The sequence below is a fragment of the Sinohyriopsis cumingii genome, chromosome 11 (assembly GCF_028554795.1).
Source record: "Sinohyriopsis cumingii isolate HCF-2022 chromosome 11, ASM2855479v2, whole genome shotgun sequence".
Taxonomy (NCBI): domain Eukaryota; kingdom Metazoa; phylum Mollusca; class Bivalvia; order Unionida; family Unionidae; genus Sinohyriopsis; species Sinohyriopsis cumingii.
The window spans coordinates 104711616-104783704 of record NC_142971.1 but is presented as its reverse complement, the minus strand read 5'-3'; the positions used below and the strand labels follow the sequence as shown (position 1 = coordinate 104783704).

Genomic DNA, 72089 nt, shown 5'->3' with positions numbered 1-72089 from the left:
AGGTTTACCCGTCGCAAAGCAGTTTGCATCCGCGACCGGCTAATACATCCACCTTTCAGCTTCGTCATTTATAAATGGGAAATTAATAAACCGTGATTTGTTTGCCGTCTGTTTCAGACAGCGCAAAATGATTACTCATTATCAATATTATAAGAGATCCTGAATAATTTTCAAGTTTTTTATTTGTCAGCTAAACATTTGTATATAACTCATTCAAAGAATTTCACCTATCAAACGTTCTAGGTTCAATTAATCTAATTTAGTTTTTCTTATAATTAATCTTCATGAATTGCTTCTATTTTTCAATGTGATGTAGGATAGTAGTACTAACAGTGGCATTAATAATACTACAACTACACTAGTAGAGGAGGAAGAAGATGACAAAGAACAGCTGCAAATGAAGTAATTTAAGATGCCGTACTAGCAATAGCTATAGTAGAAGCGGTAGCAGACATAGTAATAGCAGAAGTTGCATTGTTTACCTATAGGACACGGTTGTATGTTGCACTGAACGATCTGAGATTCCGATGAACTTCCAATACACTGTCTTCCACCATGCTGTGGAATTGGATAAGTACAAGACCGGGTCCGTATTTGAGCCTGCGTACCTCTACCACAGGTGACACTGCAGGAATTAGAGTTAGTCCAGCTACTCCAAGCAGCCCAATTTCCATCTACAATATTTTTATGTTTCGAAGTAAGGCATTAATCATGATGAAAAACACGTATAACTAACTGAGGAAGAAGATATATTCTCTAATAATATAAAGTTTCTGATTACTTGCCTTTTGGAAGATCTAGTTATCACACCTTTATTCTTTTTCATACCTTGCCTTTGCAAATATCATGCTAGGTACACGATACATACCAACGAAACAAACTTCCTTCTGTCCAATAGTTTATAATACTTGAACGGTCGACGCATTTACCATTCTTCTTGGCCATTATTAAAATGGGCAAATAACAACGTTCGATATGTGTGCAGTTTAGTTAGTATTTTATTATTGTTCTTATGTTTTGTTCATGAATGTGTTTTACTCCTAGCAGCAGTAGTACTGTTACTAGAGTAGTAGGATAATACGATGACGAGGAAGGGCTAAATGTAGTCGTTGTAGAGACTGTATGGGAAATATCTGCTATAGAAGTTCTAGTAGAAAGAGTTATAATAGAAGTGTTAATAGCACAGGCAGCATTCATTACCTATAGGACATGGTTGTGTGTTGCATTGAATGATCTGAGATTCCGTTGAACTTCCAATACAATGTCTTCCACCATGCTGGGGAATTGGATTCGTGCAAGACCGGGTGCGTGTTTGATTTTGTGTACCTCCACCACATGTGACGCTGCATGAGTTGTCATGTGCCCAGCTACTCCAATCAGTCCAATTTCCATCTACAATATTCCCGTTTTGAAGTAAAGCATCAATAATGATATACACACAGACAACTAACTGTGGAAGCAGAATAATATACTTTCTGCAACTTTAGAAAAGTGGCGATCCTTGTCCTTTGGAAGACATCGTTATCGTACCTGTCCATTTTAATACCGTTTATATTCAAGTATAATGCTAACTGCATGCATATATTCCGTTCTTGTCTACCATCAAACGGCGTACTTATAGCAAAACATTTTGCCCAGTTAACATTTCCATGATTTTTAAATAACTTTTGATATTTTGATGTTTCTTTTGCAAGATGTACGGTGGAAAATCATTTTCTCGTCTTTTAAGAAATTTTGATTAGTTTTAAAGTTTATCATTGGTTATTTTAGCTGATTTAATTAACCCCTGTCAAACATTCTACCATTGAAATCACTAGGTTTAATGCATCTATTCTATTTTTCTCATGCTTCTTCTTCCTCTTTCTCTCATCATATTTTTGCACTTAAGAATATAAGTAGCAATGTTAGTACTGCTTCAGCAGTAGCTGGAGGAGACGAACAAGAAAATGATCAGCAGCAAGAGTGGTAATAACTGTCGTAATAGTACTAGCTGCGGTAGAACATGTCGCAGTGATAGCAATAACAGAAGTGTTAATAGTAGAAGTAGCATTTATCACCTATAGGACATGGCTGTGTGTTGCATTGAACAATCTGAGATTCCGTTGAACTTCCATCACACTGTCTTCCATCATGTTGGGGAGCAGGATCAGTGCAGTTTCGGGTCCTTGTTTGAGTCTGCGTACCTCCACCACACGTGACACTGCAGGAGGAGTTCGATGTCCAGCTACTCCAGGAACTCCATTTTCCATCTGCAATATGTATGCTGTTTGAAGTAAGGTATCAATCAAGATATAAGCATGTGCAACTAATTAAATGAAAAAATAATTTCTGTAATACTGCAAAGGTGGAGATCCCTTGCGTTCTCAAAAATGTATTTATCATACCGTTTCCTCTTTGGTACCTTTGATTTACTTATATAATGCTAATTGCACATAGCATATTCCATTATTGGATGCCATTTAAAGGTTTACCTGTCTCACTACAGTCTACATAATTATCCAGTCCTTATCATTACCCTTCTATTTTACCACTTTAATATTGAAACCTTTGATGTGTTTGCTGTTTATTTTAATCGGTTCAAAGTGACTATTCATTGTCCCATAATTTATTAGATGTTGATTAGTTATCGTAGTAGTGGTAGCAGTAGCAGCACTGCTACTACAGATTTAGAAGAAGAAGAAGACAAAGAGCATCAGCAAATGTAGGCTTTGAAGAACCCGTATTAGATATGTGTGGTAGACTTTCTAGTAAATAGGTGTTAATAGTGGAAGCCGTATTCATCACATATAGGACATGGCTGTATGCTGCACTGTACGATCTGAGATTCCGTTGAACTTCCAATACACTGTATTCCACCATGCTGAGGAACTGGATAAGTGCAAGAAGAGGTCGGTATTTGAGCCTGCGTACCTCTACCACACGTGACACTGCATGAATTAGTATTAGTACAGCTACTCCAAGCACACCAATTTCCAAATTCAATATTTTTGTGTTTTGAAGTAAGGCATTAATCACGATGAAAAACACGTATAAGTAAACGAGGAAGAAGATATTTTCTCTAATACTATAAAGTTGCTGATTACTTGCCTTTTGGACGATCTAGTTATCGCACCTTTTCCAGTTTTCATACCTTGCATTTGCACATATCATGCTAGGAACACGATACATACCAACAAAAACTTTTCCTTGTGCCCAACAGTTTATAATAGGGGAAAGGTTGATGTCTTTACGACTCTTATTGGCCACTATTAAAATGGGCAAATAACAAATTTTGATGCGGGTGCAGTTTAGTTTGTATTTTATCATTGTTCTTATGTTTTTTCATGAATGTGTTTTACTCCTAGTAGCAGTAGCACTGCTACTAGAATAGCATGAGAATATGATGACGAAGAAGGGCTAAGGCAAATGTAGTAGTTGTAGAGGCCGTACGGGAAATATCTGCTATAGAAGTTCTAGTAGAAAGAGTTATAATAGAATTGTTAATAGCACAGGCAGCATTCATTACCTATAGGACATGGTTGTGTGTTGCATTGAATGATCCGAGATTCCACTGAACTTCCAATACAATGTCTTCCACCATGCTGGGGAATTGGATTAGTGCAAGATCGGGAGCGTGTTTCATTCTGTGTACCTCCACCGCATGTGACGCTGCATGAGTTGTCATGTGCCCAGCTACTCCAATCAGTCCAATTTCCATCTACAATATTCCCGTTTTGAAGTAAAGCATCAATAATGATATACACACAGACAATTGACTGTGGAAGCAGAATAATATACTTTCTGCAACTGTAAAAAGGTGGAGATCCTTTTCCTCTGGAAGACATCGTTATCGTACCTTTCCCTTTTAATACCGTTTATATTCAAGTATAATGCTAACTGCATGCACATATTCCGTTCTTGTCTACCATCAAACGGCGTACTTATAGCAAAACATTTTGCCCAGTTAACATTTCTATGTTTTTTAATTCTACGCTGTAGTATTTAAATGGTAAATAACTTTTGATATTCTGATGTTTCTTTTGCAAGATGTATGGTGGAAAATCATTTTCTCGTATTTTAAGCGATCCTCATTTTTTTCAAGTTTATCATTGGTTATTTTAGCTGATTTAATTAACCCCTGTCAAACATTCTACCATTGAAATCACTAGGTTTAATGCATCTATTCTATTTTTCTCATGCTTCTTCTTCCTCTTTCTCTCATTATATTTTTGCACTTAAGAATATAAGTATCAGTGTTAGTACTGCTTCAGCAGTAGCTGGAGGAGAAGAACAAGAAAACGATCAGCAGCAAGAGTGGTAATAACTGTCGTAATAGTACTAGCTGCGGTAGAACATGTCGCAGTGATAGCAATAACAGAAGTGTTAATAGTAGAAGTAGCATTTATCACCTATAGGACATGGCTGTGTGTTGCATTGAACGATCTGAGTTTCCGTTGAACTTCCATCACACTGTCTTCCGCCATGTTGGGGAACAGGATCAGTGCAGTTTCGGGTCCTTGTCTGAGTCTGTGTACCTCCACCACACGTTACACTGCAGGAGGAGTTCGATGCCCAGCTACTCCAGGAACTCCATTTTCCATCTACAATATGTATGTTGTTTGAAGTAAGGCATCAATCAAGATATAAGCATGTGCAACTAATTAAATGAAAAGAATATTTATGTAATACTGCAAAGGTGGAGATCCCTTGCGTTCTTAAAAATGTATTTATCATACCGTTTCCTCTTTGGTACCTTTAATTTACTTATATAATGCTAATTGCACATAGTATATTCCATTATTGGATACCATTTAAAGGTTTATCTGTCTCACTACAGTCTACATAATTATCCAGTCCTTATCATTACCCTTCTATTTTACAGCTTTAATATTGAAACCTTTGATGTGTTTGCTGATTGTTTTATTAGGTTCAAAGTGATTATTCATTGTCCCATATTAAATTAGATGTTGATTAGTTATCAGTTTTTTTTAGTTGAACACTTTTTATTAACTCCTTTGAGATATACCGTGTTCAATTAATCTATTTTTTATGGTTCTTCTTCTTGCTGTTTCTTACATACAATGTAGAGTAGTAGTGGGAGCAGTAGCAGCACTGCTACAATAGTTTTAGAAGAAGAAGAAGACAAAGAGCATCAGCAAATGAAGGGTTTGAAAAACCCGTATTAGATATGTGTGGTAGACTTTCTAGTAAATAGGTGTTAATAGTTGAAGCAGTATTCATCACGTATGGGACATGGTTGTATGCTGCACTGTACGATCTGAGATTCCGTTGAACTTCCAATATACTGTATTCCACCATGCTGAGGAACTGTATAAGTGCAAGACCGGGTCCGTATTTGAGCCTGCGTACCTCTACCACACGTGACACTGCATGAATTAGTATTAGTACAGCTACTCCAAGCACACCAATTTCCAAATTCAATATTTTTGTGTTTTGAAGTAAGGCATTAATCACGATGAAAAACGCGTATAAGTAAACGAGGAAGAAGATATTTTCTCTAATACTATAAAGTTACTGATTACTTGCCTTTTGGACGATCTAGTTATCGCACCTTTTCCATTTTTCATACCTTGTATTTGCACATATCATGCTAGGTACACGACACATACCAACGAAAACTTTTCCTTGTGCCCAACAGTTTATAACAGTGGAAAGGTTGATTTCTTTACCACTCTTATTGGCCACTATTAAAATGGGCAAATAACAAATTTTGATGCGGGTGCAGTTTAGTTTGTATTTTATCATTGTTCTTATGTTTTTTCATGAATGTGTTTTACTCCTAGTAGCAGTAGCACTGCTACTAGAATAGCATGAGAATATGATGACGAAGAAGGGCTAAGGCAAATGTAGTAGTTGTAGAGGCCGTACGGGAAATATCTGCTATAGAAGTTCTAGTAGAAAGAGTTATAATAGAATTGTTAATAGCACAGGCAGCATTCATTACCTATAGGACATGGTTGTGTGTTGCATTGAATGATCTGAGATTCCGTTGAACTTCCAATACAATGTCTTCCACCATGCTGGGGATTAGGATTAGTGCAAGATCGGGAGCGTGTTTGATTCTGTGTACCTCCACCGCATGTGACGCTGCATAAGTTGTCATGTGCCCAGCTACTCCAATCAGTCCAATTTCCATCTACAATATTCCCGTTTTGAAGTAAAGCATCAATAATGATATAAGCACAGACAAATAACTCTGGAAGCAGAATAATATACTATCTGCAACTTTAGAAAGGTCGAGATCCTTTTCCTCTGGAAGACATCGTTATCGTACCTTTCCCTTTTAATAACGTTTATATTCAAGTATAATGCTAACTGCATGCACATATTCCGTTCTTGTCTACCATCAAACGGCGTACTTATAGCAAAACATTTTGCCCAGTTAACATTTCTATGATTTTTAATTCTACGCTGTAGTATTTAAATGGTAAAGAACATTTGACATTTTGATGTTTCTTTTGCAAGATGTATGGTGGAAAATCATTTTCTCGTTTTTTAAGAGATCTTCATTTTTTTAAAGCTTATCATTGGTTATTTTAGCTGATTTAATTAACCCCTGTCAAACATTCTACCATTGAAATCACTAGGTTTAATGCATCTATTCTATTTTTCTCATGCTTCTTCTTCCTCTTTCTCTCATATTTTTGCACTTAAGAATATAAGTAGCAATGTTAGTGCTGCTTCAGCAGTAGCTTGAGGAGATGAACAAGAAAACGATCAGCAGCAAGAGTGGTAATAACTGTCGTAATAGTATTGGCTGTGGTAGAACATGTCGCAGTGATAGCAATAACAGAAGTGTTAATAGTAGAAGTAGCATTTATCACCTATAGGACATGGCTGTGTGTTGCATTGAACAATCTGAGTTTCCGTTGAACTTCCATCACACTGTCTTCCACCATGTTGGGGAGCAGGAGCAGTGCAGTTGCGGGTCCTTGTTTGATTCTGCGTGCCTCCATCACACGTTACACTGCATGAGGAGTTCGATGTCCAGCTACTCCAGGAACTCCATTTTCCATCTACAATATTTATGTTGTTTGAAGTAAGGTATCAATCAAGATATAAGCATGTGCAACTAATTAAATAAAAAGAAAATTTCTGTAATACTGCAAAGGTGGAGATCCCTATCGTTCTCAAAAATGTATTTATCATACCGTTTCCTCTTTGGTACCTTTAATTTACTTATATAATGCTAATTGCATATAACATATTCCATTATTGGATACCATTTAAAGGTTTACCTGTCGCACTACAGTCTACATAATTATCCAGTCCTTATCATTACCCTTCTATTTTACAACTTTAATATTGAAACCTTTGATGTGTTTGCTGTTTGTTTTAATAGGTTCAAAGTGAGTATTCGTTGTCCCATACTTTATGAGATTTTGATTAGTTATCATTTTTATAGTTGAACACTTTTGTTTAAATCCTATGATACTGTGTTCAATTCATCTATTTTTTCTTATGGTTTATCTTGCTGTTTCTTACATGCAATGTAGAGTAGTAGTGGGAGCAGTAGCAGCACTACTGCTACAGTTTTAGAAGAAGAAGAGGACAAAGAACATCAGCAAATGTAGGCTTTGTAGAACACGTATTCGTTATGTGTGGTAGACTTTCTAGTAAATAGGTGTTAATATTTGAAGCAGTATTCATCACAAATAGAACATGGTTGTATGCTGCACTGTACGATCTGAGATTCCATTGAACTTCCAATACAATGTATTCCACCAGACTGGGGAATGGGATTAGTGCAAGACCGGGTCCGTATCTGAGTCTGTGTACCTCCACCACACGTGTCACTGAAGGAATTATTATTAGTCCAGCTACTCCGTGAACTCTTTTTCCTATCTTCAATATTTATGTTTAGAAGTAAAACATACATCATAAGAAGAAAATAAATCATATATCTGGTTGAGGAAGAAGAATATGTTCATGCAGAGTTACAAAGGTGAAGCTTAATTGCCTTCTGGAAGATACAGTTATAGTACCTTCTCCTGATTTATACATATAATGCTAGTTACCTGGCACACATTCCATTATTGTGTACCATTGAAAGGTTTATCTCTTAAAGAGATCGTACTAGCAATAATTGATGTAGAAGCAATTAAAGATCTAGTAATAGCAGAAATAGTCATCACCTATAGGACATGGTAGTGTGTTGCATTCAACGAGCCGAGCTTCCGTTGAACCTCCAGTACATGGACTTCCTCCATTCGCTGGAGCGGGATTGTTGCAAGACCGGATCCTGGTTTGATTCTGTGTACCTTCTCCACATGTGACGGTGCAGACGTTATTTGTTGTCCAGCTACTCCACGCGCTCCATCCTCCATTTACTATTTTTAAATTAGAAAACAAATTAGAAACAATAATCAGTAGAGGCTAGAGGAAAATATAGTTTGTTCATTTTTTGCAAGGTATTTCGGTATTGGGGTCTGAAGTGTTTTCGCTTTTTGTATAGAAACGAAAGGAGAATTGTTCACGTTACAACCCATATATTTTGAATTCAATTTTAGAGAGTTTCAAAAGGTAAAGCAAGCATAACATTATTATTCATCAATCAGGAACTGATTTTGGCAAAGGCGGAATGTTATGTTAAGTAATTGTATGATGACAGTAATTATGATACTAGTAGCAGTTGTAGTAGTTGTAATCGTATATTTACGTGAAGTAGGAGTACCTTGACGCATTTACTGGTATTTAATTCAGAGGTTTAAAAGGAAGATTTGTAAGTTATAATTTGTTTCAGATAGAAATTGAATCCATATCGCGAGGAAAGGTACTAGCGTGCTATATAATCGTCCATGCACTAATCTCTGCCTTTGAAGGATGGAAGAATATCAAAGAAATGTGTTCGAAATGTCCGTAAAACTAATTCCTATAGATAGGGAAACTAACACTCACATGTGCGCAAGGAAATTGATTTATCTTTAGAATGGCAAAGATGATGATTATCAATTTACACCGATCCACAGACCAGAGATGAAAGTACTTATATATGGCTCCATCATTGTACATATGAATACAAAATACAAACCAAATATATAAAGGATACTGATAAATGACAAAGGAAAGAAGTCATATATCGTACTTATCAGGAACTCCTATGAACCAACGCCTTTTACGACTCTTTTACGACTCTTATCATTCGCTTATCCATCATAACCGCCTAAGATTGGACAGGGTCAAATGAAAGTTGTGAAAATGCATGTAAACGCTTTAACCAGGCAGACAGATTTGCAAAGTTCCAGGCGTGATTACTGCCCAGTAATTGTTTAATTATTGTGTTTGCATATATATTAGAGTTATAATACAGAGTTTCTAAATGTGTCTACCAGTTATCGCACTCGTGCACTTGCCTGCATTCACCAACCTCCATAAAAGTCCGTCGAATCGTACAATAAAAACGACTGTTAATTTCATTGTGGACATCAACATTCACTTAGAGCAGACACAATCGTTATCGATTTAGCGACGCAGAAATTAACTTTCTTCTTTACAACCAGAGCAACACACACAGGCATATATATATATATATATATATATATATATATATATATATATATATATATATATATATATATATATATATATATATATATATATATATATATATACATGTGTGTGTGCATGCATGTATTTATGTATGTATGTATGTCATTATGTGCACGAGCAAATAATAGAATTTGTAATCGCATCATTGTCACTGTTTGTAAATTGAAAAAGTGGTAGTTGCTGTAGCTGTCCAAAACAGCAAGCTAACAAATTCATGTAGATAATGTTGTACTAAAACTAATGATACAAAAAATATCTAAACATGAAGATAGACATTGTGTAAATAATGAAACATGTGCTTCAAAATCAGATTGCAGATCTCATAGTGTCCGTTCAATCTTTTCAGTGAACTAGTCAAGTCATCCCGGTAACTTCTACACCTCTATTATTTTCAAATCAAATGCACATCATTGGATACCTCCATCCAACTAACCATTCAGCGTCCATCTGTTCATCATAGATCCCTATATGGATCAATGTATCCACTCACTGAACCACCGATATTACATGACATAGAGTAACATCAGACAAAAAGAAAACTCTACACTGACTGTTGTTTTGTTAAGAGAAAGAAAAGAGATAAAATTACCTATGCATACATGTGTGTTACAACTTTGACCCTGGTGCTTGTCTGGGAGAGAGCAATAGTAACCTCTACACTGGAATGTACATGTTTGTGATCCACTTCCGCACGTCCTTGAACAGGATCCACAGGACTTCAGGGTGTAGGCTTAAATATAAAGGGCGACCAAAAACGAAAGGTAAAATCTAACTAATTTTCACTGGTACGGAAAGAACAAATTCGTAAAATTTATAAAAGTCAAATTAATTTTAATGGTTTTACTCAACAATCATTTCTAGAGCCGGCGGATAAGTGATTGCACTAAATGTTATAAACACAATTAAATGGAAACAGCTAGCAACAAAATATTGATAAAGATCGTCAGAAATGAACTCAATAAGCTTTGGGCATAGTCCACTGACCGCATAACCTCAAATATAACTATAAACAAAGCCATGAGGTTTCACGGTTTACCTATGCTCAATGAAGGATTTCTTGTTTGCGTAAATAGATAAACAAACATACGCTATCTACCGTTTAGATTCAAAATGAAAGAAGATAGAAAACATAGCAAGATCGAAGTCAAAACAGGATGCAATCAAATATAATCAAACGTACTGTTTCCTTTAGATTATATATATATATATATATATATATATATATATATATATATATATATATATATATATATATATATAAGTATTTCTTACCACACGTAGATGACTTAGTACAGGCCGGTTACCTATGTACAATGAAGTATTTCTTGTAGCGTAAATAGATAAACAAACATATTATAGGCTATCTACCGTTTAGATTCAAAATGACAGAAGATAGGAAACATAGCAAGATCGATATATAGATTATATATATAAGTATTTCTTACCACACGTAGATGACTTAGTACAGGCCGATGAAACAGTTCTAAAATTTAATACAAAGAGAACAATGTATTAATAATTTCTTCTGAATATAGATTCATAAGTAATGCTTACCGCACGTTGGTGACTGAGTGCACATCGAAGAAATAGTTATAAAATATATTGCCAAGAATACGATGCATTAGTAATTTATTTCTACAAAGATTTCTTAGTCCAAAAGTTTGTGAAAAGATTATAATATTGAATGTTGAACTGTCAATAATTTGTCGATTCAATTTTAAGTTTGCGATTAAATATGCCATAAATAATCTGTCGGTATAACTTGAGAAAAGCAACTTGAAATATTAAATTTAAAATCAATCCAAGGTTGTGGCTTTAAGTAGTGCTTCCCTTTTGTGTGAGGAAACAAACCTGTAACGACTGCATCTGCTCAAACCCCAAAATCCACAGCTTGTCGTGTATCTTACTTGCTGATAGCATGTTCCTGTGTAGTAGCAAGTGTCACTAAAATGTACAACGAAAGAGAAAGGCATGTATTACAATGACTGCACGTGGCTGGTGCATTGATACAAGGGATAGATAGATAGATAGATAGATAGATAGGCAAAGATAAAGACACTGTCTTAAGTTTGCTTTGTGACGGCTTTCTTCCTCATATACCTCTGCATATAAAAGAGTGCTCTTTCCACTGTGTAAACCACATCCCACTGATAATTAAAAAAAATGATTTTTCCATTTGTAGATCGCATCCCTCTGAATATAACACTGACAACTTGATACGTGGATGGATATATATATATATATATATATATATATATATATATATATATATATATATATATATATATATATATATATATATATATATATATATATATATATATATATATATATATATATATATATATATTTGTCATTAGACAATAACAGGGCGTTAATACTGGTGTATAGTTGGCTTAAGGCTTAGCATCTGAACACTTGCATCGTAGAGGAAATCTGGGGAAAAATCCTTTTCAAAAATATATTCTCAAAATTACATGTATTTAATTAGCTATCAGCCGGCAACTCTTGACTAGATTACACTTCACTACTAATGTATTCATAGTGTTTTGCTTCACCTGAATATTGCGTGTGTGTTGGTCTGGCAAAGTTTTAAAAGAAAGATTTGATGATGTTCCTTGAAGACAGTATGTACTGCGAAAAGAACATCAGCATTATAACCGTACTTGATCTGTTGATAAGAATAGTGTTATGTTAACGAAAATGAAATATTAGGTTCTATCATGGAGCTTATTTCATCGCCTTTCTGCGATCTACTTCTAGATTGAAGTCTTTGGTAATATGTAGCTTCCACTTTTCCTTGTGAGTTTGATCCAATATTTATGTTTTGTAGCAGTTGACACAACCCTGTATACCAATAAGTGTTGATTCTGTTTTCTCCAGATCAAAAATGTATCATATTAGTATAACAAATGTTCAGTGATGTGCGATTCGAGTAGGTAAGATAACCCCATAAATTACTTTTAAACCCATTAAACTGTTGTTGTTGTTGTTGTTGTTGTAGGGTTTAACGCCATTTTTCAGCACGCGATAGGCTATACATGGCGGCCAGTATTAGTGGTGGAGGAAGAACCCGGGAAAACCCCGGAAAGAACTACCGACCCACGAGAAGCTACTGGCAAGCTTTCTCACATACCCACATTAGCCGAATCCGAGACTCGAACCCACGCAGACAGAGGTGAGATGACAGTGATCCGTAACGGAGAGCGCTTTAGACCACTCATTAAACTGTTAGTAGTGATATATTGCTTTAATTGTCACATTAATGCAATTTAAAAGGAATAATACTTTTTGTCCTAAGCATTATCTTGATTTATTGCTAATAATATTCCTTCTTGTGTCAATGATTTCACTTGACTCAAAAGACAGTATATATCAAAGACTTTGTCTAATTATCAGCGAGGAGGGGGATGTAATTTTAGCCCAGATTTCTTATCAACAATCAACATAAAGTTCGGAATTATATATAGTATTTTTCCAGCATATCGTTCTCTTATTTACCTCTATATTACATATTAAAAATAATTATATATCTTGCAATCATCAGAGGGAAACCCTGTTTAGTATTCTCCGACAAAAATCATTATTTAATGAGATACGGATGCCAAATTAGTATCATACTTTTCTTTGTAGCAACCATGATTTCAGAACATTCCCCGTATTTCACTTTTTATATTAAATTACAGTGGGCCAATGCGCATGTTGGTACAAAGATCCACCAATCAGTTCAAAACTCACATCTCTTTGATTCTGATTTCGTACCGTTTAGCATTAAAATATTAATTTGTTGCATATAGTTTCAATGTGCTTTTTTACCTAAGCACTGTAATATAATATATATGTTATTACACACATACACACACATACACACACACACACATATATAATAATACGTGACCGCACATGGACATAGGACCATTTGTAATGAAATGAACATAACACTTGTAATCCAACAATACCTAAATATCAGTCGTGAACTGATGAAAACTAAGAATCAAATATAGAAGAAGTTTAAACGTCTGGAGTTAACCACTTGAGAAGTTTCTTTGTATCTCTGAAGAAAGATTACAAAACAAAATACAAGCGCTAAGATGCCTTACCCATGAACTGTCCTGAGAAACGCTGTGTACAAAGCTAGACAAACTACGAATTTCCATATAGAATGCATATCTTTTCAAGTACAGCTGTCTAGGAACACACAGGAAGCCAACTGTCTGCGATGATATGTATTTCTTGCTTAAATACCCTCTGTTAATCCGTTATCACTACTTTGATTCTTGATTGGTTCTTTTTGGGTGGGAACAAGCAGCAAGCCAACCGTCTGCGATCATATTTTAGTCTTGCTTAAATGCCCTATTTAATCCGTTATCACTGCCTTGATTGGTTCTTTTTGGGAAGGACTGTTAAAATGACAGTCGATCGATACAATGAAAATTTGCATGCTACAGGTACAAATTACCAGTATCTACGTATTCTGTATGCATTCATTTTGAATATACAGTACTACAAAAATATTAAATGAATATTTCTGGACATAATTATCGAGCACCGAATATATGTTTATTATATCTTTATCACGCGTATATTATCGCAAATACAAATTTGAAACAAAGATCAAGCATTTTCTAAGTCTTTCGAGAATAACAATATAGTGAATGAAATATGAGAACAAATACTACTCGCATTTGAGAGAAAAACTAATTGAAACAGATTCATCATCATATTGTTTTTACTTCATACATTGTAATGCTGGCTCATTAGCTTCGTGAAAGATTAGGACAACGTCAAAATCAAAAGGTTTTACGTCTACCATTTTGGTATAATGGCATACAAAACAGCAAAAGAAGCAACGCATGTGACGTACAACGTACAATGGCAATAGTTTTCATGTATAATTCTGTAAAAAGAGATAGAACAGATTCTTTGTAACGCTGCGTGGTTGATAGTGCTCATTACTGTGTATGTACATTATGTACGATAACTCCATATATATGTTTATGATAGAAAAGATGTCTTTTAGTATTTGTACCATGATGTGAATGAACATACAAAAATTCAGTTAGGTTCTAAGACCTTGGAGAGGATGTAAAATGACTCAATCAGATTTGCGTAGTCCTTTATGCTGGCCTCCTACAAAAATAAATTATTTCGGATGGTTCATACAAAATACGAATGCTCAGAACGACAAATACAATTTTAATTACAAATTACTTAACGGAACAAAATGTCTCCAAAAGGGATAATTGCTTAGTGATTACTTGGACTAGTATCATAAAATATAAGAGCCTAGTTAGTGAATGGACATATAAAATATCGGACAGCTATATTTACATATTTACGCCAATTAATTTTACACATAAAAGTCACCATATGAAAGAAAGACTGAAATAATTACAGTATATTGATACAATCGCGTGCGAAATTCTACTTATGTAAATAAATAGGGTATCTGACCTCCTATGTCAATTGTTTGTTTCAATTTGAATCAAAACATACAAAATAGTTATATCGCAGATAATAAGCACATGATCTGTTTATGCTGTTTACGATCGCTTTGATTGTTTACATCTAATCCAGTTTTAACATTTAAGCTAATAAAAAAAAAATATGATTTATATATTTCAACGACACGTATGAGCAAATATTCTATTGTGTGTAACTTGAATTTACAAAAAATTGATTAGAGATAGCTCACTCAGTTCGTAGCAGCTAATGTGTGATGTATAAAGTCGGTTTTAGAAATAGAAAACAACACTCTTATTTTTAAACATTCAATATATTCAGCACCAAAAATATATTTCATTTCTTTTTCAATACCACTTCCGTTGTTTACATGATCAGTGAATTCAATTCATTATTGATGTTCATTACATGATGCGATATTAAATTCTTAAAATATTGGCTTTTTTTTTATTTGTCGTCCATTCTCTCTTGTTTTCACCGTTTTCCTCTTTTAAAGTATGTATTCTAATAAACAATGCGATGCCATTGATATTCGTTTCTGTGTTAGATTCAGTTTGAAATGTTTGTATATTTTTGTCTATCACGCTATTACGCGATGTTTTTAAAAAGGTTCAATTAATTCAGTAAACGGACATCAAAAAGTTATTTGAAAGGCATAGCGATTTAGCCGTGGAAATGTCGAATACGAAACTATTTAGCTAATGTTATCAGTGAATGGTATAATATTGTATGAATTGTATATATTGTTAATATTGTTGTTTGGTATGAAACACTAGACACGCTAGATTTCAAGATAGAAATGAAAGTTTTGTATTTCTTATGTCTTGTGATTTTCATACAGATATAAAGTAAGCTCTTCAACTTATCATTTCTTAAATTCATGCATATTTCGCGATATACTCGAGCGGTAGGGTAAAAAACGGAAATATGTTCATTTATCGGAGTCTCTTCTAATGTGATGATTGGTTTTATATGGCCAAAATGTTTCAGTATAACATGACAGATTATGACTGTTTGAAACAAGAACATTCAAATTATGACACTGGTCTTGTCAGTCGGATACCTATTAAAAAGAGAATATGTTTGACTTCCTGTTGGTGACAAAATTTGAATCATAAGAGAAGCCATATAGTTAAGTGTTCCATCCTTGATTGTGTTCAACCTTTACCTCCTCTATAACGTAAGTTACCCTTATTTCAACTGTCCTATTGTTCTTTTTCAATTGTTGGAGTAAAGTAGCACATTTAAACAAATATTAGTTGTGATATACTTGTATACACTAACTATTCTAAGCTGTACATTTCTCTCACTACAAATAATGCTCCTAGTAGGAAACACACGTATTGTGTGCATGATCTTTTCTTGCCTTGAATGCGTAGATTATGTTTAAAAAGACAGGTGCATATCTCGTAAAACGTTTAGAACACTACTTTGGCTGAAATATTTATGGCTATGCAAATAATAATATATGGACGTTATCTGCTATTGTTGAAAAACAAAAACAAGCATGGTATAAATCTTAATGTTTACGACAATCTTAAGCAGTAGATTTCTATTTTATAAGCTATAAGGCCATTGAAGGAAGTACATTATACTTAATTCGCCTAAAAGAATTGCTCACCATATATGCTATTTCTCATAGTTACCATACCTTTACGACCACTTTACAACAATCTACATGATAGATAGATAGATAGATGCAGACACATACATACACACATACATACATACATACATACATACATACATGCATACATACATACATACATACATACATACATACATGCATACATACATACATACATACATGCATGCATGCATACATGCTTGCATACAGACAGACAGACAGACAATCAGATATATAGATAGATAGATAAATAGATAGATAGTTAGATAAATTATGTCCTCAAGATTTTATATGTAGACCATACAAAATGCCCTGATTAGCCTTTTTTTTTAAAAAGCAACATTCATGCTGACATTGTATAAATTGTTAAAGGTTTAAAGTACAATATTAAAAGAGAAACTTAATCTTTGGATCTCCCTTCCTATTTCACTATTAACTTATTTCAGCAAATCTATTGTTGACATTATTTCCTAATATTAATTATATGACGCATTCTTTTCGTTTTCTTATCTGTGGAATATAATTTTAATCTAACAAAGAAAAGTTCCTTTTCGAGCAAAGGAAATGCGCACAATACTTACTAAATCTTTAAAGTTAGGGTGTTTGAGAAAGTAACATAAATTTCGTTGAATGTAGTGTCAGATTGGGTGTTTTAGCTCACATTTGAGTTTTACCCAAAGCCTCGGCCTCTACCCTACATCATTTGGCAAGCAAGCGACTTACAAGAAATGCTAGTTAACTTTTATAATTTGTAAGTCTACAATCTCACCAAAAAAAATTTGTTCTCGGAGTTGTCGGTGATTTTCCATTTCCGCCAGCTCTATCTCGAATTTTGCTATGCTAATTATTTTATCATCCTTACTCACCGATTACAGTTTACTAATCATGCTGCGACTACTTTGTGTCACTCTAGTCAGTTCTGAATAGACGCGCATTTGTGAATATAATTTGTGAATATAATCGTATGGACATTAATTTGCTAACACCACCAGAGACACCGGTTAATATTAATATAGCCATGTCAATGACTTCGATCGGTGCATCTACGATAATTGTCTTGGTTGTGATTCTCTCCACACAAAGACAACAGTTGCTGCTGCTGCAAGACTACAAATAGCGTCTACGATCAAACACGCACGTATGAACTTTCCACTGAAAGCGGTCCTCTTGGTGATTTCATCTCGCACATGTTGCTCCATTTGTACTATCTTTTTTCATGTCGGTAACAATGAGGGTCTATTACAATTCTTCTATCAATAATGAAATTGCATATTTCAGTTGCAGATCCTATCCGGACTCATCACGTCCAGTTGCATTACGCTTACGCACTTCTACCTAATTGCATTTCCACTGGAACAACTGACATGCAATCAAAGAAAACTTCTGCCTCGAGAACATTCAAATTACAAGCTATTATTCTTTCTGTGAGTTTATCATTGCAATCATTTAAAAAAAACACTGACTAAGCATGTACCTTTTGGATCTAATGAGTATCTTTACCCAATAAATATTAACGGAACAGCTTCGTCCTTGTTGAATAAGTGTAGGAATCTTTCTCTTCATAACTGAGTCACTTTTGGGTAAAATATTCGTATGAGATCATAACTGAAGTTAATATATCGGCGAATTCCGCTTCACCATGGTAAAACAATACCGGAGTTTTTTCTCACCTACTGATTCCTCCAACGATTTGATTTGTTTGAAGTGTTAGTAAGATTATTCCAAGCTAACCTTGAGATAGTGTTTGCACGTTATTGTGGTTCCAACCGTCAATTTCTATTTGGTGCTTAAGAAGATTATAGTTCAGTGAATACAAGTGTATCTAACGCAGTTTATCACAGATATTCGTCAACAAGTGGGACAAACTTATCAATTGTTAGTATTCTCTTTTAGTTGGTCAAATACAACCCGACTGTAAATTTCGCGCCTTCAATACTTCGTTCAGAATCCATCAGGTATATACAGTGATAAAATCTAATCTTAAACAGAAACGCCAAACACGGTTAAGAAGCAGTATGGATAGATGTTCATTGTTTAAAATGAATTTCCTACTTAGCTGTCGAAGGTAGTGCTGTCGTATATACGAAAGACTTTGAAAACGAGTTCGTTACATCATATTACTTGTTCACATGGCTTATTAATGATTAACGCTGTGACGTGACTCCAGCTAGTATAATGACTGGATATAATAAATAAATAGGACCCACACACGCATGCCGTTATCATCTTAGATATAGGTTTATCAAAACCATTTACGCTATCAAAAGTAATTCGATCATTGTTATTATATATTCAGTTATTTCATCTTCTTTGCCGGTGAGCGGTTTTGGGTATGTTGTAAGTGAACTTACTTACTATGATCTGTTTATCCGCGTATTATTTCATATGACCATTGGCTGTATCAACATACCCAGAGTGTCAGATTCGCCAGTTTATAATGATCTGAGCCATGTTTTCTACGACAGCACCTTTCACCTTGAAAATACTACATTTAATGTCAACTTTTGACGTATTAAGTTTGATCCTGAAATATTGTAAGCTCATCTGGATCACCACCAACAATAATGCGACAGGTAAACTCAGTCAAATCCGCTTTGATGACAATTCTCTTGAGATTTACATCAGCACCACGTGAGTAAAGTACGTAAATGTTAATATACATTTATATAATATTAAACGTACTTTAATGTGAAGTCAGTAAGTGCTAACTGGATCTTTGAACGTTCAAGTGCTTGCAACGGTTCAACAACCAGATGACCGTAAGTTGGTCCATGCAACCATGTTTGTACTGGTATAGTAAAATAAAACAATGGTATGCCGGGTGAAATAATGAACAAATTCAACTGGTCGTGCACGTCCAAACGAGTCAAAATACAAACGACGTTGATGTGTCATTACGTGTGCAAACCAGTGAGCGCCAGGTCCTATTGTCAAATCCAGGTTGACAAAACCGGTTTCAGGTGTGTGTCGCATCATCAATGCAAATTAATTTCGCATAAAGACACCACGAAAGTGTTTGATTTAGCCATCGCGAGCATATTAAGATTGGTCAATGAATGCGTTGCCTTCTGCGACCGGGCAATCAAAGAACTCTGCCCCATGGTATTCGCAGCTTGTTCCTGATAATCGAAGGCCTAATCTTTTTTATACGACCTTCAACTGCTATTTCAGCACCATCCAGTATGCAGTTCCTGTAGAGTCGCTGCTGCTCACGACGCTGCCAACAACGATGGAATCGCTACAAGGAATAGAAATAAATATACCATCCGTCTTTTGCATCTGTGTCACCTCTGACTTGCATAAGTTTAATGTCACTGATGTATGTTTTGTTTCACTGCAATAAGCTAAGCGAGTTGAGTTTGGGTCAATCACACATTGATATAACCAGCTGATTTAGCCAAAGAAAGTTTCAGTGTGACCCCACACGCATTTTAATTGCGTTTCTGTTTCTCGAAAGTTTACTTTCAATAAGGCTGACCTTTATTTCATAATACAACATGATATAAATACATAAAAATGTTCAATTATGTATTTTCCACGGGTGCATCAAGTCAGAAAGTATTACATCATACCATCTGTAATTAGCACCAGCCGCACCTACACGTGCATAAAAAGACATGTGGATAACATATTGCCTGTACAACTACAGATGCTCGAATGAAAGTAATATATCGGGTATAAGGTGATGAAGTCATGTTTTGAAAATAAACGCTGTACTGGTACATCCGATAATCGTCGTGGCAACATCAACATTATCAAGATTTGATTCTATTTTCTTTCCTTCGATGGAATAATGTGCACTGTTTAACAAGGATATGATTTCATTGTCAACAAATGCAATTGTGGTACTGGCAAGATAATCAGTATAATCGGCAGTACCAGTTTTCCTTCAGCATCTTAGAATGCCTCACGTGAATGCAAAACCTAGACGTGCCTTGCACTTGGAATTCTATTTTTAATTTATTGGGATATCTGACCTGGTATGAGTAATAATAAAAATAGCCTTTGCTTCGATCTACTAACTCAGTGTCAAATGCAAAATCAGATATCTTTGAACTGGGTTATTATTTATTCATTATTTGTTTCTAATACCGCTGCGTGACGGATTTGATGGATATACCACTCAAGTTCTTAATCGTGTTTAATTTCACATTGACATATTTGTAATTATTCAATCTGAAAATTGTTGCTGAGCGGCTTCATCAATGATTGTACCAGCCTCATCCGGCATTGTCTCTATTGATGGAATTGTAACTGGAACCTTGGTGGTGCTCTAGTCACTAATCGTTGCAGTCGGTCTAGAAGAGATTGAGCCACCAGAGATCCAAGTTATTTCATCCAATCTACAGCAGCGCGTTTGATTCTGTCAACCAATTGCATTGTAACATGCTTATCGATTAGTACAGCGTGTGAGGTCAAGGCCTCCGAGCACTTTTAACGGTTTTTGAAAACCCAAATAGAATATGACCCTGAGCAACTACCCCTGTCGTTTCACACCTGCTTACATAACTACATCTGGCAGCGTCACCAGTTAAATTGATCTACATTGTTGAGGTACCCCACACAACGTCAGCAGCTTTATGATAAATCATGCGTAAAAATAGTTTCTGGTATTGAATGTTATCATGCCAACCTGAAACTGATCTTATTGATGACCCTGCAATATCAACCTCTTACGATGCAGATTTAAGCTAGGTGGCATAGGTGAGTGTGGGTCCATGTTTGCAGATAAAAGCTGTAGTCTTTACAAGACAGCAGCAAAACTATCCTTCGAATTTCTTTATTGATTGTTTCTATTTTTAATGGAAGTTCAACGGTTTCAAATGTTAAACCATTATCCATCGAAAACTCAAATGAGCTATTCGCGGACAGGCCACCAAACGGTTGTGATCGGATATTAGGCCAGATGTAATACAAGCAGGATCTCAAATGAGCGTAATTCACAAGCGGTAATAGACGCAGAAAAGATATCACTGAATTCTGGTTTCACTGATGATATTATAATCAGCGAGGTAACGCTCTGGGTTGTATTTGCAACAACCTGTTCCATGTCAGCATAGATTTCGCGTAGTACACGCACATCTCAATCGTTTCAGAACTCACCATCGGTCTTACAGTAATATACGTCGCTGATATCTTCAACAAGTTCATGCGTCAGAACGTGATATGTTTTTCTGTCTAATAGGTCATCGGTGACCCGTCGCGAAAAAATGCATGTGGTCTAATTAATTATTCCTGGTGCGTTGCTATCCGCACGAATTCATCCTGCAAGTATTTCCGACCGATCTGCGATTTCATTAGGGTCACGCAATCGACTGCCTTTTTCTTCCTTTTGTTTATTATTTGTTGTTTACATTGCTTGTACTTTATGAAATCCGTGTCTGTCCATTTCGTGATTTCTTTTAGTGGGGTAAAGGTTTCTCTTTGATATTTCCATAACACGCGCAGGTGCTTGTTTAGGCTTTTCAATATAGATTTCTTCGAGAGCCGCTATAAAATTCCGATAACAATTATATACATAAGATTTGGCAATTTCTGTACCTCACAATCGATAGAATTGTTGAAGTTTTGACAGTCAGACCATGCAAGATTTAAACTGCACGATCTGATTTGTCCAGTCAACTCCTTGCCTACCCATACTGGCCAGCGATGTTCGACGTCAAAATGATTCCTATTGCTTTAATTTATTCTCGAGCAAATTCTCGGTTAATTAGTCTTTGTTAAGTAATAAAGAAGCTAATCGTATTGGATCGTACTAAATTTGATGTCGTGCTGGTTCTTAACATTTTTTTCATTTAGTTCTTTCAACATTTACTTGAATTCGGATGGTATTTCTTATGGAAGATATATAAACGCCTCTTCAACGTTTTCTTTGACTTCTCCCATCTCCGCTGGCAAGTGTGTAATAGTCTTTGCAGTTGCGCTTTTAATACCTAGTTGTGATTACCTATTTTACAAATAAGTCCCGGTTCTTCTGTCCTCATTAGCGATGTTACCTCTTCCACGGTTGCTCAGTTAGCTTCCTTGAAATCCTTTGTGCACTTATCAAATTTAAGAACAGAGCTAGGCTCTTCCGATATTCCCGTTAGCGTTGTTACATGTTCCGCTGTTGCTCTCTTTGCCTTTTCAAAATCCTTGGCACGTTCGTCAGTTTCTTTTGCTGGTTTAATCTGCTGCACAACAGTTTGTTACATGCCCGCCGTGATGTTTTTCCATTGCAGTCTGTAACATATCTTTAACGCTTTTAAGACCTGCAATAACGTTACAAATCAATTCCTGGTGTTTTCGAAGGGCTTTACGTCATCACTTCTCAAATACTTCTGTGTAATCTCTGACAGATATTTTATATAAGTGTTATGATTGTTAAATTGCCATATGAGACGAATCCGCGTACAGATCCACACGTTATTCACCACAGCAAGTTCCATCAAATCAATGGTGAGAAAACTATTCAGTTCCTTAGTGATCTGCGCCAACATGTCACGAAATTCACCCAACGAGTGACCACAGGCACACCAGGTCCAATGAATATTTCCAAGCCATGTGCGTTAATGTCCCGAAATATCATCAACATGTTTCAGTTGTCACGGATCAGTTTAGGGACATGTGGATATCGTTGAGTCAAATAGATGACATCCTTTGTTTTCTGCCGGACCCGTGAAAATAAGTGTTCGGGATTGACTTAAATCGGCGTACACTACAAGATTTTTTCCTTTTGCATCCAAATAGTTAATGTTGGGTGTTTCATCAATCACAAGAGGCATAACCAGATGCGCATTCAAGCTAAACTCTTCTTTAACTCCGGAGTGACAACAGTTTTGTAACATCGATGTGACTCCAGGGATGGCATTTGTTAACAGTTGTAGAGCTTTTCTATCTTTTTCGTAGATGTGTGGGATCATTGCTATGTGATTTTCTAACTCACCATTACGCATGTGAATTTTAATTCTCGTACATGTGATTGTTGCTCTCGTTCACGAATATACTCAGCAGCTTGGTATCACTAATTCTCTATAAGTCGACGGTTTTGGTCAGACGCGTGTAACGTGTACCAACAACCGGTGGTGGATTAGTGACAGATGACGGAGCAGGTTGATGTAGTGCAAATATTGGTTTAACTGATATACATTTTGCATGCTTATATAAGAGGAAAGCTTTCTCTAAGAAACTCGTCAAAAACTTGTTTTCAAATTTGTGCTAAACCAACCGCCTGTTTTATCTCCTCCTCTCTGCAAGAAATGATATAGTGATTTAAAGGCAAGTTGGATAGAAAACTTTACAGAATCCATTAAGCAATGTTATAGCAATTTTAAATTTTAAATTAGCCTTTCACAAATAAAATGACCTATTTTTTTCTATCCAGAAAACGTTGCCTCGAAGATATAAATTCATCTGCAAACACGGGTTAGTTAAATTCCAAAGTACTATCAGCCAAACATAACCCAAATTACCCATCACTGATTATTTCACCAAATCGAGCACGACCAGACGTTGTAAGATTGTATGCAACAAAATTAAAGGTATTGGAACGCTGGTAAAGTTCATCAATAAGTGTTGATTGGTGCGTTCAGATTTCATTAGTATAACATATTCCAGAAACATCTATTTAATTAGCATGCACATTACTATAGCTAGAACAATCGCTAAAATCATCAAACATAGGTTCAGATGCTTCAGATGTAGTGGGCAATTTTTTGGAAGACTTGTACCATATTAACAATTTCTTTTTCTTTTCCTCATATGCTTGCTCTAAGTTTGTCATTTCCATTTCTAAGGTCACTCCCAAGTTAATAATTTGTAAACAAATATAATATGCACTCATATGTCTTCGAAAACGAGAATAACATGTTTTGTGTTTCTTTGATACATTGATATGATGCACTCAAACAATAATGCGATCAAAGTTCCTCTGCCACACTTCTTACAACCCAGTCGTTTGGTATTTTAACACAATTTTTTGAGATTCAAAAATCTCCTTTAATATACTGTTAGCATCGATCTGAATTTTGTCCATTCCTCAATATTTTTTTATATATAAAAATGTAGAAATCCGAACTGCGGTTATATCTGCGGAGTTTCGTGAATTAATCAATCACGAGTTTCACATTTCTTGGATGTCGCTGGCTTGTCAAATCATGGGGGATAGAGGTTGAGGTTTTGGTGCAGACTTAAAGGGTGGGGAAGCGAAAACGCCCAACCTGACACTACTTTGAAACTAGTCAACGTTATATAGAACGATGAAGGTAAATTTATGTGATGTGATGTGATTTTGATTTTCAACGTAGCTTTAACAATTGTTCATTCATATCGCTACGATGTCTTCTGTATGGCAGTTTATAGTGATGTCTAGCACTGGGGCATCATGCCGCAGACATGTAGCATTGATGTCGCACCCAGTCACATTATCCTGACACCAGGCAGACCAGTCCTAACACTAACCTCTTAATGCTGAGCGCCAAGCGAGTCAGTACCATATTTGTAAGTCTTTCGTATGACTCGGCCGGGGACCGAAGTCACAACCTCCCGCGTCCGAGGCAGACGCTCTAACCACTAGGCCACCGGATCGGTCCTCTGGGATGTTACTTGACTGAAAACCGTTTCGATATAGATGTTTTGGATAGCTTCAGATTGGTTAGGGTAAGTTTTATTAAGTAATTACAATAGGCTTTAAATGCAAATAACATAAAAACTGAATTATATATCTCACCATAATTAGTCTTGTAAACAAACCACACAACTTCATTTTCATTAATGTAATTTACCGAGGAGCATAACATTTTACGTCGATTAAAGGACATAATATTTACAATGCTAAAAACAATGTTTTCGATTTCGACATAATGAGAGCGCGAATGAGTGTGTGGTTTATACAAATTATGATAATTTTGAACAGTACTGAATAATCTTTACATATATCCATGCTAATTTACATACCTTTCTCAGAACAATCTTTCGTTCAAAATATATGGACATCCAATAAATGTCAAGATATCATTGCATTTATCTGTACAAGTTGCATCATCACCATCATCGATACCGTAACCCAAGTTGACTTTACAACCAATTCTCTCCATCTTTCCCTGTTCTCTACTTCCCTTTGAGAATCTCCAAATCCCATGCCTGTCCACTCCTTAATGTTGTCTTCCCACCTCTTTTTCTGTCTGCTTCTTCTTCTGCACCCTAGCACTGTGCCTTGCAAAATTGTTTTTGATGATCTTGAGACATGACCGTATAAGTTGCTTTATAGTGTAATAAAAGGTAGGGATTAGAAAAATACAATAGGAACATATAACTGTTCTTGCCTAAAATTTCGGTTATTCACATGTAAAGAGAGGAAGTCTGTCCACGGAAGAAAGCACAATGTTTTCTTACATTGTGTTTGATAGCGTTTGATTAAATCAACAAAATCTAACTTCTTTAAAGCCTGTTGCAGGTTTATTTAGCCGGGTCATTGCAATGTATTTGAAAATTGATTTACAAGGATTTATTTTTCACCAGTGTTGATCATGAGGAGAAACAATGATTATAATCATTCTTTAAGTCAATTGTTGCATTTACGTAATTGTTTCTTGTCAGCGTTTACTTGTGAATTATTATTCTTATTATTATTATTATTATTATTATCATTATTATTATTATTATTATTATTATTATTGTAGTAGTAGTATTTTAATACACTATTCTTACATTAATAATACACCTAATTAATTATATAAATTGTGTCGTTCAGTTGCATGATGTGCATAAAGGAGTTCAGTCACAATCTATGCTGAGCGTTCTCTTGGACAGGATATGTCATGAAGTCTTCAAGATCCACTTGAACTTGGTTCTGACCATATAGGGAACACAACCGTGCTTCGTCAATTTCGTCCGCAAATTAAATTATTCAATCATGAAATCCTTTCACTTTTTCAGTATAATTCCTTCTTTTTATAACACGATATTTTAATGCAAGCTTGTCTTATAAATTCTTTGATCATCTTAGCTCGGAAATTAGACATGGTAAGAAGTATAGCAGATTGTATTTTATCAACGAAATAAGACACGAATTTTCTTTGAATTGCAGCAATAGGTGAATAGCTGTGGCATTGTCAATAGGTTTTCTGTTCCAATAATAGCATCTTTCACATCCTACTCGTTCAGAAATTTTAGACAACAAAGCAGTTATTTAAAAGATATTTCTTTAAACTATAAAAGAATCTCAAGATTTTACCGTATATATATTGGTCAGCTATATGTCTTGAAATACCTGTTATATTAGGATAACTTACTCGATGTTTGTTGTTGGGGGGGGAGGGGCTTGAGAGAACGGGATGTTTTTTATTGTTTTTTTTTTCTTCATTTTTCTCCATTGTTCGAGCTATCAATTAGTACAGTAAATAGGTATTATTTCTTCTAGCGTCTTCTATGTACGATATATAACTACTTGCATATTTCGTTTCTCTGCAAATCATGTTCTATGATGAAAACGAAAGTACTAGGTATAATATACTTTCATGAGTGTTACATTTATTCTCAAACTGATTTTGCGTTTATGTAAATATACATAAAACTTTATGTCATTAAAAATACTGATAAACATTTTTTGTTGAAAGGTACGTCCAATATTTATGTACTTTGTATTGTAATCGACTGAAGAAAAAATGAAAAAAATGTTGGCTCTTTATTTTATTGTTACTAAAGTAAGCAAGGTATTGGGTAATTCGTAATGTTTACTATTTGCATAAGAAGGTAGTTTATGTCTTTTCAATTTAATAAAGTGATTCACACCTTCAAGAACACTAAATATAGTCACATAGTATAATGTAGGCCTCCATTGATATCATACAGTTATTGATATATATGACCACTTAAGCCACGGGTGCGGTTCGAGCAGATTTGGAGAACTTACAAGTGTAAATCACTTCATTTGATTGTAGAATAACTCGCATCTACTTCGGTAAATATTAAACATTACATGTTATCGCATGCATTGTTGATTTTTTCAACAAATAAAACTGAAAGTCAATATATTGTCACCTTTTACAGGCAATTGCCATAAATTTATACTGAAATAACCGTCATTACATTCATCAAAACAGCTTGCGTTCTACATGAAATTCAGTTTATGTGTTTACATAAACTCAAAACCAGCTTGAAAATTGATGGTTACACTCGTGAACGTTTCGTGAACGTATGACATACCATTATTTTCTTTCTGCGAAGTACATGTTTTACAAAAGAAAGAAAGAAATATGCAAAATAATAATTTTTGGCGCATAAAAGTGACTGACACAAATAATACTTGTTTTGCTTCAATAACGTATCAGCTGAACAATTACATAAAACAGGCCCCCCTCCCCCAATAATTGCATGCAAGAAACATAACGAAGAACAACAACATCAACGTCGATGAATTGTTTGAAAGATAGGACAATTGATGGAAGAAATAGAGCTAACTTTAGGAATGTATGTTGCAACCTTGAAAACTTTCATAGCTAGAACAAAGATTTTGGTTGTGGTTTAAAAACTTAAATTCTGTACACGTAGGCACGTCAGCATTCGCAGGATTATCTTCCTGTTCAGGAGGGTGCAAAACCAATATAAAAAATTGCAGGCACAATATACTGTGCAGTACATTTTTACAAAAAGATTAGAGTGGAAACCCATAAGGAGGAAGTCGAATAATAGCCTCACTAACAATGATATAACCATTGCTGTAGTTAAATGCAAATTCGACTTCACAAAACGGTAGGGATTCTCTTTTTACAAAACGGTGTTAATTCCCTTCTCATTCAGAAATATCTTGTGACAAAACGAAACCTAATATAGCTAAAATACATTCCGATGAAAACGTACATAATTACTAAATCTAAAGAGTTTGCTTTCCGTGCTGTGCAGACCATATTAGTCACATTTCCGATAAATGTATTCCTACTTTATACAGATCAACATATATAATGATCCAATTTGCCCTTCCACTACCTCCATTAAAAATGGGATAGCACTTCGGTTTTCGTTGCTTGGTCATATGTGATGTAAATATGTGCCAAAATCAATTGTAGGCTTTCATATACTATACAGAATGAACAGAGCAGTATTTAACTATTCTCTCGAAAACCTATCTCGTCTCTTGTGACTGACACATAAGCAACGTTGACTTTCTAACCTTGATATGTCCTAAATATTACATGCATTTGCATGTTTCAAATTGAAATTCACATGTTTCTGAAAAGCTTTCTGATACCATGAGTCTTTATTCATCAAGAAAACTTTACTGATTTTTCACTCTTAGCTAAATCTTCTGCGACATGTTCGTATATTCCCCAAAACAGTTTTGGAATTGCTCTTTTCAATTACACATGATTCTGCTTCAAGAACATTATAACAGTCAGATACTAAAACGGACTTTTCAACATCGGTCTTTTTTAAAGCAATTTTATACAAGTATGCTTATTCTTATGTTATATGTTGCTTGATCTGTTATCTATTAACAAATGCTACATTGCTATCTTAATTGATATTGTCCACTTTCCGTCTCTGGTTTTACTCGATGTCGATACATCTTAGACAATATCGTTTTAATACTAACCTTCAAACTTTAGTTTTGACATGTCCATTTGTGAGGGACAAATATTTGCAATAACACTTTTACCAAAGCAATAACATTGTGGTAAATTTCATAATTATTATTTCAAAGAGGCTATGTCGAGACACATAACGTAACCCCGCGAGTAGGATTTTCTTGTCTTGGTGCAATCATGAACATAGATTATTTTTATCACCCAATCCTTTCCAATTTAATCAAAATAATCCCCCACCTTTGCAGTTTGGTTGGCAGATTTAAACTCCTATCCATCAGGTACTTTTATTGCTTCTCACTCTATATAAAGTTAATCGTTTTTTTTTACTCTTTTATGAACATCTGAATAATTATCTAAATAGATTCAAGCTAGATATGCCGCTCTTAGAAAAGGAAAAAAGAATAATGAAAAATTTTATAATTGTTATGGATTGAAATTATCGCGCAATAAGCGTCTCTCGAGCCATGTGCTTTTGGTTTTCCAAATACATGTATATGTACTGCGCATTAAGACGAATATGTTAATGATGGTAATGGGGTGACCTGTCGACCTTAAGTACAGAAGTTCAACGCATGAAAAATAGAAACAAAAACTCATTAAATAGTAATACTATCATATCACAATTAATTGATGTCATATGAAATCGACAATAAATAATTAATATATTTTATACAGTTAAGTTTTAACCTTCATCAGTTCTAATTTGGAAAACGTTCTGCGGTAGGCATCGGTACGATACTGTGAAGTAGGCCTACAATATGAATATTCCTACAGTGTACAGTTCTAACAAAGTGTGAAGCCACATCAGGAAATTTCTAATTCATGACTTTCTAGGAAATTTATAGTTTCTGTCCTGTAAATATGGCAAGAATTGCAATTACGAGTTCAATGATGCGCTGTATGGAAATCGTTTTGTGGAATAGCATGTGCTGATAAATGAGCTACTCTAATGGGTAAATATAGGAGTTTACACTTACAATCGCATTGCTATATTTGATTCGACTGGGGCGGGTTGAGAGTGTTCGACAAATTTAGAAGAAACCAGTCTGGCATAACACATTTCTGATTTCTGCTGGCTTTGCAATAGCCCTTGAGATAGTTTGGTTTTGTGTGGCCAGTGATGTTTTGCCTGTGTATTTGGAGTATCAGATAGCTCTGCTCTGTGTGTGTGTGTGTGTGTGTGTGTGTGTGTGTGTGTGTGTGTCCGTGCGTGGTGTTTCCAAAGTTGGAGAGACCTTAAGTTGTTTCATGAGTGTATTTCTTTTTATTTTCTATCTGTTGTTGTTGTTGTAGGATTTTATGACATTTCTGTCAAGCACAGCAGAAGACAGCATGGATGCACACCATAACAGAGATGACAGATCTGAGATAACCAGACTGAGATAGAAAAATAAGGTTAGTAAAACGCAGATTTCTCTGTTGCATGGGTGAGACTCATAGATTCCAAGAATATTCCTGGTGCTGATTACTTTAGATGCATAGAAAACATGATCATGATCAGATACACCCCTGTAATAATAAACTGGTTACTGGGATGCATGACACGACAGTGGATAACACATGCAACCCCGTCATTTCAACTCTTAATCAAGGTACGGATTCATGGCTGTTTCGATCTCTTTGTATGTTCATTTTAGCTTCATTTATGCTCCAATACATAAATTGTACTCAACAATGCACTGGTTTGGAAAACAAACATAAATGACCATTTGTCAAGTCCATCCGTATTTATGTTTGTCTTCTACCCAACACATATTTAGGTATAGAAAAAGCCTATTTTCATATTTTCTCCAAGCTTTATGCAGTTCATGTCTGTCTCCCATTTAAAACTCCCTTTCCAATATCAATAATATTTATGTAGTCATGTCTTGTTGCTACTTCAAGATACACAATATTCTTTTTTGGACCACTCAAGCTTTTCTTTCTCTTGACAAACTGAGGATGCATCCTACAGTAAGGTTCAAAGACTTCCAAACACGTCAGGGTCAAATCAGTTCAAGTGTGGGGGGGGGGAGGGTACAAAATTCCAAAAGGGCCCTGACTTTCCCGGGTAGGGCATCAGAGCAAAGGTCGATGTGTCTATTTACCTAAAGTGTGCATAATTCCCAATAAATATACACAAGAAACAAAAGGTCAATTTTCTAATGACAGGTGAATATATGTTTGTGCGTGTACGTTCTTTATATAGTTTGGGGGGTCCGGACACCTCAGAACCCGTCCAACCATCCGCCACCCTCAATCCGGCCCTGTACGGATCTATGAGAGTCGGATAAATAAAGCCAGACTGTATTATAGGTCTTATGTTTATAATGCAGATGAACTGTACATTTATAGATTAATATGTGAATTTTGACGATACACGCTTAAGTTTGATTTCTACTGTTGCCCATCACATTGTTTCAACATAAATATATTGTTGTATTGTAGTTTCAGAGAACATGTATGACATTATGATTGCTCGTATCAGACAAATTGGACTTTTTTACGTGTCATACGTGCAACACTTTCCCAGGTTCAGCCACAGTGTTCTAGGTAGAGACTATTTGATTTAATTTGCGCAGTTTATTTTATTTGTAGTTATCTGTCGCCTTTAAATGGCAAATATCGTGTATTTTTCATTTGTACAGTTTATCAAGATATATATTTAGGTAAATCTTCATATAACAGTTCATCTTTAGAAAAAAGATGTATGGGTTTTACGTCAAAGAAAATTTCTTTTATATCAAATCATAATGCTTCTGTGATTCATAGATCAGTATTATTTATATACAATTTGCTGTGCGACAAGAAAATAATACAATATTTCATATAATCGCAATAGGTATTTGTGCGCTACAGATCATATTTTTTGTTTTTCTATATAGTATTGTATCATGGGCCGCTGGCCTTCTTTACTAATTAAAGACTCTCGAATCATTTTCACGGAAGTACATACAGAGCAACATATTTCACTATTAAAATAATTAAAACAAATGTATATAATTTCTGATCTTGGCGAAAGACGTTTCTATTGCTGATGAGAACAATATAGAGTTGGAAAATTAAATAATACATACTAAATGTGAAAGCATCTCTTATCAAATTCAAGCCAAACTAAAACTATGGTTAAAAGCCAACCATATCATAGTTCCTAGGATTAAATTTTAAAAGGAGGGCCGCGATGTTTCAGTAGTTATCGTGAGGGTTCGAAACATAACAGTTGGTTCAGCCCAAATCTTTAGTTCTGGTGTGTCAAAGAGAAGGCACTTTACTTCAACTGCTTTGCATGAGATAACCTTCATGTGTTGTTGTGCATTAAATCACTAAACAAACGAAAAAGGAATAAAACGCAAGAGGATCTTGTTGGTCATAGATCGCTGATATCTGGATCACGTCCAAATGCAAGATCCGTATAAATATGCTTTCTGTCAAAATTCTGTGCATTTGCTGAGTAGGAGCAGGCCGTTGTTGTTCATTTTGCCGACACCGAGCTTGCCAAGCACACCTTTCCATCGGCTATATTCGCAGCCAACATGGGCGTTGAAGTCACCCAGTAGTATGATCTTGTTGTCAGCTGGAACTGAGCGAAGTACAGAGCTGAGGTCCATATAGAACTGCTCAATGGTTTCCGCTGGGCTCGAGAGGTAGGGGTGTAGGCGTTGATGATTGTTGCGTGACTGATAGGTAGTCGCAGTTTCATTAGACTATTATTGGTACCAACAGGCAAGTCTGGAAGCTGCTTCAGAAGACTTGATTTGACAGCCAGACCGACTCCGTGGATCCTGTCCTCGTTCTGGGCTTTTCCTTTCCAGACGAATGTGTTGCCTCTGTCTAGCTCAGTCAGAGAACCCTCCTCTGCGAACTTGGTTTCACTCAAGGCTGCAATGTCGATAATGTAGCGTGAAAGCTCCTTAGCAACTATGGCTGTTCTCCTGTGAGGTCTTGCTACGTTCTCTTTGTCCATGAGAGTACCGATGTTCCATGCTCTAATAAGAAGTTTTTTCTTCGATAGTTTCGATCGCGGGTATGGATGATCTTGCCAGCCGCGGCAAGCTAGCCAGATTTTGAAGGGCATGCTATTTTTAAGGCCACCTTTTCTATGCCCCTCTCTATGCACGGTGAGTAACACTGTCCTGAAAAGATCTTCTCAGTTACCCTGGATGCTGCGAACTGTTATTTAGCCCTGGGTACAGAACAGAGCGACCACTTGTTCAAGTGCCGCCAACGTGCAGGTCTCTGACTACAACTCCTAGTGGTCATCTCCACCTATTGCGTCGCCAGCCGCCCATCGCCGTAGGTCTTTGGAAGGTGCAGCTAAGGAACGATGAGTGTGATGATGATAATGAATGATAGATGCACAACATAACCTGTGCGTGAAGGAGATTAAAGTGAGAAAGCCTTTGCACAGAGACAGCCTCATTCTCTCTGCCGTGGTAGTTGGAACTCGATACGAAGATTCGTCATGGCTGTGGACTACTTCGGCTGCATTGGATGGCCATGATGACTTCACTGCTTTGTCATGCCCTGAGCTCCCCACAAAGCGTTGGATCCCTCAGTCGATCTGTTCCACCCAGTCTGTCGAAGCTGGCTTTGCATGTAAGGATAGGCAAGCTCCTAAGTCACCGAGGGTTTGAGACCCGTCGGCTACCCTCAACCCAGTTTAACCGACTAGTCAAAGCCGTGGCCCATGGTGTGTCCGCTGCGCATGCTACAGCTGTTTGGAGCCACAGGTGAGAGCTGAGCGCCTGGTGGGGACCAAAGGTGGATGAGCTACTCCCGAAGGAGCACAACGTGTTCCCCCAGAGGTACTTACCCTCCCAGAGCACCCCGAACACCTTTATATTTCATATTATACACACTTGTTGGTAAATATCATGTAATAGAGACTATGTCGTGATTATATAATGCGTGCTATGCAACAATATAGAAATAAGCACCCTAGTTCCCTTTATCTGGATCGATTTCAGATCAATATTCAATCAAAACAGCGTAATGACGATTTAATTGGCACATATATTGTTGGATAGAAAGAATATTTACGTCATTAGAAACTGAAACTGATTGCAAAAGCTTATACATTCTTGACTGGTATTGCATCTACTTTGAAATTTGTTACATATAAAATGGTAAGAGAATGATATGTATTTAGATTTAGATTGGTGAAGGGAAATTTTTTACAAAAGTGTAAAATCAAACTAGTGTAAAATTCTTAATCGCTGATGACCTACTTTCAAACACAAGAAGTCTATTGTTCTTTCCGTTCAAACATATGCCTATAGGGATCGTTAATCCATGTCCACGTCACAATAACACACCGAGCTGTCGTTCTTCTGGACTAAACAGAACAACACTGTTTGACTTTTGACCACAGCAGTAGATGATTCCATTCTTATCTACAGTGATTGCTACCAAGTCTTTAAGTTCGTCACTTTCAAATGATTCGACCTCTTCTCCGTTCATGCCCATCGCAACAATTTTATTTTGCATTGTATAATGAATCCTTTGTCCATCTGGACTAACATCAATAGCCTTTCCGACACCGCTGTCGAAGGAATGAATTATGTTGGAGACGTCTAATGAAGTTTCTATGTTAGTGTCGTATCACCATTGACACATACTATCAGGTTTTGTTGATAGTAAGTGATTCCAAAACAGTTCTTTACGACATCAATACTTTTTACTTGCTACAGGCTGTCGTTCGCGAACATCACAACTAAACTACAAGCTGACCAATACGGCGCGCGAGTAGAAGTAGCAACAGTCCTTTCGTCCATAGTGCAGATGAACACTGGAATGGAAGCCAAATTTAACTTTAATTGTGATACAAAACGAAAATATTCGTCAAATATCCTAATCTTCCTATATTCCTTATCAGAAAGTATGATTCTTTAATCAGGAAGATACACACCCGAATTAATGAGACATACGCTTTCATCACCTGAAATTTTAGCATTGAAAGTAACTCCTGCATTTAATTGAACACGTGGTGATATCATGAAGACCCCCTCAGTTGAAATCCCAAGAGAAAACTTAGGGACCCTGGACGTTTCACATGACACTTGACTTGATGAGCTTAGTGCTTGAATAATTTCTTCCAAATTCAAATTCTTCTGAAACCCAATTTTAATCTCTTTTTGATCTATTTTCAACCCTATCAAACTTCTGAAGATACTTCAGATCAGAAGTTGTTGTGATAAGTTGGTCAGTGTCACAAATATTTTGTTTCTGTTGCCTGATTTTGCGGATCCGACTAGCATTTGAGACGTTTCAATGGCTGCAATGGCGCTTTTACATTCTACAACTTGGTCTGAGATTATAATCTTTTCTTCTTTGCGTATCTGGTCTAGTTCATTTATTCTAGTAGTTTCAATTTTATTCACTTGCTTTTCATACAACTAGACCAATCTTTAATTGACTTAATAACATCCGACTTTTGCTGTTAAATGCTTTCAAGGGTTTACGTTCTGTTATCTATCAACGCAACAAACGTCTTTTTCAGAACATCTAAGTTTTGCGGTAATTGCTTGAAGTCTTGTCCTTCTTTCGCAATATTTACTTGATCTTCTGCAGACAACATCTCTTTATATTTTCTGTGACCCGTGATTGAACATTTCATACAGCAAAGTTCCCTGTGTTCTGAACAGAAGTAAGTCAACAGTTCGTTATGTGCTTTGCATGTATATATAGCTTCAAGCATTGAATTCGAAATCGGATGTTCCGTATCTGCATGAACTGTGATCGTATGATTCTCGCTTGTCTTGAAAGTTTTATGAGAGTTGTAACAGATTTGAAAGAGATACTCTGAACATGTGACTCAGAATGCCACAGACCAAGCGTTACACGTGGTTCGCAATACAGAGGAACGTCATTGTCAGTCCAATTTAATGCTGAAAGCGAGAGTATAACTGAATTGTTATGAAGTTTGGTGACCAGTCATTCGGGTTTTCATTTTTCGCGGGAGCTGGTATAAGACTCCTACATACAGGGCACGAAATTGTGGCCACCTGTGCCCCCTCCTCACTTAGATCCCTCGCATGCTTACAAATACATTTCTCACAAAATGTGTGCATGTATGGCAGAGATTTAGGAGAACTGAACGCTTCCCAACAAATGGGGCAATTCAATTGTTTGATTTTACAGTCCCGAATTTCTCCCATTGTAAATTGGATTACTTCCTGCCTGCCATATTGTCCAAACGTTCCTAGTGGTTATCGGAATACAGGTGAATGGTATATAAATAGGTGTAGATACAGTTTGTATCGTTACGTTGATGTTCGTAGAATCGATTCACTGAATTCCGTGAAGGCTTATATCTTGCGTAAAATAACGTTGAATACATCATCTCCTTGAACATTGTATAATTCTAAACCCATCGATTATCTTGCGTGAAGTATTGTATGGTTCAATGTATACATGGATATAATGTCCCGTGTTCTCGAGTATAGATACTACCGGTGCCAAGGTAACAAGTCTAGTCAGTAAGTCCATTGTTGACTCGAGACGTGGAAGGACCTACTACTGCGAGAAGCATATCTGGATATCAAGTGGAGCATTCTCAACGTCGTAGTTTTTCGAATTTACGAAAATGGCCTATTATGTGGGTTATTTGTCGCCTTCTCTACAATTGTCACTCATTTTATGTAAATGTCAGAATAACCTTCCCAAGCAGACAGCACACGGTAACTAGAGTTTAATAAAACTACGTCCAGCGCCGAAAATAAAATGAATTCAGTAAACAAAGAAACACAGGTAAAATATATCGCCTGTTTACGATTTTTAATGTACTGTATAATATATTGCCCTACAGGAGGTGGGGTTTGGTGAAATGGATGGGGGTGTACTTTCATATCTTGGTGCTAAATATACTCATCGTAAAGCAAAATTTACCCCCCCCAACAAAAAAAAAAATAAAAAAAAAATGTGAAACAGATAAGAAAGCCAACAATAATGCCAACATAAAGTTATGCAAGCATGCATCAGGACAAACACGACAAAAACTACAATGAAGCAATTTCCACTAATAATATACCACTATGAACTTCATAATGTGTTAGAAGGAGGTATCGTAGCCTCGTTCTAAATCCGGTTCTTCGTCGGATACTGCACTACACTGATGTAAATAGAATGATGTAATATTAATAATGCTTTTCAAATGATTTAAATAAAAAATAGCCATTTATTAAAAACAAAGACAGAAGTATCAATGCAAAATCTTATATATATATATATATATATATATATATATATATATATATATATATATATATATATATATAATATTGGTATATCAAATTGTGATCTGACCATGGTGGAACTATACGCATTTATAAATATTCTCGCGACCGTGCGCAGATGATTCTAGATCAATGATAAATTTCCACGTATCAATCATTTATGAGGCATGAAAACAACGATAAAAAAATTAATAATCCCCGTTTTCTAAATGAATTTAATGTGGTACATATTTTCATCACAATCCTTTCTGCTTTCTGTTCTCCCTCCCCTCTTAGGCATAACGGACAAACTACGCAGATATGTGGAATGAGAGAGAAAAGGAATTTTGTCTGGATTAAAACCTTGAAATAGAAATTACACCAATTAATAATACACGAATATGGTTCGTGGTAACGATATGTGTGAACTTTCCTTGGTATTTATCTACAGTGTTTATCAATGATACAAAAGTTGCAAACCATGTCTACATTATACGGTAAATTTCTCGGTTACGTGGTACACATACTGTGATGTATTTAATGTTTAGTTGTTGTTGTTTCTTAAACATATTATAATATTCTAAAATCTATTAAAGGACGAACGTAGGGGATTTTCGTTTGTGTCATCCCACGATGTCTCTGGACTTACGATTCATGGTAAAATTTAAGTCAAACCGACCAAAGGATGAGCGAGAGAGAGTTGTAATGTCAAAACGACCACAGAGAGAGAACAAGTTTTAAAGTCAAACCGACGAGAGAGAGAGAGAGAGAGAGAGAGAGAGAGAGAGAGAGAGAGAGAAAGAAAGAAAGAGACTATGGTAGGCAGTACTGTTTCTAATGCAGTAAAATGACTTAGAAAAACTGTAAATATATTACAATATTTTAATTTCCTCTCGCTTAGTTTGTATTCCACATTAATTTCCTAGCGTCGGTACGGTATGTGAAAGGCGGAGCTAACCAAGTGTTTATAGTCAACTACTTTCATCATGAAAGCCATCTTCCGTGGTTAAATCCTAAGTGGCTTATTAAAAGATAGGGCAGCTCGTTTGTGAATATCTTTGGACTTTATTTTGCCACACTAAAAGAAGCAACACTAGAGTCAATGTTCTACATATCAACGAATTTAACGGAGCCTCTGCTATTTGTAAACAGGGCATGAGAGTGTCTACTGACACGATTGTTTGACATTTAAATACGATGGTAGGCTCTTTGTAAGGTTTTCCTCGTGCAAGCTGGTTCATCACCTCTGTCTTCTTGATAGTGATGGTGAGGTCGAAATTGTCACAAGCAAATGAGAATTGATCCATCCTGTGTTTCATGTCAGACTTAGATATGGCTTGCAATGAACAATCGTCGATTATATATGCATACTCCTTACATTTACAGTAGGTTTCTACAATGCACGCAACTTGTCCTGAAAAATTGTAACTAGCAAAACAGGTTTCCTTTACTAATTCGCTATATATGTAATTATTAAATTTTAAATAAACATAATATGATTGTGTACACATGTGCAAAAGTCTAAGAGCAATGCACAACAAATGAAATTGGAGGAAAAGAACAATTACTTCTTTGACCATTATACATCTTTGTATGTCTGACTATGAATTAATGATGCAATATTTATAGGTGACTGAATTTCTATGGGAAAACACGAATGAGTTTTTCTGAACTTTAACTCACTATTTACGGCCTACAGTATTGCTTAGAAAAGAAAACCAAATTCATGTTTTCCCAATACAAAAAATAGTAACATTTTTTAATATATACTCATTTCGCTTTTCTTCATAAATTCTGCATAATAAGAACTCATTGCATGAAACAGAGTAATTTAATTTCTGCTAGATTTCAAAGTAAATACATAACTCAACAAATGCTCAGTAACAGCATTCATGCGCACATAGTAGGGCACAGCGACCTTGCAACTTGATATAGTATCGCGCGCTCAGTCATTTATTTTGAAAAGAATCTCGTTTTTATCCGCTTAAAATTTAAATTTAGATTCATACTATGAATAAATGGGCGCTCAAACAAATATTCTAGTTGGTCTGGAATGGCGGGATTGTTTTGTGTTTTATTTCTTCCAATCTAACTTATGCCTGCTTTTCTAGTTGTAATGGACTGTATGTATTATCTGGGTGCGATATACATGGGACTGTACATGCGTTTCTGTTCTGTCAACGATAGTTGTGAACCATGCGATGGTGACAACATTAATCATTTTAATTCATATTTTCAAAAGCACTCAGGATTAAATATTGTTTGCTAGGGAATATCAAATTAATTTCGTATTTGAGTGTAGCAAATACTCTTTTGGACTGTGAATTATATTGTGGAAATTACAGTATAATTTTGCGGTGTGGATCACTTTTTGGAGCCCATGTAATTCTGATTAGCATAAATCACTAAGAAAGTACATTTCGTGGAAATTCAAGATGCAAAGAGGTAACTTTATTTTATTCCCACTGTTATTACTATCTAAAGGCGAAATATATTTTTGTCCTGTCAATTGCATTCTCTTTCTTGTAACGACTCCAACTATGTGCATGACCTGTATGACTTGTATGATTGATATAAATAAAAAAAAATTCCCAAAAAGTAAAACGATGGTATTGCAAGGCAGCTGGGGTGTGACATCTCATTTCGCCAGTAAACATAAGGCCTCTTCGTCGTCTTGGCTTACTGACGCTGAGACGTTTGCTTTCTGCCCAAATCAACGGTCTTCAGATGCGTTTCTTTTACAATTTAGTGTTTGGACTGAACTGTAAGATGGGACGTATCTGAAATCCACGGGATAGACCTTGTGCTTAATGTATCATTCTATGCTATTGTGTAGACCCTTGAGGGTACGGCTCATAGTCAGAACCTTTCGATTTGTGAATTGTATCAACATTTATCCAGATAATTGTATAAATGATCAGAAGGGTACTTTCAGCACTGATTGTCTAACGTTTGCTGTAGATATCGCATATATCACGTTCATTCTTTCGGTTCGTCGAAACCTTCTTTTGTGACTCAGTCAATTCATCCACATCGTTAATTCATGCTCTAGCAACATTCAAACCCGAGTTTGCAGAGTTACGGCAGCCATCGCCTTTCTTGCAGCTACCAACACCTATACTACCCTCAACAAAGTCCACATGCCCCAAAAAAGGATGGAAAAAGTATCTGAAGCAGGCATTCATGCGTACACACACACACAAATATATATATATATATATATATATATATATATATATATATATATATATATATATATATATATATATGGAAACATACATTAAATTTGGTCTTGTTTGAAAATTTGTTTCTTTAAAAGTTGTATAATTGTTTAATATAGTTTAATATTATTCCACCATGGTTAATACGTTACCTAACGTATGTGCTCACCTCTGTCTGCTGATAATTAAGACCTATACAGCTACTTAAGATTAATTCACGAAGATCATGTAAACATGTGATGAGTATATATTGGCTAATATGTTTTATAGGTTTTTCATGAGTTATCAAATAAATAAATATGTCGTTAACACTTACCATAGTTTTCGCAACAATCAGGAAGACTATTTCCCAGGAGGTACCCCAGGTGACAGAGAGGTCTAAAACACTCGCTTTTACCGATCAATGTCATATCACCTCTGTCCGAGATGGTTCGAATCTCACGTTCGGCCATTGTGGGGGTGTGAGCAAGATACCAGTAGTATGCAAGGTTGACTGACATCAAGAAAATTCAAACAATACTATATGACGCAATAGCAAATGTTTATTCAATTAGAGTGGCTATTAGCGCTACCTTATTATTAAATACATAAAAGGTACCATTGCATATGATGAAAAAGACTTATATCAACAACAACAAAAATCATGTCAAAATCGTAATTAAGTTCTGCAGCGGCTTTTGTATACGAAAAGTGTGAAGACATCTGTGAATTAATGGTTAGAAGCTGGCGTAAGGTAACGTAAAAGACTAAATGGGAAAAGTGAAATCATGCATTAACCAAGCATTTGCATAATGACCTAAAATTCAACGAGCAAATGTACACACTATTTTGAGACTTGGCAATATTACCGTATGGAATTATTGAAGTGAATATTTGAATTAAAAGGAAAACAAAACTGAATAGAAGAAAAAATAAGCAGGACATAAAACAGAAAAGCAATAAAGAAAAACAAACATGATAATGATACTAAATGTCAGATAAGAATTGCAATAGTTTTATCAACACTATCAATTACGAAATTAAACTAAGGCACTTGAAGATGTTGCTTCTCGGGGTATATACAACACGTACCATTGTTGAATATAGCAGAAAGTGTGAACTTGGCGCACGACATTTTGAAATAGGTGTGGACATTAAATATGTTGATAACATTAATTCAAAAACATATGCAAACCTGTTCACATACTCTGAAATCTTTTATACGCATGTAATTCAGTTTACACTCAATCCATTTCTGATACATCTAGCTATGAAAAGTGCAAGTAAATTCAGGAAAGCATGGTCTCTAGTCGCATTAATGAAAACGTAAAATACAAGAAAAGAAGAACGCAGAGGGTTCTCCAGTGCAAAAAAAAAACGTTAGAAATAATTGCAAGCAAATCACGCAAGCTACAATTTAAATTTGTATCATTATTTGTTGCTATCAATTATGAAGGAATAGAGTGAGGCGTAAAGATTGGGTGCTCACGCATATTTCAAATTGCCTTTCATTTACAGGTAATTGTATTATGTGTAAAACACACTTTAGGATGAATCAGTGACGTCTGGATCCTCAGCATGTGCCACGTCGACAGGTGAGTTGACTCTGATCCCAGTAGGTTCCAGCCGCACATGAGAAAATGAACGGCTTGTTCCATGTACACTGGATAAATTTCGTGCAATCGGCCGGATGCTTAATGTATCCATGACTATTTTGATCACATGCACCTAAAATTAAAAAAGGACGATGATGACATTTTGTCGGTATGATACGAAAACGATTATTTACATTTTAACATTTTTTTGGTCAACTATCCAAGATACACTGTATTTATTTATCTTACAACATTGTCGTTGGTATCATTCTAAATAACGATGACAACGAAATCAAAACAGTTGCATTCACGAGAATGAATACAAAAATTTGTTGAAGGTAACTTCAATTTTCCAGATATGATAAAGTTGTGACAGAGAATATTATATTATTGAGGCCCGATTCAAAGACATTTTAGATTATATCATTGAGACACAACAACGCAATTGGTCCATCAGCACTTTCAAGACTATTTGAGTTCATTCGGAAAATTCGATGATTTTGGACTTGAGATAGAAAATTCTGATTAGTTGGGATTTAATTCAAATTACTGTAAGTTACTTTAAAAGTTTACCTGTAACTTCGAGAATTAAAGCATTTGTTGATTTTACTAAACGTGTTTTGTTAGTTTCTTATAAGTAGTTTCAGACCATAGAGACGTAACAACTGACTGAGTTTGATAACAAAAGCTATATAAATGACATGAACACTGCATACCACTACTGTTAGCAGGATGATAGTTAAAATTATCTCCCAACTACTTGTAAAGGCATAGGCCGAATTGAATTTAGTCGTAGGCCTATGGCGGTAAGTTTCTCATCCAACAAATAAGTTATTGTTTGTTTCTCCAAATGCGATGACAAGTCGAGTTACAAGATCACCACAACCACCAACAAAGATCCTTCGTTTTCATAGACATGTAAGGCTCATGTAGAACACACGAAGAGCATTTCGTCCGTCTGAGCCTTTATACTTTTAAGAAAGATCTCATTGGCATTGTAATAAAAGACATTGTCGTATGTAGGGTTGAGAATAAGTGATCTGCAAGATATGTTTCTTACAAACCATGCAAGAAAGATTAATCCACAGTTATACTGGATTATTGATTGTTAATGATGTTTATATTGTTTCTTTGCGGCAAAAGATCAGAAAATTAACATTTGCGCTATTCCTTATTAATTGTAACCTAATACACAGCTGAAAATATCGACACTTTTAAATTCACTATATTTCCTTTAAAAGAAAATAGTACAATTTTTCTTCTGATCTGTCAGAAATCTCATTAAGTTCTACAGGTATCGACGGTCATAGAAAAATAAATTTTATCGCAATATCCCGAAAAAAAAACAATCTTCAAACAGAATTTGGAACAAAACTTTCTCATATTGCCACTTCACAATATGCATACAGGTTTCATTCCAACCTGACTATTTTATAATTAAATCAATACAATTCTTCTGTGTTTCAATTACTTATAGACTGGCTACAATATGAAAATCAACAAATACTATTTTCTGTGAATAACACATCAATCATACATACATTTACCAGGTATACTTACAGTTTAATGAATTACACCCAGATCCGCCGCCACCAGGAGCTGAAGTAGTCCTAGCTGTTATGGTGGAGGCATTTCTGCAGTTGCCAACGTTCTCTGGCCAGTCACAGGTTTGACTGATAGGACTGAACACGGTACCGGTGCTGCAAGCCATTTCTTTCCAGATGCCTGTCGCGCAAATCAGGAACTTTCCACAATCGTCCGAATTCGCCATTTTAGCTCCATCGTTACATCCTGGGGAGAATAGACAATATATTTGAAGAAAGAAAAATGCTATGTTAAAGTTACTGATCATTTTGCTGAAGGTCTGGGTGTTGCTGGTTTAAAACTGAATGATATGCCTTTTCCAACTCTGGTACTGCGCAGAAATTCAAATATAATAACAAAATTAGGTTTGGACGAAACCTCCAGTTATGTTTTCTATTCAAATGAATATGTAAGCGCAAATGGCAATATATATCAGAAGATAATTATTGAATAGATCATCACTAAACTGTACTGTTTTGAGTTCTCTTGATCCTTAAAATAATATTAAAGTGGTATTGCGCTAATATGTGACATCAATACAATTATAGTATTTACTAACATAGCAGTAGCTTTGCCTAATCATAGACGCTGTTTGTACGAATCATGTCCGAGACTAATTGTCCCATCTTTTCATCTACATGCATACAATCTTGTCGACACCCACCTCCTGTTTCCAGTAAAACATAATCCAAAGCCATGGGTGGCTGTAAATGTTTGGTTGTAAAATAAAAAATACAAATTATGTCATCTTTGTTCTCTGTGTTGTGTTTGTTTTTCTTTCTAGAAGAAATCCCCAGTCTGCGCGTTCTCTCTACACTGAATCCACGGAGTAAAAGAGAGTTACAAATTGGCTTACAATTAGTCTTTGCCTAATGATTGCAACACTGTGTTATTTACCTCTATAAAAAATTAATAAACCCAAAACATCAATTTTCACGGACATAGCGACTTTACATATTTTATAAGGTAGAGATTTAAATCGTCACATTTTTAATATTTATTTTCTTCACTTGACTGGCCGATACTATTATTTAATTGTACCGCTGACACGTGCTTCTTTCCTAACCAGTTTATTACAGTAAGATCGAATTTATTTACTGGGCATTTTCCACGATTAATTTTTTGTAATAAAAAAAGATTTAATAAGTTATTTTCCCCTGAAAATTCGTCTTCCAAATGAGGGACATATAATTCTTCTTTGAAAACTCATGGGCATAGACATTTTTGTTATTTTTTTATATTTTAAAATTAAAGCAATGTTGGATTTTGTTCATGTCACACAGATGCAGCTTATCATCTATTTATTTTGTTATTACGCTGATACACAATGAATGGAATGTTCTTCCTACATACACAGATGGTCGCGATGCTGGATATGCGGTACACTTACTTGGACTGTTTCCCTCTCCCGCGCAGTTTACTGAACTTCTATAGTTGCATGTAAGTTGTTCTGGATTCCAGAACAATCCGAGAGTGGCGTTACATTCTCTCTTAATGGCAACCCCGGTGCTGGATGCGCACTGGAAGTAGACATGACTAGGACAGCTCCCAGGACACGGATTTGGGAAGAAGTACTGGCTTCCATCGCAAGGAACTAAATATATAGGATTACGTTTTGTCATGATTCATGCATGAGGTGTTGCCATATCAGTTATGATAAGTAAATAACGAAATTATCTGTTTGATAATGAAGGTCATTTGCAATACAAAAGGAAGATTTCTAGCTCCTGGATGTACAATTTATGTGAATCCATTATTTCTGCTCCAACCTCTCTTTCGTTCTGTAGGTCTGATATTGTTTTGTTTGCGTCATTGCTATTCTATTCAACAACACCTAATTCAAAGTGAAATTTCTCTGCCAATTATTAATATTTGAATAATTCTATCCTTCTTTGTCCAAATGTTTCATTCTGTCCATTACATTTTTATATCAGATCACATATAAATAAGTACCATAATTATTGAGGTGTAAATAACTATTTGTATCTGGTTTTGTCAAAATTCAAAATAGGAAACTTACTTCAACATACCCTATCTAAGATGTTTATGTCATGTATATCTTATGAAGCTTATGTTAAAGATGCCTAGCCAAAATCTCTCACTTATCCGTCATCAACTGAAATATTTAATTCTGGTGTACTTAAAATTAAAATTTAGATTCTTATTTTGAACGAATGCTCATTGAAGAAACTTTGTACAGTTGGTTAGGAGTGGATGGAAATTTTTTTGTTGTTGATTCGACTCAATTCTGTTTTTCTGATTATGAATGACTGGGTTTAGAAGGTCAGTTCAGTGCAGTAAGATGAATGTGAATTTAGTTGGAAATGTAGATGAAATTACAGTACACTTTTGATGTGTGTCAGGTTTTCCATGACATGGGTCATGACATTCGGATTAGCAGAAATAGGAAAGCACATTTTTAGGGAAGTTGAGATGCATAAATGTAACTTTATTATCTCTACTTTCATGTAGACGACTCCGCTATTTTAGTTAATTTACAAACAAATCTAATCAATCAAATGCTATGGTTTCTATTACATGAATGTGCATATTTTGCTTACAAATTAGTTCCTAATACATTATCCTATTTGTGGCACACATCTCGTGTGGTACGAAGCCGTGCAATATAAAAATAATACTGTACAAATCTGAAAATGTAAAATTATCGAAGAAAAAGATCCATATATACGTATTGTTTGACGATATCTTGTTTTCATACAATGACGTTTGAACATTTACTGTTAGAGGTATAAATACGTCAAGAACAAAGCTACCGGGAGACGTAATTTTATAAAGTAATACCTATAATATTGCTTTATTACATGCATTACTCATTCAAGGTGTAGACTCAGCATCAAAGAGGATACAAAATATTGTTTCCATTGCAAAATACAGCAACTATCCTCTTGCAACCATCATAAAAAAATATATCAACTGCACCTTGTTTTTCATGGTCCGGTTTTGTCGACTGGCGAAAAACATTAATTGTGATTTTTAGACATTACAATGTCTTGTCTGAATTTCGGAGAACGCGTTAGAGGTATAGGCAGGACATATTTGATCGGAGGTGTTGTCTTGTACTGCACATCATCCACCATCGTGACAGTGGGACTATCCTAATTTTTATCCTTATTCTCCAAACAGATATTGCTCAAGTTTTCTCCCTTATTTGTCGTCTGTAAGATCTTGCTGAGCTGTGACATTATTATCAGCCCGTAAAATACTTGTTTTTCTACATCAATATCAACAGTAGGCTTAAATTCGAACTTAAACAAATTCATTGAAATTATGTAAATTGATGTTGACACCTACCATACCGCTAATCTTGTTATCTGTTCAGTCGGATAAAAATTACACGATGAACACCAGTAACATAGTCAAGATTAGCTTCCAATTATCAACGTGATATCTTGGTTGGTACCATAGTATCTGCATCTGTATCTTAGCATTGCTGTCCTAAACCTAAAGGTAACGGACTCATGTCTGAGTCTGATCCTGTCTAAACAGACAGTGTAATAGATGTTCTGGTTGAACTTGTTTGCCTTAAAAGACATATTACACAAGACCTTACACCTTGATTTCAACTTGCATATTCCTTCATCTGTAGAACCATTTCTCTTTAGCAGAACACATTTAATCAAGCGACACTTTTTCAGTATTCAAAAGTACCTGCTTGATAATTATATTCAGGGAGCTAACGTGCCATCATTTATAAGTTTCCGAAACCATGATGATCATTTCAAAGTATTTTTTTTTTCGTCTTCACCAGTGATTTAATGGGTATTGTTTTCCTTCAGGTATGTCCAATCAAGCTGTGGCAACATGTTAAAATGTTTGCAGAGTAAGAAAATCTTCTGCTGCTAATTGATGATACATTACGTCAAAATAAAGATATTGTCATGTATAAAGACGGTTTTGCATATGAGAATACTTATTTACTCTGTTTACTGATTTGACTATTCAGGTATCGTTTTTTCCTGATATATACACTTCCCACAAAAACCGATTCTCCCAATCCTTTTGTCACACTGCGATCTGTTTTCATTAAGTCATCACTGATACGTTTTAAAATCAATCTATCAAAATTCTTTAATGGCCTGCAAATGATTCTTATAGTTTTGTTTTGAAATTCTGTTTGTTTTACCTATGCTTAATTTGGGCTTTCCCATGGTATATGTTTTCATGTAACCCAATAGGTTAGTCCATCATTGTGTTTGCTTTATTTTTTTGTTTCAGCTATGATATGCTACAATGAACATATTAATATCTCAATTAGCTTTCATGAAATGCTAAAACAATTCTTGGTTTAAATTTTACTGCCATAATTCAAAGGGTTTTAAATTTCTGTTACGCCAGTACGAAAGAGTTATGTTTATATTGGTAAGCTAGAAAAATTCAAATATTGGCATTTCGAACACACGATTATCGTTTCATTTAGAATTACTTCCCTAATCGAAATGTATCTCTTCAGGTCTTCTGCCTTTTAAGAATTTCTTACATATTTATACAATTCCAGCCCAGGAAAAATGTGGAAAGACATCAACAACTGCCAAAATACATTTGGATGCATTTTTGCATTTTACATATAAGCGCGTGTTAACGATGTATGCATGCCACTGGTAGTACCCGAACTCAGTATAAACTATTCGTTATCAAAGCTAAATCTGCTTTTCTCGCTTGCTTGTGCCATGTGCAATTGCATCGCAAAGTCAACAATATAGGTCATATAAACCGGTATAAATACATCCAGATAATTCACTAAGCTTGATATAATATTGTCTTTGTGTCATAAGCAAGGCAACAGAAGACCCATCTACAACAAGTATGTTTATTCGTCAGCAATTGCAAACGTTTCATTAATGCTTTGAAACGTATGAATGATTTAAGACTTAAGTCCATTTATCCATTTGTATGATGAGTCTAAAACAGTAACTTCATATGTTGAATTAAATGCAAATTTTTTCTACATATCTTATGCATCTGTTTTTACCGAATTGATGTTTATTGACCATATGAAGTTGACGAGATCTTGGAGTTGTAGGGTGAAGTAAATCGAATATTGGCATGTATATGTACTCATATCATATGTGCAATTTGTTTCTTCTCCATACCCCACTGTTTAAACATCTTTCAATTGGTGGTGATGATGCAATTATCGATGTTGTCATACAAGTAATATGTAAATCGTCATCTGTACCAAAGCATTCAGGTAAATGTCAAACTTTAAAACGTATGCGTATGTTAATGTTGTAAATCAAATAACTATGACTACAAGATTGATCAATCCAACTTGTAAACAAATGCCCATTTTATTTTGTTACTTTCATTGTTTATTTCCTGTAAAATTCGTAACATATTTTACCTCCGCAAAACCCATCGAATTCAGTACAATTTTATTTCGTGCTATCATGTATATTCTATAAAGTATAATCTAATTAGGATTGTGCTTTGCACAGGCCGTGTCGTTTATTTATTATCATCATGATATTATCGGGCCTTTAATTTTGTAGAGTTACCAAACAGTATCGGTCTTGTAAATTGCACTTGTATGCCTGCTGGAGAACACTAAATCACACACACACACATACACCCCCTACCCACCCCACACACGCATACACACACACAAACACACTGTATAAATATTATTGGTTCAGATCTGACCGTTTAGTAACCAATATTACTGTTGTATCTTTTATTAGCTTCATGTACATATTTTGATTCGATTGAGATGAAAACTCGGTTTGAATCTCATATGTACGAAGTATGTTTTGAAACTTCATTCACGTTACTGGCTGTAAATAACAACGAAATAATGTCTTAAATCTATAAGAATAGAATATATACCCATTTGATACACATTTATAATTTTGTGTAGGAAAAATAATTTACTTATAAAAATTGTAGGAAGGAGAACGACAAAGACAGCTTCTTTTACCATAGCAAATATGGCGGTCTTTCGCAAAGGCACTGACAAATTGGCGATCAAGAAACTGTCCTATGAAGTGTTTTATAAAATTAAGCATTTTGTGCAATATGTGGAAATTATTTTGTTCCTGGAAAGTCCAGCTCGCTAATATATAGATTCTACAAACGGAGACAAACGTGTTTGAAATGTATGTGTATACAAATATAGCATGAGTACTAATATATAAAATATCGAGAAGTAATAGACATGAAGGAAGTGGAATATAAAATAGAATACATAAATGGATAGTTTCCCAAAACGAGAAAGAAAAGAATAATCATATCTTTCAGTATTGGTGTTATTTATTTTGTAATATTTGTTTAGTATATAAATACAGAAATTACGTGGGCAAATATCGTTGAAGCAATCATCAGACCTCTCTTCGACCAATTCACCACTGCAGTCAGCTCCACCATACTCAGGTCTAGGTTTCGTACAGGTACGCGATCGAGAACAAGTCTTAGTTCCATTGCAGCAGGTTACCGAGCATGCACCACATGACCAATGGCTCCATGCTGACCACCCTCCGTCAACTTTAGAAGCATGAGATTTATTTATTTCATTTGTATACTGTGCATGCGTGTATCAATAAATAAAAATATACTTTATTCAAAATAATTTTTATATGACTAAAATGCAAAAACCTCTCTTCAAGTTTAAGATTAATGTTAAGAATAATTTATTGCAGTGCATCTGATACTACATCCTACAGTTTACTTAGTTTACTGCGAGGTTGTAGTTTGCAGCGAAAAGGGAACCCGTCTTTCAAACTGTCTTCGATTAATGACATTTTCATTTGGTGATAAGATATTATGAAAGCTGATTACTGTATCACTATATCAAACATTAAATCTGTTTTGAGGTTAATAGATACCACTGCTTTTGTGGCAAGTTTTGTCGTAGGTAATGAATGATCAAGACAGTATGAAGGGTATGTCTCGACAACTCACATTTGAGTTGTGAGACAGATGAATTCTCAGAGGCGCATGCAATTCAAACTTGCAGAATCTGTGGAAATAAGTCATAAGGTTTCAGAATGAGGGAACAAAGCTATTTGAAGTCATATTCATTTAGATGCTTATAAAGATAACAGTAACATTTTTTCGGGTTATGACACATGTTCATAATGAAACGGACCCTTAAGGTCAAGATATCACACAGCAGATGAATATATATCTGGAATTATAACACAATATCTATGCAAACATTATGATAACCTGAAAAGTAGGTTACACTGGTTTAAGTCAGAACGCCTCTTCGTCCCAAGATGCACGAAAAATTAGTGTTTTATATCAGTCGGCGTATAATTATGAATGTTGTGGATCACAGACACTATATTTTACCAGTGTTTAAAAAATATAAATTTAGGTCTTATAATCCCACTTTTGGTGTGCAACGAATCAGTCGATGCACTCACCCTAGTGTGGTCACAATAAAAGGTAAAGAATTAGATGTCAAGCTGGTATCAATTTTTAAACGAGCCAAGAGTGAAAGTTGAATGGATGTAGCAATGTTGTGTAAGAGATAAAACTCAGACAAATACTACGGCCACACGTTCTCATGGACGGATTCATTTAAATAGCCAATCGCTCCGGATGCTGAAGTGTGCCAATGTCCTTGAGTGTTTTTCCCCCAAGAAATCAAGAAATAGAGAACACTACATGACTGGTCATTTTAAATTAAATTTTAAACGGGCGATCAGAAGAGTAAAATAAATCAACCTGTTTCATTATCTTTCGCGGTAAATTTGTTCATATGTAGGACACCATTGACTACACAAGAATTGCTGACATTATTTGCCGAAATAAGAGATCAAAGAAGTTTGGAGATTTTGAACTATCTTTCCTACGTAACTATTCATGAAAAGTATACAATGTCTTCATTTCATTAGGTTGTCCTCGTTGGAAAATTATCATATATCAAAGCAACATCAAATCTGTCGCGCATGAAAAAGTTTTAAACGTTCTCTTGATTTTGAAGTATCTTATGAGCCTTGCTAGATTCCAAAAATCCGAGTTTTTAAAACAGCTCCTGTCTACCAACGTTTAGTTTACAGTTTGATATTCTCGGAGCACTGTACAACCCTTGAAGAGACCTCAGGCTGTCGATAGTCTTGATTTGTTAAATGACAAAATAATCCTAAAAATCAGTATTACGCTACAAAACTTAGAACCATCTCAGTAATATAATTGGCACATTATGAAATGTTTCCAAGGCAGCATCTTAACCTTCTACTTGTAATCCCTCCTCCAAAGCAACAACCGCAAGACTGAGACAAGCAAACGCAAAACATTGACATACCAAAAGTCATCATAGTGATACGTTATCTCCAACACAGCAAAACGGCATATGTATGAACGATACTTACATTTATCTCGAAGCTCAAAACAAATCTATGAATTATGTGGGACTTTAATGATTGTCCCCATCTAAGCCATTTTTTTTGGTATATGTTTGTATTTGTCTCCTTTCTATATTTATGCACCAGTTTTACATTGCTTTTGTTTCCATCTATCGTACTGGCTAAATGGTTGTTTTGTTTATCATTCGTGCCCATTACTATATCTTTAAATCTCAGATAGTTTGCTCAATTGTTTGCATAAGTTTTCATTTAGAAGAAAAGCACTAACTATGCACTATAAACCATACAAATAAAAGTAGAAGTTTAAAATGATTAGGAAATTTCTAAATGAATGATTTAAGTTATATTAGTGTGACTGTCCAACAAATTACGGAAAGTGGATTTATCTTACCTTCTTTAGTTCATAATAATTGTTTGTCTTTATACATATTATAGTTTTAGACTTCTTTGCAAATTTTCCTGTTACAGATGTCGTGTTGATCAAACGATGCATATGCTATTGCCACAGATCAAATAACTCATAGTGTGACTACCTTAGTGGCTTAACAATATCAGAAATGCCATTTGGTTTAACTTCTTTCTTATTCTTCTTCACAGCTATTATGGTAGCATCCCTCACCTGGGCACTTCTGTGTGTTGCATTGAACGATCTGAGATTCACTTGAACTTCCATTACACTCTCTCCCACCATGCTGGGGAATAGGATTATTGCAGGTCCTGGTACGTGTTTGAGTCCGTGTACCTCCACCACACGTGACACTGCAGGGGTTGTCATATGTCCAGCTACTCCATGCGCTCCATTCTCCATCTGCAATTTGTCGGCTTTAGCAGTTAAACATCGATGATCATATAGACACTTGCAACTAACTGAAGAATATATCCTACAATGTTTCAAAGATGGAGATTCCTTGCCCTATGGAAGAGATAGCTTTTACCATTTTCCTCTTTCGAACATTTTACTTTCACATATAATGCTAACTAAATGCCACATATGCCATCCAAATAATTTCCTGTTGCACAACAGTTTGTGCAGTTAACTGGTTTATATCTTTGGAATTCTTCTTTGCCGTTTTTAAATGGGAAAATAAAGGTAGGATAATTCTTGAAACAAGCAAGTAACACACACACACACACACACACACACATATGTATGTATGTATGTATATATATATATATATATATATATATATATATATATATATATATATATATATATATATATATATATATATATATATATATATATATATATATGACAATCTGAATTTTGTATGTACCTATATTATATGTATGTATTACCGGTAAAGGATATAGTTGATAAGGGTTATTTAGTTACTAATATTTTAAATACTGAATTTCTCATGGATAGTAAGTATGCAATTTAAGATAAGTCTATCTTTTATGGTACGTAAATTCCAGTCATAGGTTTCAGGGTTTAATAGTACTATTAAATACAGGTAAATTTCACGTGATACGACAAGGACACGAGTTCTTGAAAAGGCCGTGTTGACATAATTACTTATTAGCTTGCATTATTACTAATAAACACCAGTCACGGAAGTTATTCACTGGGAGGATTCATTAATTTAATTTAATCATTCGTTGGAATTACAGTGCTTGGAATATTCATATTAATGGAATAACAGCCGTAACTTATGGAAATACCCTGAATTCTCTTAAAGCTATTTAGATATTTAATAGCTTCTTAATAACTCTCAAGGAAAAACTGTGAATTCATTTAAAGACATTTTGGATGATATCGTAGTGATTTTTATGTAAGGCTGATACATCAGTACACTATATGTCATCATTCGGAGTATCTTTGGAACTCATTCGGATTACTCAATTAGAACATTCAGGACTTTACGATTTCATTCACCACAAAGTAAGTTATTTTTACTATTTTTAATTCTTTCACATTGCATTTTAGAGAAATAAATTATGTTCTTACTTATACAATAATTGTAGGTTTCCGTTTGTTTCTGGCCATGTTTTCAGATCATATGTTCCTAGCAGTAAAAAAAACTGTATTTCAAGCAGGTGAAGTTTTTCTCGCACGGGATGAAATATGTCCATTATTCATTCGGATCAAGCAAATGTACTTACTACTTTTTTTTCCTCAAGCGTATTAGCTAGCAATATCTATAACATATTAAAGTATAAGATTTCGTTCTGAATCCCCCTTCATAATGTTTACCGTTATTGTTTTGCTGCATTTTGTGAATATTAGCATACGAAACATCAGTAAAGACATTATTCCCTTTTCCAATTTTATAGTAAAACAGTATATCAGGAAAAAAAACTCCCACAAATTAAGAAAATGTACTTCCACCTTGTTGGATTTGTATATGAACTGTCCGCATGCGAGGCGGGCCACTTTACCACTAGACTATGCAAACGTCTAAAGGTAGGTCAGGGTTTCCTGGTCATAATGAATACAATGTATATTGAAGGGTAATGATAACCTTAATGTCGTATTTCAGTCCAGTGAAATATCACAATTATTTCACTTAGAAAATCAAGTAATTGATGGTTGAGCATAAAATAGCATATTTTAGTATGGTGTTTGTTTTAGAAGGTACAAAGGGAGTATTCATTGTTCCAACATTTATGAGAACTTCATTAGTTTTCAAACTTGTTTTCTGTTAAGTTAGCTTATTAAATTAACTCATCAGAAACATTCTACCTATGAAATGTACTATGTTCAATTCTTCTTCCATTTCATTCTTTTCTTTTGGTTCTTCTTGTGTTACCTATATTATTTCATGCTTTGTATAATACAAGCGGTACAAGTAGTAGTATTTCTCTACGGCAGTAGGAGGAAAATAAGAAACCAAAGAGTAGCAGCAGATGCACTAGTTGAAGAGGTCATCCCTGTAACACCTGCGGTAGAAGTTCTATCAGATATTGTAATTGTAGAAATGTTACTATTACAGTAATATTCATCACCTATAGGATAACGTTTTGTCTTTTATTGTCGAAGAAGATATTTCCTGCATCAATAAAAACGCGGAGATTCCTTGCCTTTTGGAAGATTTAGGTATCGTACCTTTTCTTCTTTCATACGTTTACTTACATATTAGAGAATGAAATGTACTAGGTTCAATTCACCTGATTTATTCTTTTCATATTGTTTTTTTTTATTGGTTTGCTTCTTCCACTTAAACGCAATGTAGAGTAGTAGTAGTGGTAGTACCATATATATATACTGCTACAACAGTAGTAGTAGTAGTAGTAGTAGGTAAGAAGAAGACGAAGGAGCAGCAGCAGAGGTAGTAGTTTATGAGGTCATACTAGCAATAGGCGATGTTGCCGATATAGTTTTCGTACCTTTTCCTCTATCATATCTTTTATTTACATATATGATGCTGTCAGGTATTCCATTTTTTTCTACCATGGAAAGGTTTACCCGTCCCTAAGCAGTTTGCATACGCGACCGGCTAATACCTTTACTTTTCAGCGTCGCCATTTATGAATGGTAAATTAACAAATCGTGATTTGTTTGCCGTCTGTTTCAGACACGTATAACTGACTGAGGAAGAAGATATTTTCTAAAATACTACAAAGTCGCTGATTACTTGCATTTTGGAAGATCTAGTTATCGCACCTTTTCTTTTTTCATACCTTGCATTTGTTCATATCATGCTAGGTACAAGACACATACCAACGAAAAGTTTTCCTTGTGCCGAATAGTTTATAATAGTTGAATGGTCGATGGGCAAATAACAACGATCAATGTGTGTGCAATTTAGTTTGTATTTTATTATTGTTCTTATGTTTTTTTCATGAATGTGTTTCACTCCTAGCAGCAGTAGTACTGCTACTAGAGTGGTAAGAGAATACGATGACGAAGAAGGGCTAAGGCAAATGTAGTAGTTGTAGAGGCCGTACGGGAAATATCTGCTATAGAAGTTCTAGTAGAAAGAGTTATAATAGAATTGTTAATAGCACAGGCAGCATTCATTACCTATAGGACATGGTTGTGTGTTGCATTGAATGATCTGAGATTCCACTGAACTTCCAATACAATGTCTTCCACCATGCTGGGGAATTGGATTAGTGCAAGATCGGGTCCTAGTTTGATTCTGTGTACCTCCTCCACATGTGACGGTGCAGACGTTATTGGTTGTCCAGCTACTCCACGCGCTCCATCCTCCATGTACTGTTTTTATTAGGAAACAAATTAGAAACAATTGTCAGTAGAGGCGAGAGGAAAATATAGTTTGTTCATGTTTTTTTTTCTTGCAAGGTATTTTGGTATTGGGGTGGAAAGTGTTTTCGCCTTTTGTATAGAAACGACAGGAGAATTGTTCACGTTACAATCCATATATTTTGTATTCAATTGCAGAGAGTTTCAAAAGGCAAAGCAATCATAACATTATTATTCATCAATAAGGAACTGTTTTTGGCAAAGGCGGAATGATATGTTAAGTAATTGTATGATGACAGTAATTATGATAATAGTAGCATCTGTAGTAATTGTAATTGTATATTTACCTGAAGTAGGAGTACTTTGATGCATTTACTGGTATTTAATTCAGAGATTTAAAAGGAAGATTTCTCAGTTATATGTTGTTTCAGAGAGAAATTGAATCCATGTCGCGAGGAAAGGTACCAGCGTGATATATAATCGCCCATGCACTAATCTCTGACTTTGAAGGATGGAAGAAAATCATTGGAATGTGTTCGAAGTGTAAGTAAAACTAGTTCCTGTAGATGGGGAAACTAACACTCACACGTGCACAAGGAAACTGATTTATCTTTAGATTGGCAAAGATGATAATTATTAATTTAAACCGATCCACAGACCAGAGATGAAATTGCTTATATATGGCTCCATCATTGTACATATGAATACATAATACAAACTAAATATATAAAGGATACCGATACAAGACAAAGGAAAGAAGTCATATCTCGTACCTATCAGGGGCTCATGTGAACCAACGCCTTTTACGACTCGTTTACGACTCTTATCATTCGCTTATTCCCATCATAACCGCCTAAGATTAAACGTGGTCAAATGAAAGTTGTGAATGTGCACGTAAACACTTTCACTAGGCAAGCAGATTTGTAAAGTACCAGACGTGATTACTGCCCAGTAATTTTTTAATTATTTTGTTTGCATATATATTAGAGTTATAATACAGAGTTTCTAGCTGTGTCTAACAGTTATCGCACTCGTGCACTTGCCTGCGTTCACCAACCTCCATACAATTCAGTCGAATAGCACATTCAAAACGATTGTTAATTTCGTCGTGGATGTCTACATTCTCTTAGAGCTGACACAATCGATATCGATCTCCCGACCCAGAAATTAACTTTCTTCTTTAGAAACAGAGCAAGACACACACGCATATATATATATATATATATATATATATATATATATATATATATATATATATATATATATATATATATATATATATATATACTTGTGTGTATGTCATTATGTGCACGAGCAAATAATAGAAGATGTAATAGGATTATTGTCACTGTTTCTAAATTGAAAAAGTGGTAGTTGTTGTAGCTGTCCAAAACAGCAAGCTAACACATTCATGTAGATAATGTTGTATTAAACGTAATGATAGAAAAAATATATAAACACGAAGATAGACATTATGTAAATAATGAAACATGTGCCTCAAAATCAGATTGCAGATCTCATAGTATCCGTTCAATTTCTTCAGTGAGCCAGTCAAGTCATCCTTGTAATTTCTAGAACTCTATAATTTTTAACGAAATGCACATCCATGGATACCTCCATCCAACTAACCATTCGGCGATCCATCTATTCATCATAGATCCCTATATGGATCAATCCATCCACTCATTCATCCACCGGTATTACATGACATAGAGAAACATCAGACAGAAAGAAAACTCTACTCTGACGTTTTTTTGTTAAGAGAAAGAAAAGAGACAAAATTACCTGGGCATCCATTTGTGTTACAACTTTGACTCTGGTACTTGTCTGGGAGAGAGCAATAGTAACCTCTACACTGGTATGTACATGTTTGCGATCCACCTCCGCACGTGCTTGAACAGGATTCACAGGACGTCAGGGTGTAGGCTTAAATTTAAAGGGCGACCAAAAACGAAAGATAAATTCTAACTAATTTTCACTGGTACGGAAAGAACAAATTGATAAAATTGATAAAAGTCAAATTCATTTTAATGGCTTTACTCAACAGTCATTTCTTGAGCCGGTGGATAAGTGAATACACTAAACGTTATAAACACAATTAAATGGAAACAACTAGCAACAAAATATTGATAAAGATGGTTAGAAATTAACTAAATAAGCTATGGACATAGTCCACTGGCCGCATAACCTCTCACATAACTATAAACAAATCCATGAGATTTCACGGTTTACCTATGTACAATGAAGGATTTCTTGTAGCGTAAATAGATAAACAAACATATTATAGGCTATCTACCGTTTAGATTCAAAATGACAGAAGAGAAGCATACCAAAATCGATATATAGATTATATATATAAGCATTTCTTACCACACGTAGATGTCTTAGTACAGGTCGATGAAACTGTTCTAGAATTTAATACAAAGAGAACAATGTATTAATAATTTCATCTGAATATAGATTCATAAGTAATGCTTACCGCACTTTGGTGACTGAGTGCAGATCGAGGAAATAGTTCTAAAATATATTGGCAAGAATACGATGCATTAGTAATTTATTTCGACAAAGATTTCTTAGTTTAAAATTTTGTGAAAAGACTCTAATATCGAATGTTGAACTGTCAATAATTTGTCGATTCAATTTTAAGTTTGCGATTAAAAATGCCATAAATGATCTGTCGGTATAATTTGAAAAACAAAAGCACTTGAAATATTAAATTTACAAACAATCTAATGTTGTGGCATTAAGTACTGCTTTTCTGTAAGGAAACAAACCTGTAGCGACTGCATCTACTCCAACCCCAAAGTCCACAGCTTGTTGTGTATCTTTCTTGCTGATAGCATGTTCCTGTGTAGTAACAAGTGTCACTAAAACGATAGAGAAAGGCGTATATTACAATGACTGCACGTGGCTGATGATATTTCCATTTGTAGATCGCATCCCCTAAATACAAAAATTAGCCTTTCTGTGATCTACTTCTTGAGTGAACTCTTTGGCAATGTTTAAGTTCCATTTTTCCTTCCGAGGTTGATACAATATTTAGACAATAGCAAGGCATTAACATATCTGTTATACTGGTGTATAATTGGCTTAGGTCTTAGCATCTGAACACTTGCATTGTAGAGGAAATCTGGAAAGAATCCTTTTGAAAAATCTAATCTCAAAATTTAATTAGCTATCAGCCGCCAACTCTTGACTAGATTACACTTCACTACTAATGTATTCACAGTGTTTTGCTTCACCTGAATATTGTGTGTGTGTTGGTCTGGCAAAGTTTTAGAAGAAACATTTGATGATGTTCATCGAAGACAGTATATACTGCGAAAATAACACCAGCATTATAACAGTACCTGATCTGTTGATAAGGATGATGTTATGTTAACGAAAATGAAATATTAGGTTCTATCATGGAGCTTCTTTCATCGCCTTTCTCCGATCTACTTATATATTGAAGTCATTGGTAATAGTTAGCTTCCTCCTTTCCTTGTGAGTTGGATCCAGTATTTATGCTCTGTAGTAGTTGACACTATCCTGTATACCAGTAATTGTTCATTCTGTTTTCTCCAGATAAAAAACGTAGTATATTTTTATAACAAATGTTGAATGATGTGCGATTCGAGTAGGTAAGATTACCCCATAAAATTACTTTCAAACCCATTAAAATTTTAGTAGTGATATATTGCTTTAATTATCACATTAGTGCAATTTAAAAGGAACAATAATGTTTGTAGTGAGCATTATCTTAAATTATTGCTTACAATGTTCCTTCCTGTGTCAATGCTTTCACTCAACTCAAAAAATAGTATATATCAAGCACTTTGCCCAATTATCAGCGAGGAAGGGGATGTAATTTTAGCTCAGAATTCTTATCAACAATCAACATAAAGTTCGGAATTCTATATAGTATTTTTCCAGCATACCGTTCTCTTATTTTTCTCTATATTACATATTAAAAATAATTATATATCTTTCATTCATCAGAAGCAGTCTGATCAGTAACTGAAGTTACTGTTAGCTTGAACAGTAATGAGTGACATTTTTGGAAATCCTGTGTAATACTCTTATTTTATAAATCCGACAAAAATCATATTTAATGAGATACGGATACAAAATAAGTATCGTACCTTTTTTGTTGCAACCAAGCTTTCAAAACATGGTCCCTACTTCACTTTTTATATTAAATCACAAATGGACCAATGCACATATTGGTGCAAATATCCATCAATCAGTTTAAAACTCACATCTCCTTGCATGTTCTGATTTTCTACCGTTTAGCATTAAAATATTTATTTGTTGCATATAGTTTCCATGTGCTTTTGTACCTAAGCACTATTATATATATATATATATATATATATATATATATATATAATAACATGTATATGGGACCACATCCGCATCCTACGACGACAACACGTTGGCTTCACAAAATCAATATCATTTAAATAACTAATGCAGAAATAAAGTGAAAACTGTCCATGCGTATCTATTTGATATTGAACCATATATCTTTCAGACAGATGCAAGATGCAAGGATCGAATTATTATACAAAGAATTTGCTTTTCTTTTAATGGAAAAATGGCAGTTTTCACACTGTTCAGAGGCTTTTTAGGTATAATCTTTTGTTACTAACCTCGTTCTCAAACTCAGCGATATGTTTTCACAGTCAATGAAGCACAATTTCAAAACGTTTCGAGTTAAACATGTTTATCGTCAGGGAAACAAACAATTCATATCGACAAAGCAAACACTAAACGGAAAAGCCAAACTAAATTCTTGATTCATGCACGTTCGAATGGAGGTGAAAGATACAGCAGATCTCAAAATAGAAGGAACTGAGAAGAACAATTGGTAAAGGATTTAAATGAAAATGGTCATAACGCTGGCAACCTAAATATCGAGTTTATGTAGTCATCAGCTCAACAAATTTTTATAACCATATTACAACAACAAATTATCGTGCTTATTACACAGAGGACAAATGTAGTGACATAAAACTAGGCTGGGAACAAAGCAGGGACCCAAAATCGTGGCCAAAAATCACCATCTATAAAATATACAGTATACATTATGTCCATCCAGTTATGCATAAAACTAGTAAGGAAAATGTGAAGAGCATGGTGTAGAGGAACAACAACAACAACAACAACAATAATAATAATAATGATAATAATAATAATAATAATTATTATTATTATTATTATTATTATTATTATTATTATTTAGCAATGTATTCAGGTTCTAAGTTTTTTTTACACTTCTTCCAATGATTTAGTCTTTCTAAACTAGATTATGACTGACATTAAATGCAGAATTATGGGAATATGGTAAGATAACAAGATGCTGAGCCCCAAAATAACTCAAAATAAACTAGCTTGTGAATGTAAGTATGCAATAAGTAGAGTATGCCCACAAAATATCTTTTACGTAACAATCTTGGTTTCTAGTATTTTTAAGTTCACTTACAATTTCACGTTAATTAGAATATTATTTTCGAGACTAATAAAACGTGACCGCGCCTAGACATAACACCATATGTAATGAAATGAACATAACACTTGTAATCAAACAATACCTAAATGTCAAATGCACATACCTTTCTAAAAAAGTAAAACAAACGAATTCACATTGCTGGTATTAAGAAGAGGAATGACTCCAAAACTATACAATATATATGTTGTTATAAACTTGCTATATGTATAAGATACGATATGAATTCTTTATTTCAAGCTACATAATCCATACATCTAAATTAAAATATAGAGTAAAACATTGTAAACATAAAGAACACACACACACACACACACACACACACACACACACAGATATATATATATATATATATATATATATATATATATATATATATATATATATATATATATATGTGTGTGTGTGTGTGTGTGTGTGTGTGTGTGTGTGTGTGTGTGTTTATCGTCCAGTCGTAAACTGATGAAAAGTAAGTACCAAATAGAAGATGTATAAACGTCTGGAGTTCACCACTTGAGAAGTTTCTTTGTATTTCTGAAGAAAGATTACAAAACAAAATACAAGCGCTAAGATGCCTTACCCATGAACTGTCCTGAGAAACGCTGTGTACAAAGCTAGCAAAACGACGACTTTCCATGTAGAATGCATATCTTGTCAAGTGCAACTGTCTATGAACACACAGGAAGCCAACTGTCTCCGATCATATGTATTTCTTGCTTAAATACCCTCTGTTAATTCGTTATCACTAACTTGATCCTTGATTGGTTCTTTTTGGGACGGAACAAGCAACAAGCCAACTGTCCGCGATCATATTTATTTCTTGTTTAAATACCCTATGCTAATCCGTTATCATTACCATGATTGGTTCCTTTTGTGAAGGACTCTTAAAATAACAGTCGATCGATAGAATGAAACCTTGCAAACTACAGGTACAAATTACCAGTACCTACCTATTCTGTATGCATTCATTTAAATGTACAACACTCCAAAGATATTAAATGAATATTTCTGGACATAATTATCGAGATCTGATTGTATATTTATTATATCTTTATCACAAGTATATTATCGCAAATACAAATTTGAAACAAAGATCAAGCATTTTCGAAGTCTTTCGAGAATAACAATACAGCGAATGAAATATGAGAACAAATACTACTCGCATTTGAGAGGAAAACTAATTGAAACAGATTCATCATCATATTGTTTTATACTTCAGATATTGTAATGCTGGCTCATTGGCTTCATGAAAGATTAGGACAATGTCAAAATCAAAAGGTTTTACGTCTACCATTTTGGTATAATGGCATACAAAACAGCAAAAGAAGCAACGCATGTTACGTACAACGTACAATGGCAATAGTTTCCTTGTATAATTCTGTAAAAAGAGATAGAACAGATTCTTTGTAACGCTGCGTGGTTGATAGTGCTCATTACTGTGTATGTACATGATGTACGATAACTCCTTGTATATGTTTATGATAGAAAAGATGTCTTTTAGTATTTGTACCATGATGTCAATGAACATACAAAAATTCAGTTAGGTTCTAAGACCTTGGAGACAACTGGGATTAAAGCTTTGTATGCGATACCAAGTTGGATGCAAAATGACTCAATAAGATTTGCGTAGTCTTTTATGTTGCCCTGCTACATACACAAATTGTTTCATATGGTTCATACAAAATATGAATGCTCAGAACGTTAAATACAATTCTACTTACAAATTACTAAACGGAACAAAATGTCTCCAAAAGGGATAATTGCTTAGTCATTAGTTGGACTAGTATTATAAAATACAATAGGATAGTTAGTCAATGGACATATGAAATCTCGGACAGCTATATTAACATATTTACGCCAATTAATTTTACACATAAAAGTCACCATATTAAAGAAAGACTGAAATAATTACAGTATATTGATACAATCGCGTGAGAAGTTCTACTTATGTAAATATATAGGGTATCTGACTTCCTCTGTCAATTCGAAGGGAAAAAAAGGTCGTTTCAATTTGAATCAAAACATACAAAATAATTAATAATAAGCACATGATCTGTGTATGCTGTTTACGATCGTTTTGATTGTTTACCTCTTATCCAGTTTCAACATTTGAGCTGATAAAAAACATGATTAATATATTTCAACGACACATATGGGCAAATATTATATTGTGTGTAACTTGAATTTACAACATTTGATGAGAGATAGCTCGCTCAGTACGTAGCAGCTAATGTGTGATGTATAAAGTCGGTTTTAGAAATAGAAAACAACCCTCTTATTTTCATACATTCAGTATATTCAGCTCCAAAAATATATTTTATTTCTTTTTCAATACTACTTCCGTTGTTTACATGATCAGTGAATTCAATTCATTATTGATATTCCTTACATGATGCGATATTAAACTCTTAAAATATTGGCGTTAATTTATTTGTCGTCCAATTCTCTCTTGTTTTCACCGTTTTCCTCTTTTAAAGTATTTATTCTAATAAACAATGCGATGCTGTTGATATTCGTTTCTGTGTTTGATTCAGTTTGAAATGTTTGTACATTTTTGTCTATTATGCTATTACGCGATGTTTTAAGAAAGGATTCATACATTCAGTAAACGGACATCAAAAATGTACCTAAAAGACATAACGATTTAGCCGTGGAAATGTCAAATACAAAACTAATTTAGCTACTATTATCAGTGAATAGTATAATATTTTATGAATTGTACATATTGTTAATATTCTTCGTTGTTTGATATGAAACACTAGACACGCTAGATTTCAAGCTCGAAATGAAAGTATTGTATTTCTTATATCTTGAGATTTTCATGCAGATATAAAGTAAGATCTTCAACTTATCATTTGTTAAATTCATGCATATTGCGCGATATACTCAAGAGGTAGGGGGAAAACAAAAATATGTTCGGAGTCTCTTCTAATGTGATGATTGGTTTTATATGGCCAAAAATGTTTCATTATAACATGAGAAAGTATGACTGTTTGAAAAAAGAACATTCAAATTATGCCACTGGTCTTGTCACTCGGACACCTATTGAAAAGAGAACATGTTTGACTTCCTATTGGTGACAAAATTTGAATCATAAGAGACGCCATATAGATAAGAGTTCCATCTTTGAATGTGTTCAACATTTATCTCCTCTATAACGTAGGTTACCCTTATTTCAACTATCCTATTGTTCTTTTTCAATTGTTCGAGTAAAGTAGCACATTTAAACAAATATTAGTTGTGACATACTTGTATGCACTAACTATTATAAGCTATAGATTTCTCTCACTACAAATAATGCTTCTTGTAGGAAAGACACGTATTGTGTGTATGGTCTTTTCTTGCCTTGAATGCGTAGATTATTTTTAAAGAGACAGGTGCATATCTCGTAAAACGTCCTGAACAGTACTTTGGCTGAAATATTTATGGCTATGCAAATAACAATATATGAACGTTATCTGCTATTGTTGAAAAACAAAGAAAAGCATGGTATAAATCTTAATGTTTACGACATTCTTAAGCAGTAGTTTTCTATTTTTTTAAGATATAAGGCCATGGAAGGAATTACATTACACTTAATTCGCCTAAAAGAATTGTTTACCATATATGCTATTTTTCATAGTTACCATACCTATACGACCACTTTTGGCGAAACTTGTACAGCAATCTACTAGATAGATAGATAGAGACATACATACATACATATATACATACATATAGACATACATACATACATACATACATACATACATACAGACAGACAGACAGACAGACAGACAGATAGATAGATAGATAGATAGATAGATAGATAGATAGATAGATAGACAGATAGATAGATAGATAACTTATGTCCTCAAGATTTTATATGTAGACCATACCAAATGCCCTGATTAGCTTTACAAAAAAAAGTAACTTTCATGCTGACATTGTACAAATTGTTACAGGTTTAAAGCACAATATTAAAAGAGAAACTTATTCTTTGGATCTCTCTTCCTATTTCACTATTAACTTATTTCAGCAAATGTATTGTTGACATTATTTGCTAAATATTAATTATATGAAGCATTCTTTTCGTTTCCTTATCCATGGAACATAATCTTAATCTAACAAAGAAAAGTTCTTTCTCGAGCAAAGGAAATGCGCACAATACTTACTGAGTCCTTAAAGTTAGGATGATTGAGAAAGTAACAGAAATTTCTTTGAATGTAGTGTAAGATTGGGTGTTTTGGCTCACCCTTTGAGTTTGACCCAAAGCCTCGGCCTCTACCCCACATGATTTGGCAAGCAAGCAACATACAAGAAATGCTAGTTAACTCTTATAATTTTAGGTCCGCAATCTCACAATTTTTTTTTGTTTTTTTTTCGGAGTTGTCGGTGATTTTCCATTTCCGCCACCACTATAACGAATTCAGCTATGCTAATTATTTTATCCTCCTTACTCACCGAATACAGTTTACTAATCATGTTGCAGTTCTGAACAGACGCGCATTTGTGAATATAATCGTATGGACATTAATTTTGCTAGCACCACCAGAGACACCTGTTAATATTAATATAGCCATGTCAATGATTTCGATCGGTGCATCTACGATGGTTTTCTTGGCTGTGATTCTATCCACACCAAGATCAAAAGTTGCTGCTCCTGCACGACTACAAATAGCGTCCACAATCAAACACGCACGTACGTACTTTCCACTCAAAGCGGTCCTCTTAGTAATTTCATCTCGCACATGTTGCTCCATTTCGACCATCTTTTTTCATGTCGGTAACATTGAGGGTCTATCACAATTCTTCTATTAATAATGCAATTGCATATTTCAGTTGCAGATCCTATCTGGACTCATCACATCCAGTTGCATTACGCTTACGCATTTCTACCGAATTACCTTTCCACTGGTACAACTGACATGCAATTAAAGAAAACTTCTGCCTCGAGAACATTTAAATTACAAGCGATTGTGCTTTTTGTGAGTTTATCATTGCAATATTTACAACACACCGACTAAGCCTGTACTTTTTAGATCTAACGAGTATCTTTACCCAATAACTGTTACCCGAACAGCTGCGTCCTTGTTGAATAAGTGTAGGAATCTTTCTCTTCATAACTGAGTCAGTTTTGTGTAAAATATTCGTATGAGATAGTAACTGAAATGAATATATCGGCGAATTCCGCTTCACCATGGTAAAACAAAACCGGAGTTTTTTCTCACCTACTGATGCCTCCAGCGATTTGGTTTGTTTGAAGTGTTAGTAAGATTACTCCAAGCTAACCCTGAGATGGTGTTTGCACGTTATTGTAGTTCCAACCGTCAGTTTCTATTTGGTGCTTAACAAGATTATAGTTCAGTGAATACAAGGGTGTCTAATGCAGTTTATCACAGATATTCGTCAACAAGTGGGACAAACTTATCAATTGTTAGTATCCTCTGTTAGTTGGTCAAATACAACCCGACGGTAAATTTCGCGTCTTCATTACTGCGTTCAGAATCCATCAGGTATATACAGTGATAAAATCTAATCTTAAACAGAAACGCCAAACTCGGTTAAGCAGCAGTATGGATAGATGTTCATTGTTCAAAATGAATTTCCTACTTAGCTGTCGAAGATAGTGCTGTTGAATATACGAGAGACTTCGAAAGCGAGTTCGTTACATCATATTACTTGTTCACATGGCTTATTGATGATTAACGCTGTGACTTGACTCCAGATAGTATAATGACTGGATGTAATAAATAAATAGGACCCACACACGCACGCCGTTATGATGTTAGATATAGGTTTATCAGAACCATTTAGGATATCAAAAGTAATTCGATCATTATTATTATTATATATTCAGTTATTTCCTCTTCTTTGCCGGTGAGTGGCTTTGGGTATGTTGTAAGTGAACTTGATTTTGATCCTCAAATATTGTAAGCTCATCTGGATCACCACCAACAACAATGCGACAGGTAAACTCACTCAAATCCGCTTTGATGGCAATTCTCTTGAGATCTACATCAGCACCACGTGAGTAAAGTACGTAAATGTTAGTGTACATTTATATAATATTAAACGTACTTTAAAGTGAAGTCAATAAGTGCTAACTGGATCGGTGAACGTTCCAGTGCATGCAACGGTTCAACAACTAGATGACCGTAAGTTGGTCCATGCAGCCATGTTTGTAATGGTTTAGTAATATAAAACAATGGTATGCCGGGTGAAATAATGAACAAATTCAACTGGTCGTGCACGTCCAAACGAGTCAAAATACAAACGACGTTGAGGTGTCATTGCGTGTGCAAACCAGTGAGCTCCAGGTCCTATTGTCAAATCCAGGTTGACAAAACCTGTTTCAGGTGTGCGTGGAACCATCGATGCAAATTCATTTCGCATTACGATGCCACGGAAATGTTTGATTTAGCCATCGCGAGCAGATCAAGATTGGCCAATCTATGCGTTGCCTTCTGCGACCGGGTAATCAAAGGCCTGTGCCTTATTTTAGTCGCAACTTGTTCTTGGTAATCGAAGGCCTCCTCCTTTTTATACGACCTTCAACTGCCATTTCAGCAGTTCCTCTAGAGCCGCTGCTGCCCACAATGCTGCCAACAACGATGGAATCGCTACAAGAAATACACCATCCATCTTTTGCATTTGTGTCACCTCTGACTTGTATACTTTTAATGTCACTGATGTATGTTTTGTTTGACTGCAATAAGATGAGCGAGTTGTGTTTGGATCAATCACAAATAGATATAACCAGTTAATTTTGCCAAAGAAAGTTTCAGTGTGACCCCACAAGCATTTTAATTGCGTTTTTGTTTTACGAAAGTTTACATTCAATGAGGCCGACCCTCACTTCATAATAAGACATGATATAAATATATAAAAATGTTCAGTTATGCATTTTCCACGTGTGTATTGAGGACCCTTATTCTGCCACTAGCACCTGTAAAATAACAGAGTCTAGTAAGAAGGTATCACATCATACCATTTGTAATTAGCACCAGCCGGACCTACACGTGTAAAAAGATGCATGTGGATAACATATTGACTGTACAACTACGGTGTTCGAATTAAAGTAATAAATAGGGTATAGTGTCATGAAGTCATGTTGAAAAATAAACGCTGTACTGGCACATCCGATATTCGTCGTGGCAACATCATCATTATCAAGATTTGACTCTATTTCCTTTCCTTCGATGGAATAATGTGCACTGTTCAACAAGGATATGATTCCGTTGTCAACAAAATGCAGTTGTAGTATTTGCAAAATAATCAGCAAAATCGGCAGAACCAGTTTTCCCTCAACTTCCTAGAATGCCTCACATGAATGCAAAATCTAGACGTGTGATTCACATGCAATTTTATTTTTAACTGATTGCGATATCTGACCTGGTATGAGTAATAAATAAAATCGCATTTGCTTCATTCTACTAACTCTGTGCCAAATGAAGAATCAGATATCTTTGAATTGTGTTTCTTTATTTATACGTTATTTGTTTCTAATACCGCTGCCTGACGGATTTGTTGACTTTACCACTCAAGTTCTTAATCGTGTTTAACTTCACATTGACAGATTTACAATTATTGAATCTGAAAATTATTGCTGAGCGGCTTCATCAATGATTGTACCAGCCTCATCCGGCATTGTCTCTATTCATGAAATTGTAACTGGAACCTTGGTGGTGCTGTAGTCACTAATCATTGCAGTCGGTCTCGAAGCGATTGGGCAACCAGAGATCCAAGTTGTTTCATCCAATCTACAGCAGCGCGATAGATGCTATCAACCAATTGCATTGCAACATGCTTATCGATTACTGCAGCGCGCGAGGTCAAGGCCCCGATCACCTTTTAATGCGCTTGTTAACAATTCATGATCAACGTCACCGAGCCCAGTTCCAAATCATTTATCGTAAACAGGTTTTCTTTTCCATCGATCTCACATGTCTACGTAAGACTGCCAATATTATATTACAAGTCAGGTTGATATCTAATGTACACTTGTATCGTTAATGCTTCACTGCTTCTATCCACAGCGTGCCCTCCTTGATCCACAAGGGTACAACGAATATGTGTCAACCGATTGTCATAACAGGGACGATATATATGTGCTGTGGGCGTACTCGAATTCAAATCACCTGGCTCCAAGGTTTTTGAAAACCCAAATAGAATATGACCCTGAACAACTACTCATGTCGTTTCTCACCTGCTTTCATAATTACAAATGGCAGCGTCACAAGTTAAACTGATCTCGGTTGTTAAGGTACCAGACACAATGTCAGGAGCGATATGATATATCAGGCGTAAAAATAGTTTCTCATATCGAATGTTATCATGCCAACCTGAAACTGATCTCATTGATGACCCTACAATATCAACCTCATACGGTGCAGGTTTAAGCTACGTGGCAAAGCTGAGTGTGGGTCCATGTTTGCAGATAAAATCTGTAGTCTTTTCAAGACAGCAGCAAAACTATTCGTCGAATTCTTTATTGATTGTTTCTATTTTTAATGGAAGTTCAACGGTTTCAAATGTTAAACCATTATCCTTCGAAAACGCAAATGAGCTATTCGCGGACAGACCACCAAATGGTTGTGATCGGATATTAGGCCAGATGTAATACAAGCACGATCTCAAATGAGCGTAATTCACAAGCGGTAACATGCGCAGAAAAGATATCACTGAATTCTGGTTTCACTGATGATGTTATAATATACGCCGCTGATATCTACAAGTTCATGCCTCGGAGCGTGATATGTTTTTCTGTCTAATAGGTCATCGGTGACACGTCGCTGAAAAATGTATGTGGTCTAATTAATGATTCCTGGTGCGTTGATACCCGCACGAATTGATCCTGCAAGTATTTCCGTTCCGGTTACGCAATCCACCGCCTTTTTCTTCCTTTTGTTTATTATTTGTTGTTTACATTGCTTGTACTTTAGGAAATCCGTGTCTGTCCATTTCGATATTTCTTTTAGTGGGGCAAAGGTTTTTCTTTGGCATTTCCATAACATACGCAGGTGCTTGTTTAGGCTTTTCAACATAGATTTCTTAGAGAGCCGCTATAAAATTCCGATAACAATTATATACATATGAATTTGGCATTTTCTGTACCTCACAGTCGATAGAATTGTTGAAGTTTTGACAGTCAGGCCATACAGGATCTCTACTGCCTAATCTTCTTTGTGCCTAATCTACTTTGTCCAGTCAACTCCTTACCTACGCATACTGGCCAGCGATGTTCGATGTCAAAATGATTCCTATTGCTTTAATTTATTCTCGTGCAAATTCTTGGTTAATTACTCTTTGTCAAGTAATAAAGAAGCTAATCGTATAGGATCGTACTAAATTTGAAGCCGTGCTGGTTCTTAACATTTTTATATTTTAGTTCTTTAAACATTTACTTGTATTCGGATGCTTTTTCTTATGGAAGATACATAAGCGCCTGTTCAACGTTTTCTTTGACTTCTCCCACCTCCGCTGGGAAGTGTGTAATAGTCTTTGCAGTTTTACAAATAAGTCCTGGTTCTTCTGTCCTCGTTAGCGATGTTACCTCTTCCATGGTTGCTCAATTAGCTTCCTTGAAATCCTTTGTGCACATATCTAATTTTAAGAATAGAGCTAGGCTCTTCCGATATTACCGTTAGCGCTGCTACATGTTCCGCTGTTGCTCGCTTTGCATTTTCAAAATCCTCGATTTCTTTTGCTGGTTTAATCTGCTGCGCAACATTTTGTTAAAAGCCCGCCGTGATGTTTTTCCATTGCAGTCTGTGACATATCTTTAACGCTTTTAAGACCTGCAATAACATTACGAATCAATTCCTGGTGTTTTCGATTGGATTTACGGCATCACTTCTCAAATTTTTCTATGTAATCACTGGCAGATATTTTATATAATTGTTATGATTATTAAATTGACGTATGAGACGAATCCGCGTACAGATCCACACGTTATTTACCACAGCAAGTTCCATCAAATAAATGGTGAGAAAACTATTCAGTTCCTTAGAGATCCGCGCCAACATGTCACGAAATTCATCCAACGAGTGGCCAGAGGCACACCAGGTCAAATGAATATTTCCAAGCCATGTGCGTTAATGTCCCGAAATATTATCAACATGTTTCAGTTGTCACGGATCAGTTTAGGGACATGTGGGTATCGTTGAGTCAAATAGATGACATCCTTGTTTTCTGCCGGACCCGTGAAAATAAGTGTTCGGGATTGACTTAAATCGGCGTGCACTACAAGATTTTTTCCGTTTGCATCCAAATAGTTAATGTTGGGTGTTTCATCAATGACAAGAGGTATAACCAGATGCGCATTCAAACTAAACTCTTCTTTAACCCCAGAGTGACAACAGTTTTG

At 35.1% G+C, this 72089-nt stretch overlaps 2 protein-coding genes across 10 annotated transcripts in view; both read right to left on the bottom strand.

Annotated features, from left to right (window-relative positions):
• LOC149789207 (SCO-spondin-like) overlaps positions 1–13761 on the bottom strand; it is a 194183-nt gene extending 180422 nt beyond the window's left edge. For 5 of the 9 annotated variants that reach the window (XM_089975363.1, XM_089975364.1, XM_089975368.1 and 2 more), the window contains exons 1-11: positions 13650–13761; positions 11401–11493; positions 10995–11032; positions 10139–10279; positions 8136–8330; positions 6825–7016; positions 5945–6136; positions 4389–4580; positions 3506–3697; positions 2058–2249; positions 1201–1392 (exon numbers count right to left, since the gene is read on the bottom strand). In XM_089975363.1, coding sequence (XP_089831489.1) covers positions 1201–1392; positions 2058–2249; positions 3506–3697; positions 4389–4580; positions 5945–6136; positions 6825–7016; positions 8136–8330; positions 10139–10279; positions 10995–11032; positions 11401–11493; positions 13650–13717 — 1687 coding nt within the window. In that variant the 5' untranslated portion in view covers positions 13718–13761. Of the gene's footprint in view, positions 1–482; positions 675–1200; positions 1393–2057; positions 2250–3505; positions 3698–4388; positions 4581–5944; positions 6137–6824; positions 7017–8135; positions 8331–10138; positions 10280–10994; positions 11033–11400; positions 11494–13649 lie in introns of all 9 variants that reach the window. The other 4 variants (XM_089975370.1, XM_089975371.1, XM_089975365.1 and 1 more) reach the window with 3 other exon arrangements.
• A 27378-nt stretch (positions 13762–41139) lies between these two features.
• Positions 41140–62476, bottom strand: LOC149789206 (semaphorin-5B-like). Its single transcript, XM_089975373.1, has 10 exons — positions 62322–62476; positions 59025–59117; positions 58621–58658; positions 58036–58176; positions 56068–56262; positions 52720–52908; positions 50083–50271; positions 45164–45367; positions 43750–43980; positions 41140–42322 (listed from the first exon to the last, which is right to left on the bottom strand). Exons 1-10 carry the CDS (start codon positions 62387–62389, stop codon positions 42168–42170), a joined length of 1503 nt encoding a protein of 500 aa, XP_089831499.1. The 5' UTR covers positions 62390–62476; the 3' UTR covers positions 41140–42167.
• Between the last annotated feature and the right edge of the window lie 9613 nt (positions 62477–72089).

Excerpts from the sequence above, each read along its gene's own strand:
- LOC149789206 (XM_089975373.1), bottom strand. The coding sequence starts at position 62,389 with ATGCATTCTACATGGAAAGTCGTCGTTTTGCTAGCTTTGTACACAGCG. Across the intron at positions 50,272-52,719 it reads CAACACACAGAAGTGCCCAG|TTGACGGAGGGTGGTCAGCA; the intron begins GTGAGGGATGCT and ends ATGCTTCTAAAG. Across the intron at positions 42,323-43,749 it reads TGGGTGTAATTCATTAAACT|GTGCATGTGATCAAAATAGT; the intron begins GTAAGTATACCT and ends TTTTAATTTTAG.